The following is a 61425-nucleotide window of genomic DNA, read 5'->3' as shown; positions in this document are numbered from 1 at the left end:
GAAACAGGCTCCAGGCTCTGAGCTATCAGCCCAGAGCCCGACGCGGGGCTTGAACTCATGGAGCACGAGATCATGACCTGGCTGAAGTTGGACGCTTAACCGACTGCGCCACCCAGGCGCCCCAAAAGTTATACTGTTTTAATGTATTTATTAAAATGTGTTTTCATACTTGAATATAATGATTAAAGTTATCACCAATGTAAGATTTAGGCAGAAGGAGAATAATTACAGTGTCGATTCTATTGGGATTTTGTTCTATCAACTGAATTTACGCAAAAGTGTTATTTCAAATTTATGCCTTATGACAACTTCCCAATATGTTATATTATTAGTACACTAAATTACGCATAACAGGAGAATGTTAACATCTTTAATACACACCCACTTTTTGTTATAAAAATGAATTGACATGTATGCATCTTATTTTGGTAACTAATTAAAAGTATGAAACACCCTGACTGATATAATACAGACAATCAGGAGAGCATAAGCACAATCACATAGGTCTACTTCCAAAGTTAAAAAAAACAAGATGTTAAGATTATGAAGTGATAGTGGATTTTCTGTTCTTTTTTTCCCCCCTTGAAACAGAACTTAAGAGTTAAGATTTTATATTCTCACAAACTTCAAATCTAACTTCTATAAAAACAGATTAATGTTTGAATTCTAGAATAAAAGAGCTAAAGCTGAATTTTTAAATGGTATAAAAGAGAACAACTGATTTACTAAGTACCTTGCTCAAACACACAATCTCCTGTCTAAGAAATTTTGAGACAATCAATCATTCAAGTTTACAGAATACCAAATGCATTTTTCTAAATGTCACAAAAGGCTGAGTAGAGTTTCTCCAAGGACACTCCAACTTTAGAATGTTAACTGTGGAGACAGATTAAGCTGTTTGTAGGAAAGAAGAGCAGAAATATGCTACCTTAATAAGTTAAAGAGAAAGGTCAATATAAAGTCTGATGAATGTTAAAAATGTAATCTAGAACAAAAAAGAATATACTATAAAAGAAATTATAAGCCTAAAACTCATATATATTAGCAATTTTAAATCCCTTGAAATTTAGAATTGATTATTTTTCATGTAATTTATCAAAATAACTAATTTCTCATAAAACAGTACTAGGGTGCTTTGCTTTATTTTTTTTTAAATCTTTAAGCTAGCTGGCTACATAACACATAAAATTTGATTTAAATAATATTTAAATAATTTTATCTTTATTAACATCACTGTAGTATTATTAGTGAAAACCAAGACTATTTTTTTTACCATTTTACTTTCTTATAATTAATACATATGAGAAAACTAGTTCTAAATTCAATCTGGAACATATAAAAGAACACATAACCAATAGGAAGATAACTGAGAAAGCAAAATCAGCTTTAAAAATCAGTATGTTTTAAAATAAAGAGTTTTATAAAAGTTTAGCAACTTACTTAAATTGTTGAAAACCAAAGTTTTATTCCTAAAGTAGGGACAATATAAAGCTAGCACTTCCAAGATCATTCAGATATCAGAAGAAAGTTGTTAAGTACAGTACTGATTTAACATGGGATTGGTCTTATGTGTATTACCCAGCACCATTACTTTCTCTGCTAAAACAATCAAAACTAAACAAATCAACTGCAAGGCTATTTATTTTTTGTTGATTTTCACAGGTGATCCTTTGATGTTGAGTTTGTCCACAAAAACATTTGATCTTCTTCCATGTTCAATGGCTGGACTTTGATGAGGTTTCTCCCTGAGAAATATAATATGAACATTAATACCATTTTTTAAATGGCCAATGGTTTACAATTCAATACAAACATGATAAAACCACTGTAATTTATAGAGTTTTATCTAAAAATTCAATGATAGCTTTCAAAAACACATGGGAGGGGTGCCTGGGTGGCTCAGTTGGTTGAGCATCCGACTTCAGCTCAGGTAATGATCTCACAGTCTGTGAGTTCGAGCCCTGAGTCAGGCTCCTGTGCTGACAGCTCAGACCCTGGAGCCTGCTTCAAATTCTGGGTCTCCCTCTCTCTCTGCCCCTCCCCCACCCATGCTCTGTCTCTAATTCTCTCTGTCAAAAATAAATAAACATTAAAAAAAATTTTTTTAAAAAGCAAAACACATGGGAGACTATTTCATTAACATTTAAGAAAGCAACAGCTACTTTCCTGAGATGTTTGACATGCTAGCCACTAGCCACGTTATTTAAATTTAAATTAATTAAAATAAAATAAAGTTTAAAATTCAGTTCCTCAGTTGCCTCAGCCATATTTCAAGTGTGGTTTAATAGCCACATGTGGCTAGAGGCTACCATATTGGATGATATAGATACATAACATTTTTGTCATTGCAGGAAATCATTTCAGAAAGTTCTATTAGACAATACTAGTTTACAAAAAATGCCACTGATGGGGCCACAGATGTAAGATCATCTATAAAGAACATGTTTTCGGGGTGCCTGGGTGGCTCAGTCGGTTAAGCATCCGACTTCAGCTCAGGTCATGATCGCACAGTCCGTGAGTTTGAGCCCCGCGTTGGGCTCTGTGCTGATAGCTCGGAGCCTGGAGCCTGCTTCCGATTCTGTGTCTCCCTCTCTCTGACCCTTCCCCGTTCATGCTCTGTCTCTCTCTGTATCAAAAATAAATAAACATTTAAAAAAATTAAAAAAAAAAAGAAGAACATGTTTTCTCTAACAGGGACCTGGATTTCATAATCATAATTAGCACTGTAAAGTTTTTATCAACAAACTTTTCAAAGTGAGACAAATATTGTCTAAAAGTAACATGGGAGCAAATTTTCTATAGAAAATATTAGGGCTCTAAGTTCCTAAATAAGTAATTTAAAATAAAAGATGCTGGCACATGACACTCTGCACAAGGCTTCTGATTTACTTGGTACCCATTTGTCCATCGCTCGTTCTGTGAAGCCCTCCACCTTCTGCAGCAATCCTCCACTCTCTTATGGCCTAGAATAGATTTCTGTTTGGTTTTTTTTTTTTTAATTTTTTTTTTCAACGTTTATTTATTTTTGCGAAAGAGAGAGACAGAGCATGAACAGGGGAGGGGCAGAGAGAGAGGGAGACACAGAATCGGAAACAGGCTCCAGGCTCTGAGCCATCAGCCCAGAGCCTGACGCGGGGCTCGAACTCACGGACTGAGAGATCGTGACCTGGCTGAAGTCGGACGCCCAACCGACTGCGCCACCCAGGCGCCCCTAGATTTCTGTTTTCAACGTTTATTTATTTTTGGGACAGAGAGAGACAGAGCATGAACGGGGGAGGGGCAGAGAGAGAGGGAGACACAGAATCGGAAACAGGCTCCAGGCTCTGAGCCGTCAGCCCAGAGTCTGACGCGGGGCTCGAACTCCCGGACCGCAAGATCGTGACCTGGCTGAAGTCGGACGCTTAACCGACTGCGCCACCCAGGCGCCCCTAGATTTCTGTTTTAAGGCCTGGTGAAGCCTCTCTCTCTCTCTCAAGTGTAATTTTAATAGGAATTAGGTATTGTTTTCCATTTTTTCCCCAGAGAACCAAATTAAATTCTAACTCTAACATACACATTAAATGTACAAAAATCTCTAATCTTTAAGGTATGGCTTCAGCGTATTTATATTTCACAGCTATTCCAAAAGGTAATCCCAAAGAAGGCTAAAGTTTTTGAAAAATTCTTCCAAAATATCTAATATCTAATACCTAATATAGGTGCAGATATTGTTTATTATACAAGTGTCTAAAAATGCATTTGCCATTGACTTGTTAGGGAAGTTTGTTAAGCCTTTCCAATGGAGCCCCTCTCCCCTTATCATATCTCTAGACACCAATATGTTCACCTGGCATGAAATATATGACTCCTACTCTATCTAGACTAAAAACTGTTTTACAAAAATAACTATAATATATCACACTTCCTTAGAAGGATTTTAGCCCCTATCTTCTGAGGCATAATTTGCTAGTGAGTTACTAGTGATACAATCTTAAAATATTATTGGTTTTTAGATACAAATTCAAATTTGTGTGGCATACTCAGATATAATGTAAAATTATTATATTCTTCACAAAATATACTGTTGATATAAACAACAGATGTTAATCAAAACTTCCTGATACAGAGGTAAAATTTCATAACTTTTCTTCTAATTCTTCTTTAAAAAGCACAATTTATTTTAGAAATAACTTTTACCTTCTTTTAAGTTCTCGGGAGCCTGAATTCTCATGACCAACACTTCGCATCTTAGGGTTTTCCACATGGCGCCACTGTCCCGCTGGTCTGTACTTCAAAATCTCATTCTGCCATTCATCATCAAAAGCGTGAGCATCACCTGCATTAAATATCAAAATAAAGGGGCAAGTATTAAGATATCAACTGTCAGTAAATGCTTTGTTTCCACATACTTGATTCTGGCTTTGTGCTTCTATCATCTAACCTCAAGATAGATGCAGGGAAGTGCTCCAAATATAAAGGTCTTTGACTCAGGGTAATACTTCCTTTTTTGTTTGTCCCTCTTATTCCTATTGACAATTTGGTTATTGACAATCTGGTCTTTCATGCATCTGCCTGGATATCATATTATTCCACCCAATGGACCCTTTGACCAAATCATACTGATTCACAGTCTTTTTTGGGGGGGTCATCTCCTGGTGAACATGCTTTTCCTCTGTACTTGGAAACTCCTTCAATAACAAGCACTTCCTATTAACCTCACCATTTTCCTGCATAACTTGGCCTAACACACAAGCTTCTGTTGTCAATTTCCTGATAGGCTGCACATCTTGACTGTCAATTTATGTTGTTATGAAGTAGGTAATCTGACTTTGATAATAACAGCTGTTAAATGGTAATACTGTTCTTCCAGATGGCCTTTATAATGTATGTGTTCTTTCAGTAAATTTTTCCTCAACATGTTAATTATTGTGAAATACTCTTCATATGTTTAACTATGACAAAACTACAAAGGTTAAAATTAAAGAAAGGTTAAGATGTAACTTCCATCTCATCGCCGAAGAATAATTTTATCAACCCAACCTTAAGAGAATTTCTTTTACTAAAATGGTAATTTAAACCCTTTATTAAGACAAAACACTTTTTGAAAATGCTTTTTGAAAATGAGAGATGAATATAACCCAAAAACTACAATGACAAGTTAGGGCACTGAAAGGACTTAAATGCATTGAAGAATGAATATAAAATCTAGAAAATGTAAAGACTTATTTGATATATACATGATATACTATCTAACAGTACAAGGAATTAAAATCTTATCTATACAAAACTTCAAGTGTCTGCCAGTAAAGAATGGTTTAAATAAAATATGGCCTATTCAGGATAAAACTTTTAGGTAACCATTTAGAATATTTTTGAAAGACAACATCATAGGTAATTGCTTCACAATTATAATGGTGAATTAAAATAAGCACAATATAAACTAGACAATAAAATACTAATTAAAAAAAGTTTATGTGTTTATATATACATAAAACTATTAAGAAGAAATATAGTAAAACAGTAATAATGGTTATTTGAGGTTGTGATTATAGATAATTTTAATTTTCTTCTTTCTTCATTTTTTAAATATACCCCAGAAATACTAAAAAACTCATTTTGCCTACTGACAGTCTTACCAAATGACAATTCAAAAGATTGCATTTCCAAGTATAAAACAAAAAATAAGTAACATTACCAAAACCACTGTAAAAAACAGATCTACTATGAAACAATGAATACACAATTTTATTACTTTGATAAGGTAGTCCATACACGTACTATTCATAACCTACCTCAAAAGGACATCTTATGAAATGTTTCTACAGAAAACATTCAAGTTCTACCAGTACAGCTGCTGTTTTAAGAGGAAGAATGCTACTTTCTGTGACAACTTACTTTCATTCATATTGATGAACTCTTGATTGACCTCTTCGTCTCCAGTTTTGCTGTTCTTTGACTTTTTAATGACATGAGCTCTGTCGTGAAGATGATGACCAACAGCCATTTTTTCTAGTCCACTGTCAGAATCTCTCAATGCTCTCCTAGTTTCCTTTATCTATAAAAGTGAGTTATTATTTAAATATATATAGAATATTTATATTTCTAAATTTCTCAGGACCTCTTTACCTATAGAGGTAAGACCATAAATCTACAGCTGCAAAAATACTGGGTACTCAGTTCCCCTGCTAAGTTGCAGTGAAACTGTGATAATAGTTCTCTGATATTTCCTGGACTGCTCAAAATTAAAATGTCTAGGGCAAATAGAACCATTATAATCTAACCTTTTTTTCTAAATTGTAATCAAATATTAAAACAAATAACTTAATTATATAAAACTTAGTGCCTTCAACACTGTCCTTAACAAAGTAATAGTTAGGAGTACATGCTAGCATTCCTACAAATAAAGGCAACTAATTATTCAGTAGTCATGTTGATGGGCTTGAAATCTCATGGCTCCTACATATCAACTCTATGGGTCATTAGAATATTAGTGATAGCCAAAGACTATTAATAGTAGCATGGTTTGCTGTAGGATGTCTATAAATAAATTGCTTACATTTAAGATGCATGTCACTTATAGCAAGTTAAAATGAAAATGTCTGCCCTATGGCAAGAGCATCATTAAAAGGTATGTCTTCATATGTAAGAACTAAAAAATGAACTACTCACACCTATTAAATAGGCAAACCTAATTTTTTTTTTTACTGTAAGTACTAACAAGGAAGTGTAGGAATGGAAGCTCATTATAAGACTTTCTGGGAGCCAACTGTTTCAATCGCTGTGTGATAGTAATTTAGTAATTTCTAGGAAAAGATGAAGGCACTCACCTCCTACAAACCAACAATAACATTCCTAGACCTTTTGCACAAGGAGACATGTATAAAGATAAGTAAGTGAGAAATTAGAAATATCTATCAACAGAAAAATAGATTCAAAACTGTGGTATATTCATATTTTAGATAATATATAGAAGTCAAAATAAAGAAACAGCTGCACGTATCAACTCGACTAAATCTCAGAAGCATATTACTGAGCAAAGTCAAGTTGCAGAGGACACACGCAGCATGAACCCATTTATATAAAGTTTAGAAACCCATAAAATAATTCATTATATTGTTTTTGAAGCATATGTAAGTAATAAAATTGTAAAAATCTACATCAGAAAAAGTTCCAGATATAGGAAAATGGTTCTTTTTGGGGGAGAAAGTAAAAGGGAAAAGGAACCAGGGAGGGATGAGTGCATGGAAACTTAAACTGCATCTGTAACATTTTTGCTTAAAAAGAAAAGAAAGCAAGAGACAACGTAAAGCAAATAGAGAAAAACTTTATGATTTAACTAAACTGAGTGGAAGGAATATGGGTATTTATTATATTATTTTCTATATATTTTCTGTACACTTGTATTTTATGAGTTAAAAAATTCATTTACTTCAGATATAAATTAAAAATTGACACTTGGGGCGCCTGGGTGGCGCAGTCGGTTAAGCGTCCGACTTCAGCCAGGTCACGATCTCGCGGTCCGTGAGTTCGAGCCCCGCGTCAGGCTCTGGGCTGATGGCTCAGAGCCTGGAGCCTGTTTCTGATTCTGTGTCTCCCTCTCTCTCTGCCCCTCCCCCGTACATGCTCTGTCTCTCTCTGTCCCAAAAATAAATAAACGTTGAAAAAAAAAAAAATTTAAAAAAAAAAATTGACACTTATTTCACAAAACAAAGACTTTTTTCAGGTCTACTTACCTGGTCAAGATGTAAAGGTAATAGCAAACATCAATAATAGAAATTTACATGAAAAAGGCACCTGAGGTGGGGTTGGGGAGACAAAAATTGCCTTAAACTAAGGAAAGGCAGCTAGCATTACTGTTTTTCACAGTGATATGGTGTCTTCTCCCCCTATCCCTACTCCCAAAGAACTGTATCAAGCTTTAATAATTAAAATATGACATAGGTGATGTATCATTCCAAATTTTATAAAGCTCCAAGAATGCTCAGAAAATACTTACTCCTCCTGGAGCCCTACGGGTTTGAGTCGAGGCCTGGAAAACCTTTGGTGGTTCATCTCCTACTTTGGAATAAGTCATAATTGAGGAAGAACTAAATGAATGTCCATTTGGATCCACTGAAAGGTGACCCTAGAGGTAAGTATAAAATGTAAATCCAGAGAGTTTAGTCAAATATGAAGACTTATGTCAGAGGATTCAGGTAAGTAACAATACTAGCTAGACATTCTACTAAGGCTATGGTGTATCCAAATAGCACCTCCAGGAAGGTCCTAATCTCCTTCCATTGTAGGTACCAATTTTCACTCTTCTTGTGAGGAATAATAACAAGTGATTCACTCATAGATCCTGAAGTCTTTGAGATCACAGACTTGTAGCTTAGATTTAAATATAAATGCTGTGCCCTGAGGCCTATGATACTATTATAGTTAGTGGTTGACCCTTGTGTGTAATTTTGCCAACAGTGAACCAACTAGCCATATACCAAGAAGTTTTACACCTCCTGTGGGTACCAGATTGCTAGATTACTAATGTCATTAATAATGCCCTAGATTTGGACATTCTGAAATGATCCTTAGATTCTAAACTGGATGACTAAAATAATATGAGTCTTCTTCATCAATATGAAGTTATTATTATTATTTTTTTTGATGTTAATAGTACAAGTAGAAAAGTAAGAGTATTAGTACTAGCTTGTAACTATTTGGATTGCATGGATCTAATCCAGTGATTAACATCACTCCTAAAATATCTGTTTTCAGTTTTTTAGAAAAACAATACAAAACACTAAAAATTTCCTAGGTGCTACAAATCTTTTTAAGTAGACAAGTTACAAATAATTTAAAAATCTAAATTCATATAAAATGTCCATTTACAATAGTGACCTTCAGCAGAACAAATGTTTTTGAGGTTGTTTAATTTTGAAAGTTAATTAATGCTATTTTTCAAACTCATAGTTTGTAAAATCAATTTGGTAGGTTGTGACCAGGATTTTTAAAATATGAACTAAAACAGAAAATATTGGCACACTCTGTAAATAGTATGATCATTTTCTCGCAAAACTTTTATTTCAGGTATATTTTTATAGTACACAAGTATTGTGTACTGGGTCATACTGTAAGATATATTTTTCAACCACTGTGGACCATGATTAAAAAAAAGTTGAGGGGTGCCTGGGTGGCTCAGTCGGTTCAGCGTCCAACTTCGGCTTAGGTCATGATCTCATGGTTCGTGAGTTCGAGCCCCATGTCGGGCTCTGTGCTGACAGCTTGGAGCCTGGGGCCTGCTTCAGATTCTGTGTCTCCCTCTCTCTCTGTCCATCCCCCACTCATGCTCTGTCTCTCTGTCTTTCAAAAATAAATAAACATTAAAAAATTTAAAAAAAAATTGAAAGCCACTATAATATGGGTACCAATAACTGAAAATAATGTTCTCATCAATTTTTTAGTACTTACAAAGCTTCTTTGTAATTCCTGCATGCTGTTTCGCATATTTAACATCATTCGGTCCATTGCCTGAAAAGGGTTGACATCTGTACGCTACAGGATATTAGGAAGTATGTTATTAACTATATGTACAACACAAAAGAAGCAAATCAACCTTCCCAAAACAGCTGAAATTTTTTTTTCTTGATTTTTGCAGTGGGATCTCATGCAGTAATCAACCAGGCAAAGATAATTTAAGGACTATACAAAAAAGTGATTTGTTAAGGAAAAAATGGAAGCATATATACAGAATCCCAAACAACCAACATATAGAGAGTTCCAACACTATAAATTCATGCATACATACATGTATATATGCATATACACACACATATATAAATGCATGAACATATACAGATAAACACACATTCATCAACTTTCTCAAAACACAATTTAGTTAATATTTAAATGCCGAGCAGTGTCTGGGCTGGGACAGCTCTAGAATAGAATAGTTTTCAAGTTTTTCCTTCCTCCCTCTCAATACAGCAGCATGCAAATAAATAAAACTTGGGTATAAGATACCAATGTCACTTCCACTAGTACAACACAGGTGACAGAAACTGCCTGAGGGTGCAGGCTGTCCTTACATCATAAGAGGATCCAAGGGATAGAGGTTAATTCACTCTACTAGTAGGCCTGGAATTTGCCACCTACCATGGAAGGCTCAGTAGGGCATTCCCTTGAAGCATGACATATGCTTCTTTAGAATAATTAAGAATTGCTCTAGAATAGTGGTTTCTCAGCCAAGATTGACTTTGACTCTCTGGGGCATTTGTCAATAATTATACTCATTTTTGTGTGTCACAACCAAGGAGGTGTATGACTGTCATCTACTGAGTAAAGGCCAGGGACACTGCTAAAATCCTACAAAGCATAGGACAGTCCCCTACTCCCTAGAAAAAGAATTATCTGGCTTCAAATATCAATGGTGTCGGGTTGAGAAGCTCTGCTCTACAAAAATCAGTCACTGATTTTAGTTTTTATCACTAGAACACTCACCAGAACTTAAAAAATGAAGCACACATTTTAGTGTGTCACCCAACGCATTATTTACTATTATAAAACAGAAGTGTTTGATTCAAGGAACTTCTCCACTTAAACGGGAGTCTTCTGAATTCTGTAAGGGACTATAGTTTAATGCTAGTATTTCAGTCCCTCTGGAGATTCTTTTGCTGTATGCCAAGCTGGGACTCAATAAAGAATTATCAAAGGCCTGTCTCTATCTCTGCCTTCCATTGGGTTTTTATTACTTGTAACAATGGGAAATAGATAGGAAAACTAAATTCTTCTTTAGAACTTGCACTTATCACATCAGGGAACAAAGACACATTTGTGAGATACTGATACATATATCTTTGGGTACACAATGCACAATCTGCGTTTCAGGGATTCAACACAATTCAGGAAACATTCTGAATATTTTGTTTCAACACCAGGTTGAGAAATCAGGGCTGTATAAAAGACAAAATTCATGAGCGTTAGAAGGACTAGCCCAAGTAAGAAGACGAGAAGGAAGAAAAGATCAGATGTTTGGGTACATTCTGCCGTTTTCTCAATTCACTGCCACATCAGCCATTTAAAAATTTATCTGTACTTGCTGTGGGGTGGCCCAACACCTTGGAGTGACAAAAAGTGGGGGGTACAAATTAGAGCTAAGATTCCAGTGAGCTCCTAAGGACTTTGGGAACTTTGAACACATGCTCTTCTCTCTGCCTGTAATGTTTTTATACTGGCTCTCAGCATATCCTCTCATGATTCAAGTATTACCTCCTCAGAAAGGCGACCGGTCTAAAGTAATCTCTGCTTCACCTTCCATCTGTCACTATATCATTACCCTGCTTCATCTCCTTTAGTGTACTTCAAAGTACTTTATCTGAAATTATTTTGTTATTTATTGCCTGTCTTCCTTCTATAGAAATAATTTCTGTGAAGTTAGGGTTATCTTCTCTGTTTTATTCACTACTATATTCTCAATACTTTCAAAATAATTCCTAGCACACAGGAGGACTCCCTAAACATTTGATGAATAAATGAACAAACTATCTCTAACTCAGCTCAAACTCATATATTCAATTGACACCAGATAAATTGTAAACCAGATAAACTATTGCCTCAAATGCAAAATATCCCAAACAGAAATGATCCTTTGACCACCCCTGTTCTCTTATCTGTTCATATGAGTATGAATGCTCTGTTCCTTAGCTCAATGGCATTCCCATCTAGCTAATTTCTCATGTCAAAAAATGGGCATAATACTTTCCTTTTCTCTCTTTACTGTTCCTTCAACACAAGAAATCCCCAAGTTCTACCCATTCACCTCTTTAACTCTCTTTCAGACGAGATTATTTCTCTTTATCACCACGGGCATTACCCAAGTAGAAGCCATTAGTAATATTTCCCAGAACACTTTAACAGCTTCCTGGCCTCTCTGTCTCCACTGTGGTCCCTTCTAGTCTTTCTTTCCCCTATAGGCACAATAATCTTTCAAAAATGAGAACCTGACTCTATTGCCATTTTGGTGAAAATTCATCAACTGCTTCCTTATTCTTCAGATAATATCCCCAGTTCTTACCAGCACAAAAAGAAGTCCCTGATTACCTCCGTATTTTTATCTGTATCTACTCTCCAACCCGTGCTCCAGGGCCAAGTGATCCTAAACATCTTTGAGCTTCCTAGCTAACAGGTCTTTGCACATGTGTTTTCTTCTGTGTTGAACACCCTTGTTCTCCCCCTCTCCCTGCTTTTCCTGGCTAACTCCTAATAATCCTTAAGGTTCTGGAAATCTCTGATTAACTTCCACCCCAACACCACAAAAGGTCTAGGTACCAGGCTTTTTTCTATCTGTGCTTCCACAGCACGCTGAACTTCTTGATCATTTTACTGATAAGTGAGCAGTTATAGCACAGAGTGAATTTGTTGTTTGTCCCACTAATAACTCTGGTGAGGAAGGACAAATATGGTATGTCAAACTTTAAGGAGACAAAGGGCTAAAGTCTAAAAAAGAAAATAAACAAACTTTTGCATAAGAGCATAGATGCGTCCAAAGGAAATGTTCTAAGGTCATGCTATTCTCTGCTACTCCTTAGACTGCCTTTAAGTATGTTAGAAACTAGCATCACAGAAAACAAAGAAATAGCAGGAGAAAAGCTGGTTGCAGAGTAGCCATACTTGGACATGGGAAAGGAAAAGCAGCATGAGTAAGTTAACAACAGAGTGCTAGAAAAAGCAGCCAATCTGAGCTTCTGCAAATGTGCTCTTCTAGCTACAGTTTGGTACTTTTTTTATCTTTTGGAAAGTCACCACAGCATATGGAAGTGTCCAAACTTTCAAACACAACTATGGGGATCCCTTTTGTAAATCAAATGAATATTCATCTATTAAAATGCATTTTTTCTCTTTGAAGACTGATTTTATTTATGTTGATATGACTTAATTCAGAAAAAAACATGCCTGAACACTCTAAGATCAACACATGAAACAGGTTTCAGTACAAATTCTAAAAAGCCATTTTGAAATTAAGTGAAACTGCATGCCAATTCACTTTGCTTGAGTTAATGAAAAATACTTGTCAGAAAATACTGCTAAAATGGTTTGTGTCTCATGATACGAACCATACCACCAAAACTGCCAAAAGGCATAAGAGAATTCATTACCTAGGAAAAAAATCCAATTAATTTTAGTTATGATATGTATAATGACAATCCCTGAAAAAGAAAGAAATATACTACATAATCACATAGTTCTGAGCTGATAAAAATTTTAAACCATTTAATAAAAAATCCTCAACATAGATTTTAAAAATTACCTGCTTATTATTGTTATTCAAAACCATATACCACTCTTAAATATGACTGCTATATCCTATTTACCAAAAACAGTTGAAAGAAAAAGTCTTTGTTATAGATTAAGACAAACATTTCTCAAAGGAAATGCAAATTCACACCAAAGGTATAATGATTAAAGTATCATCTTTCCTTTGCTCAACTATTCCATATTTTTAAAAGATGAGTTGGGGCGCCTGGGTGGCTCAGTCGGTTAAGCGTCCGACTTCAGCTCAGGTCATGATCTCACAGTTCATGGGTTCGAGCCCTGTGTCAGGCTCTGTGCTGACAGCTCAGAGCCTGGAACCTGCTTCAGATTCTGTGTCTCCCTCTCTTTCTGCCCCTCCCTGGCTCGCACTCTGTCTCTCTCCCTCTCTGAAAAATAAATAAATATTAAAAAAAAAAAAGATGAGTTAACCTACCTATAACTGATTAAAAATAAGCAATTACCTACATTAATAACATTTCAAAAGATAAGTAGAGACATTGGGCAAAAAAATTAATGAGAATCTCCCAAGAACTAATATATAGAATAAAAAATATAGACTTCAGAAAGGATCACAAACACAGATTTAAAAATATATAGGGTCTTTGATAAAAAAATGTTAAGTATGATAAATGGAATTATCAAAATTAATAGTTCACAAATTGTATTCCTCAGTAGGTACAGATAAGTAAAAATAAAATTTAGGCAGATAAATATAAAAATTAAAAATTTTCATTACTTGGAGGTTTCAAATATTGAAAGTAAAATCTGAATTTTTGGGTAAATGGTATATGTAAGGTTTTACCATCATTCAGTGATAATTTTCTCCCTATGTAAGTTATGGTGAAAAATAGAGAAAATGTGTATTTATGTTAAATTGTATAATAAATTATATCAGATAATATATATGTATACTATATATTTAGAAGAGTAATCTCCAAAGTGCACTGAATGCACAAATAAAATTTCTCTATATCTTTTCGCTTCAAAGAAAAATATTAAATTTTTTTTATGTTTATTCATTTTTGAGAGACAGAGACAGAGTGAGAGCAGAGGAAGGAAAGAGAGAGAGGGAGACACAGAATCAGCAGGCTCCAGGGTCTGAGCTGTCAGCACAGTAGCCCTATGCAGGGCTCAAACCCACAAACCATGAGATCATGACCTGAGCTGAAGTCAGATGCTTAACCAACTGAGCCACCCAGGCGCCCCTAAAAGAAAAACATTTTAGATTGACTCTGGTGCCATCACTCAATCTAAATGTCTGATGGTCACATGTCATACCTTGAATTATAAATTGCTTAAATATATTTACAGATTAAATTATCTAGTTTTTAACAAAACTAATCCTCCCAAAATGGACAACTGGCTTAAAAATATCCCCATAGGAGCACCTGGGTGGCTCAGTTGGTTAAGTGTCTGACTCTTGGTTTCAGCTCAGGTCATGATCTCAAGGTTCCTGAGTTTGAGCCCAGCATAGGACTCCATGCTGACAGTGCGGAGCTCGCTTGGGATTCTCTCTCTCCCTCTCTCTTTGCCCCTCCCCCATTTGCTCATGTGCTCTCTCTCTCAAAAATAAACTTTAAAAAAAATAAAAAATCCCCATAAAATTATCATGAACTGAAGAAAATGCTAATAATATAAATAGGAAAACAGCATAGTTAGCTTCACCTACTTTTGTAGGAGTCTCTGCTTTCTTCATAAAATGGCTGACAGAGATGACAAATGTCAAGAAATGGGCCAAAAATTTAAAAAAAATATCAAGATGTCTAGCTGAAATGTAGATTTTCATCCACCATGCTTAAAAGCAACAGCTAATGGCTCACTGCTTAATCAAAAAATTTATAATTTCATGAGAAGAGAGAGAAGCTTTATATGAATTTTGATGAAAGTTCAAATGGACTAGGATAGCTAGCATGCTCAAAAAGCCTACTGTTTTCTTGGCTGTGCTCTTTTCAGATAGTAGCAGTCTTTCCCATCTTCTGCAGTCAATTTCTATTTGTTCCTACCTTCACATCTAGTTATAAAACACTGACTTAGAAAAGTTCAAGCTGGCAGAGAGGTCTTTTGTTGCTACTGTGTGTTTGGTTTTGCTTTAATTAATTTATTTTTGCTATTACATTTAGTCTTTCACACTTAGACATACACGTGTCAAATATATACACCCTACAGGATATAAGGAGAGCCAATCCTCACCAATATAAGTTATAAAGGCACACACACAAAAAAATGAGTCTTGGCTAAAAGAGAGGCTAAATGTTCCTTGGAAAAATCTGCTGTAACCAATTTTATTTTATTTTTTTAATTTTTTTTTAACATTTATTTATTTTTGAGACAGAGAGAGACAGAGCATGAATGGGGGAGGGGCAGAGAGAGAGGGACACACAGAATCGGAAGCAGGCTCCAGGCTCCGAGCCATCAGCCCAGAGCCCGACGTGGGGCTCGAACTCACGGACTGCAAGATCGTGACCTGAGCTGAAGTCGGACGCCCAACCGACTGAGCCACCCAGGCGCCCCACCAATTTTATAATTTATAATTATATTACAACTTATAAATTGTAATATTTTAAAAATTAAAATATTCCTACTTCCCTAGGAAAATACTCAGTACTCTTGGCTAGCAAAGGATTTCTATACAGTTTGAACAACAAAAAGTGGATTGGCGTTAGCATTCTAAGATAGTTGATAGGATATAATGTCATTCTCCACTGGGAATAAAATTGCCACTTCTTCCTTCTTCTATAAAAGCTACAAATAGCTCATTTATGCACATAAATACAAAGTACTATATACAGCCCTATTCTTGTCTTGCTATGGTTATAGCAGATACACAAAATATTTCAATGCTCATATGAAAGATAAAATTTCAGAATGTGTTAATTGATTTTCTCTGCACTCCTTGATAATTTTTCCTTTGATCTTAATTTCAGACTTTCATAGAAACTGATAACCCTAAAAGTAAAGTGTATATATATATATATATATATATATTTAAAATGTATATGTTAAATGTATATATTATTTATATATTTAAAATATATTTATATATTTTAAATGTATATATATTTATATATTTTTAAAATGTATATATATATGTATTCACTAAATGAAAAAAAGCAAATTGGAATAAAAGTAATATATATTGGAATAAGATGAAAAAGAATGTGAAATTTTCATTTAAATGGTAAATGTAGGAGTATCTGGGTGGCTTGGTCAGTTAAGCTCACTCTTGGTTTCAGCTTAGGTCATGGTATCTCATGGTTTCGTGGGTTCGAGCCTGCACTGGGCTCTGTGCTGATGGTGCAGAGCCTGCTTGGAATTCTCACTCTCCTTCTCTCTGCCCCTCCCCTGCTCACACTGTCTTTGTCTCTCTCAAAATAAATAAATAAACTTAAAAAATTAAAAAAAAAATGGCAAATGTAATTTTATCCTTCAAACCCCTTGAAATATTCAGCCTCTCTTTTAGCCAAAACTTATTCTTTACTACATATTTATAATTTATACTGGTGAGATACGGCTCACTTTTTTCCCCTAGGTTGTGACACATATGATATGTTTATATCTAAGTATGAAAGACTTATGTAATAGCAAAACTTAATTAATAGAAAACAAAAACAAACTGCTGTGGACTTTTATTCTAGAATTGCCATTCTGAAGGAAAAAGCAAGAGAAACGAAATTAACAGGGAAGAAAGTAGTTAAGGTATGTAAACATCCTAGATTTTTTAGTTGAGTACGTTTGTAACCTCCTAGCTTTGCTCTCAGATAAGACTTATGAAAATATACTGCAGTTATGCAAGATTTTTAGGTACAGTTAAAAGTTAATCTAAGTTTTGAAGGTCCAAGGAAGCCATGCAGAAGTCTGTTTTTTCCTGGTCCTATAAAATATTACACTATAGCTTTCGCTGCTTTTTTAAAGTGGGAAAAAAAAGTGTTGCATAGGTTAGGAAGGATAGTCCCCTCACCTGTTCTAGCTTAAGACATGGGAGGAAATTCTAAGATGACAACAAACTATATGCACATATGAAAAATAATGCTTTAAGTTTGGCTTATAATATATAACCCTATGGTCTTAAAGTTTTGGTAGCACAGTGGAATTCTATAGAGTTAACAATTCATTGTTAAAAAATTTAGCTTTCCAACAGGTTCCCCCTTTTATATGTAACAATTATCTCTATAACACAAACATTATTAATAGCTTAACATCATAGATATATTCTTCTGTAATAATTTTTCTCAAATTCCCATAGGACTTTCTCGCTAAGTTTAAAATAAAGAACTTACAGTCAAAGAATTTTCACCATCATCATGTCTCATGTGATTATGATCTCTTCCTCTGCCATCAGAGATGCTAAGCAAATCTCTTCCAAAAGGTTCAGAAAAACTTCTCATCATCTGTCGCATACTTTCTCGGTGTGCAATAAAAGAATCGCTGTTGAAAATACATATAATCATTCAAGAGTAAGTGTTGGAATTTAAATAATTAATACGTAGGCAGCTAAATACTACAAAGAATTATTTTGGTCTAATATTCTTGTTGAAGAGACAAGAGAAGAGTTTAGGCAAGTAGAATTATCTCGCTAAGACCTACTAACTCATAAATACAGAAACTGTTCCATTTGCTATCTACTATAATTCATCTATGTATAAATACACCTTTATTTATCCTTTATTGTATAAAAATGACAAACACAAACTGACACATCTTGGGTAGCTTAAGCCAGCAATAAGAAAAATGGCAAAAAAAAAAAAAAAAAAAAAAAGGACTGGAAAATTTTGCTACCAGGTAGAGGTCATTCTAGGTAGCCACCAATATAACTTCTACTGAGAACTAATAAAGAATGCTGGCTTGGGGCACCTGGGTGGCTCAGTCGGTTAAACATCTGACTTCAGTTCAGGTCATGATCTCATGATTTGTGGGTTCGAGCCCGGTGATGGGCTCTGTGCTGACAGCTCAGAGCCTGGAGCCTGCGTCAGATTGTGTCTCTCGGTTTCTCTGCCCCTCACCCACTCACACTCTGTCTCCCTCTCTCCCTCTTTCTCAAAAATAAACATAAAAAAAATTATGCTGGCTTATTTTTTAACTCTTATTTATGAAATATGAGCATTGAGAACTATAGCTATGTTACAACACTGTAAATATACATTATCTTAATAGTCAAAAATAAAGCTACAGATCACCTTTATGAGGCTAACTTTTGTTTCTATGAACTCTTAAGTTCTTAGAACTCTTTTTTTTTTTTTTTTTTTAAGTTTTAGAGAGTGAGACCATTCATGAGAGGGGGAGAGGAGCAAAGGGAGAGGCAGACAGAATCCCAAGCAGGCTCCACACTCAGCGTGGAGCCTGATGCAGGGCTGAATCCCACGACCCTGGATCATGACCTAAACCAAAATTAAGGGTCGGACGCTCAACTGAATAAACCACCCAGGCGCTCCTGCTAAGAACTCTTAATATCAGAAATCACCGCATAGTAAAAATATTTTCTAGTCTTAAGATAGCTGTTCTCAAACTTTGAAATTACCAAGCAGGTAATGAGGTTTGAAATGCAGATTTCTGTCCTCCCCCCCTCCCCCACAACATTCCAATCACATTTATTAGTTCTGGGTGTGATTTGTGGACATGCATCCCTGGTGATCATAACTCAAGCAGTCCTTTCACCAACCTTTGAGGAATAGTATCCTTTCTGTGTACACAGTACCCAAATTAATTAGAACCCAAGCCTGCTTTCTGAACCTGTTTCCATAGCTGTAAAATGAGGATAATATTGCACATCCCTGTTGCTGAGATTAAAGCATGTAATCTGAAGGCACAAAGTACAGTATCTAGTCCATATAATATGTTAAATGTTAATCTCTCTTACCTTCTCCTCTTATTAGCCCATGTATGAATGCTACTTCCTATAATTCTATTATTAATATTAAATACCTCTCATTGAGAAAAGATATGTATTTTATTTAAAAATACATATAGCAATAACCATGTTCCAGGCTGTTTTCTATTTGTATAAATATCAGTGTTCTTAATCTGATGTTATCCCAATCACCCCAAGTCCCATTCAAGAATGTAAAATTTTAGGGGTACCTGGGAGGCTCAGTCGGTTAAGTGTCTGACTTCGGCTCACAGTTTGTGAGTTCGAGCCCTGTGTCGGGCTCTGGGCTGACAGCTTGGAGCCTGGAGCCTGCTTTGGATTCTGTGTCTCCCTCTCTCTCTGCTTCTCCCCTGCTCATGCTCTCTCTTGCTCTCTCTCTCTCTCTCTCTCTCTCTCTCCCAAAAATAAACATTAAGGGGCGCCTGGGTGGCTCAGTCGGTTGAGCGTCCGACTTCGGCTCAGGTCATGATCTCACAGTCCGTGGGTTCGAGCCCTGCGTCGGGCTCTGTGCTGACCACTCAGAGCCTGGAGCCTGTTTCAGATTCTGTGTCTCCCTCTCTCTCTGCCCCTCCCCCACTTGCACTCTGTGTCTCTCTGCCTCAAAAATAAATAAACATTTAAAAAAAACATTTTTAAAAAGAATGTAAAATTTTATTGCCTTATTATAGTGGTTTCTTAACTTCATTTCAGTTTGAAAAGCACTGACCCACTGGTCACTTCCTTACTGCTCACTCTAGAAGTTAAGGCACATCACCACTGGAGTGCACTTTACCAAGGCAACCTTACTCTTCCCTGTAGTCTTTTGGAGCCCCCTAATAGTTTGTCCCCCTTTCAGACTTCCCCACCTTAGTTTCATCCTCCTGGGGTTACCCTTCCCACTTCTCATTCTAAACTCCAACCTTCTAATGTCATCATGAGGAAGCTCAAAAATTCTGTCTTCCTTCAGTAGTCTCAGGCAGAAAGAGCTTTCCTTTGAATTGTGCAGTATTTGTATACATAACCCTATCTCAAAGGAGCTCGGATTGAGTCATATTGTCACCTTGGAGGTTAAAAAAATAATAATAAAAACTTCAAATGCAAATGATTAGTAAACCACTCAACTGGATTATGCTTATGTTATAAAAGAGGTTTTCATTTTAATTCAGTTTTGTTTAGGTTTAATTTAAATATGAAATTTATCCATTTTAGTCATACTGTTTGATGAATTTTGAAAAATGCATTATAGTAACAACCACCACCACAAAGGTGTAGAACATTTCTACCCGCAATGTTCCATCCTGCTTCTTTGCAGATAATTAGCTCCCTCTAACCCTAGTTACCACTGACAAACTTAAAAAAAAAAAAAAGAAAAGATAAAGAAAGCCTATTTATTTATTTTGAAAGAGAGCAAGTGGAGTAGAGACAGAGAGAGAGAGACAGGAGAGAATCCCAAGCAGGTTCCTCATGGCCAGTGCAGAGCCCGATGTGGGGCTCGAACTCACAGACTGTGCTATCATGACCTGAGCTGAAATCAAGAATTGGATGCTTAACCTACTGAGTCACCCAGGCGCCCCACCACTGACAGGCTTTCTGTCACTATAGTTTCACCTTTTCCAGAATTTCATATAATGGAATCATACATTATGTTGTCTTTTGTGCCTAGCTTCTTTTACTTAGCATAATGCTTCTGTGATTCATCCACGTTGTTCCATTTATTCAGTTTTATTGCTAGGTACATTGTATGTATATGATTATGTCACAATGTAATAATAAACAGTTTCTAGTTTTTTGCTATTATAAATAAAGCTTCTATGAACATTCATGTACTGTTTTCTATGTATATATGGTTTCATTTCTCTTGTGTAAAATAACTAGCAATAGGATTTCAGAGTTGTGCGGTGATTGTTTAATTTTATAAAAAGCGTGAACTTAGAGTTCTAGTTGTGCTACATTCTTGCTTGATAATTGGTATTATCAGTCTTTTTGATTTTATTCATTTGAATGGTGGTGTAATAGTATCTCATTGGGGTTTTATTTTGTGTGTCATTCATATATCTTATTTGATAAAATGTGTTCAAATTTTTTCCCTATTTAAAAAAACCAGATTGTCTTATTGTTATAGACTTGTAACAGTTCTTTATATATTGTAGACATAAGACTTTTATCAGATGTTTGTCTTGTAAGTATGGCTTCCCAGTCTTGGACTTGCCTTTTCATTCTCTTAACATCAACTTATTCAGCCACATGGATCTTTGTTAGGTCTTCAGTTTCGCCAGACCTTTGCGTAGTAGTTTTATTTCTGACTTAGTTTTCTATCTGTGTCATCATCTTTGCATAACTAATTTCCATTCTCAAAACATTTTATATATTTCTATAAGCTGCTTTCAATTATTTTTAGAAGATGAGGCATAAGTACAATTTTTAAAATGAAGGGAAGAATTGAAACAGGCAGTTAGATAGAAGTAGACAATCTGAGGGAAGTATAGTTAAAAAAAGTAAACTGTGTTGATTATTTTAATGTACCTTCTGAATTTCCTGTCTAAAAGTTAAAAGGCTTATTTGTATTTTATATCTTCTAATATGAGAAATTTATTTTAGGTTTTCTTTAAAAAATTTTTGACATTATTGAACTTAATTTCAGTTAGGAATATTATAAACTTGATTATCTAGTCTCTGGTACACTAATGAACTCACTAATTTATATGTGTGGTAGGCAGCTTCTAAGATGGCCCCCAATGATCCCCTTCCTTTAAGTATGGGCTGGATTTACTGACTTGCCCCTAATAGAATGTGGATTCTGCTTGGGCACTGTATTAGCATGATGACTCATTCTGGGGCAAGCAGCTGCTATGCTGTGAGACAGCCCTGTGGACAGGCCTACCTGCATGAGCTTAGAAGCAGATTTTTAAGACGTCAACAACCACATTTAAGAACTCGGAAGTAAATTGTCTATCGGTCAAGCCTTGAAATGATGACAGCCTTGACTCACAACTTGATGCAGCCTCCTAAGAAGCCCTGAGTCAGAACCACCCAGCCCAGAACAGCCCAGAAAGCTGTTTCTGGATTTCTAACCAACAGAAATGATATAATAAATGTTTGTTGTTTTAAGCTACTAAATTATAACAGCAATAAATAATACCTATTACACCCCAAAGCACAGCATATAACACATCTAAAACTATCCTCATTCTAATTCTTCAATTTTGTTGGTTTTATCTAAAGACTAGGAGCAAAATGAATGCAAATCTATAAAAATAGTTTGTCTGTAGGTCTGTTTGGTATCATGAAAAAAATTTTTTTTATTTTCACCAAATTTTGAGACTATGTTTGGGATGGTATGAATTAAAATATAAGCTTCCACAAACCTCAGGAGGATGGGGTTTCTCGGACAGGTGGTCTTACTCTAGAGCAGTTGAAACAGACACAAGAAGCCCTTGAAATTGTTGATTAGAAGACACAAGTCTCATGTATTAAAGCACTTGAGCCAGAGAAAACCAACTCTGGTTTAAATGAATACCCTTTCTCCAATCAAAAGTCACTAAGGAAAAGCTTCAGAACTGCAGATATTGATTGCAATACAGATGCTTCTCTATGTAGCATGCACCCAGGTGAGTGGAGAATGGTAAACAACTCTCCCCAAAAATGGCACAGACCATCTGATATACAGAATGGTTCAAATTCAATAAACATTTATCATGTATACTGAGTGTCAAGGACAGAGGTTGATTACTGGTCTAGGGGAACATATAGTCTGACACAAAAATGAGACTTACATGTTTTAAAATTATAAAAGTTGGATATTATATTAGTTTAGTCAATGTAAGAAATTACCATACATTTAGTGATTTAAAACAAAAAATTTACTTTCTGACAGTTCTGGAGATCAGAAGCCCAGAATGGGTACCACTGGCCCAGAATCAAGGTGTTGACAGGGCTGCATTCTTTCTGCAGGCTCTAGGGGAAAATCTGTTTCTTTCCTGTCTCTTCAATCTTCTAGAAACTACCCATGTTCTCCGGCTTGTGGCCCTTCCTTCCATTTTCAAAGCCAGCAACAAAGCATCTTTAAATCTCTCTAACTCTTCTACATTCAAATAATGCTTGTGATTAAACTGAGCCCACCTGGGTAATAAAGGTTACTCTCTTAAGGTTACTGTAAGGTGATTAATAACCTTAATTTCATCTGTAATCTTAATTCCCCTTGTCACGTAAAATAACATATTTACAAATTCTGGGGACTAGGACATGGACGTCTTTGGAAGGAAGGGACGTGTTCTAAATACTTCAGATATAGTCCAAATATAGTCCTAAACTCACAGTATTTAAAACAATTTCCAACTGTTCCTCCTAGTCTGCATAAAATAGTCTCAGAAGATTAAAATGCTAGAAAATACAGCCTGTGATTAACCTGGCACTAGAATGCTGAATGGGATTCCTATGACTGATGATTAAGATAGTAACACAGAATATAAACCTAAATTATGACAAGTCAATAGAGATCTTGAAAGCATTAGCTCCTGAAGTACACTCCAATGGCAGCATTCTCTCGGCACTAAATGACCTAATTTGTAATTATTATTTCCTCTTAAAATTCAAGGTGACTTTTGATGTCCTTTCTCAAGACTACTAAATGATTACATGGGGCACCTGGGTGGCTCAGTTGGTTAAGCATCCTTCGGCTCAGGTCATGATCTCGCAGTTCGGGAGTGCGAGCCCTGTGTCGGGCTCTGTGCTGACAGCTCAGAGTCTGGAACCTGCTTGGGATTCTGTGTCTCCATCTCTCTGTCCCTTCCCCACTTGTGCTCTGTCTCTCTCAAAAACAAATAAACATTAAAAAAGATTTTAATAAAAGACTACTAAATGATCACAAAGTTAAAAAAAAAAGTAAATAAGAACAAAATCCATACTGATGAAAACTACTTTCTGTTCTTAACGTAGCAAAGTAAGTCATCTACTATACTTCCCCTCCCTACCCAACCCAACTCATGATACTCTTTGAGCTACTGTCTTCTTCCTTTTAGCACTTAAAATCTTCCAACAGTCATCTATACTTGTATCCTTTACTTCCTTGTAGCTTTATTTTTTTACAAATGCCTCTTTCCTTCCCTTCACTTTCACATTAAAACGCCAAGGACTCCCTCAACCTTCCTTCCAATTACTGAAACCCAAAGGTCATTCCGGTTCCTTGAATACTCAGCAGCATATCTAACTTTGGAGACTTGTTTGACAAATGTCTCCTTTAAATTCTCCTTTGAGTGAACATTTTCTTTCTCACCCTTGACAGAGCTTACAGAGAGTCAAACGTAACTAGTGTGTCAAGATGTTGACACGCTCAGCCTTGAAGCAGCTGGGTGGGACCCAAGCCTGCCAAAGCCACTGGCGCGGGTTACTTCCGGCTTCATCAGTCTTTCCTTCTTCTACCCCAAGGTGCTTTGTAAATATTTTCTAATTGTATATGACATTAAAATGTTGAAAAGTACCGTCTCCTAAAGACATATAGTCCCCGACTTATGATGGCTGGACTGACGATTTTTGGAATCACAATGGTGTGAGAATGCTATGCATTCAGTAGAAGCTGCCCTTCGAATTTTGATCCTTTCCCCGACTAGCAACACTTGGTACCATACTCTCTAGTGATGCTGAGCAGCAGCAGCAGCTTCAGCTCCCAGTCAGCCTTACAATCACGAAGGCAAACAACCTGTACACTGAGAACCATCATGTACTCATACAACCATTCCATTTTTCATTTTCAGTACAGGATTCAATAAATTACATGAGATATTCAACAGTTTATTGTAAAATAGGCTTTATATTAGTTGATTTTGCCCAACTGTAGGCTAATGCAAGTGTTCGGAGCACATTAAAATAGGGGAGGCTAAACTATGGTGTTCAGTGGGTTAGGTGTAGGAAATGTATTTTCAAATTACACTATTTTCAATTTACAGTGGGTTTATGAGGATGTAATTCCACTGTAAATTGAGGGAGAGCTGTACTTTCTCTAGGCTTTACCCTTTATCCATTCTTGTTTTTTTCTGGCTTCTGTGGGACTATTCCTTTTAACTTGAACATTCTTAAAAATCACGGGAGGTACTTGTTAAAATGCAGAGTCCTGAAACATACACCCAAGGATTTTTGATTTATTGTATCTGGGGCATGGCCCAATAACCTGCATTTAAGCAAGGATTTCTATTAACTCTAATTCAGACATTCCAAGAACCTCACATGAATAAACACTAATCTATCCTCTTCAACCATTTCATCAGGAACTTCTAAGTTCAATTTCTGCTTGTTTTTTTTTTTTAATTTTTTTTTTCAACGTTTATTTATTTTTGGGACAGAGAGAGACAGAGCATGAACGGGGGAGGGGCAGAGAGAGAGGGAGACACAGAATCGGAAACAGGCTCCAGGCTCCGAGCCATCTGCCCAGAGCCTGACGCGGGGCTCGAACTCACGGACCACGAGATCGTGACCTGGCTGAAGTCGGACGCTTAACTGACTGCGCCACCCAGGCGCCCCAATTTCTGCTTGTTTTGATACAAATGGTCTCCATTTATTTTACAAATATTTACTGAATACCTATGTAAAAGGCACTGTGCCAGGCAGTGGGGATAGAGAGCTGATCTTTGTAGGGCTAAAGCCAATTTTCAACTTCATATTGGCCAAGACATTGTAATACTTTCCAAAATACTCAGGAGTATAAATTACAAATAATGATAAAGTAATTATTGGACATTTGCCTATTTCTATCCTGGTAAGTCTTTAACCTAACATTTCCAACACTTTTTCCTTAGCCTTTCCCCCCCAACTTTTTCCTTTCTTCCTCTTTACGTCCCTGTTTCTATTAAAGGCACAGTCATTATTCTCCAAGTCGTCCAAACTCAAAACTTCAGGAATGGGCTGGATATTAGTTGGGTTTTTTATCTGTCCTGTGCGAGCTTCAAGAGATGAAAAGGGTGAACTCTGGTTCCATAGGAAGAATAAAGAAGATGGCAAGTGCCATCAATCTCCCTCTACCAAGAAAAGCTGAGGTTGGTTTGCTTCTTAATTATCATTACTTCTTGAATTTTACTATTTCTTCTCTGGATTCTAACATCTATTAATTTGACCACAGTAAATTTTTAGTAGTCATGTCTAGTTTCTTTCACACTCAAACAATGGGCATCTGGGCACACAAATCTGACCATTTCTCATCACTAGTTTGAGGATGTTGCTTCATTATCTTCCTTACTTAGTGTTAAGAGAAGTCTGATGACAATCTGGTTCTCATTCTTTCTAAGGGAGCTATACTCTCTGGAAGGTCTATGATTCTTTATATATTTTTTAATGTATCAAAATTACATTATTATTGGTCCAGGTATAGAATTTAAAAAATATATCCTGTCAACCCTCAAATTTCCCTTTTCAATATGTGTTCTAAGGATTTCAGTATTTTGTTAGTTTCAGAAATTGCTCTCAACATATTTCTTTGCATATTTGCCATTCTATCCATTCCTTCCTTGTAGAACCTTGAACCCTCTATGATTTTGTCCTGCATATTGGAAGAAATCCCTTGGCTCAGTTTCCCAGGTTACTAGTCTTTGTGAAAATTCTCCTTATCTCATTTTTTTTCATTTTAAGATCAAAAATTTAATTTCTGGTATCTCTGGTTATTTTTAAATGACTGCACTATCCTCTGACATATCTAAAGTTTTTCACATTCAATACATTTCAACCTCTTATCAACTGCCTTTCCATACTTCAGACACTAGAAAGCTTAAGGCTTGGGGTACCTAGGCGGCTCAGTTGGTTAAGTGTCCAACTCTTAGTTTTGGCTCAGGTCATGATCTCATGGTTTGTGAGTTTGAGCCCTGCATCGGGTTCTGTACTGACAGTGTGAAGCCTGCTTGGAATTCTCTCTCCCTCTCTCTCTGACCCCACCTTGCTCTCTCCTCTCTCTCAAAATAAATAAATAAAACATTATGTATATGAAAGCTTAAGACAATTTTGTGGACTCTACAGCAAAGTTTCTGGATTTAGGTTCTGCCACTTATGGGCCATTATCTGAGAACTGGAAGGTAGAAGTGCAAAAGAGTCTGTATGTACTATTCTCTTTTTTGGTAATCATGATCACAGAAGTACACAGTCTTTCCGTAGCAGTGTTAGCAGAACTCCAAGTGTCTGATCACTAGAGTTTATGAGTATTGGGGAACACGAAAGGGAAATCCATTTTGCTAGTATGGGTCCTAGCAGGGACACCATGGCTTTGCAGCCAGCAGCAGTAGCAGCAGCCTTCCAATTCAATAATTCCTAATGGGAGAATTGGCTATTACGCCCTTGGTGGTCTAGATCTGTGACTTGGCTTTAGGAGTCATTCTTGAAAGTTTAATCTAGAGTCTGTTTCTTAAGCCATCACAACGATTCTCTAAGCTGTTTAATGTCCTGTAATAAATTCTTCCTAAAGTTTCTTCCTAAAGTCACCAGAGTAAATTTGTTTTCTGCAACTGAACTAATGTAGGTAGGAAGGTTTACTTTCGTCAGCTTTAATCCCATTCCAGTACTTCTAAGTAGTATTGACTATTCAAACTATTTTATCTTTTTTTTTTTTTTTTTTTTTTTTTTTTTTTTTTTTACAATTTTTTTTTTTTTTGGGGACAGAGAGAGACAGAGCATGAACGGGGGAGGGGCAGAGAGAGAGGGAGACACAGAATCGGAAACAGGCTCCAGGCTCTGAGCCATCAGCCCAGAGCCCGACGCGGGGCTCGAACTCACGGACCGTGAGATCGTGACCTGGCTGAAGTCGGACGCTTAACCGACTGCGCCACCCAGGCGCCCCTCATTTTTCTTTTAAGTACTCTTCACTATCTTCTTTTCTACTTTCTTTCCCTCAAAAAGAAGGCATAGGTTACCATTATTGAGAGTCAAAGGAGACATTTTTTAAAAATTCATGCAAAAAAGTCTTGTTATTTGTGAAAGCCTTCTTTATAAGTAGACTATTGGAAACAAAATAACATACAGAAAATATTGCTTGTCTTTTCCACTAGATTAAAAGCTTCTTGAGGAAAAGGAACAGATCTCTCTTGTTCACTCCATGTCCAAAATTACCTAGCCCACAGAGGTTTCTTTACTGATGGAACAATAATGAAAAACGGATAGGAAAAAAGTCATTAAAAAACTTTTCAGCACTTCTAAAAAGAATTTAAATGGAATATTATGCTACCTTTAAAAGAGCAAGGCAGATGTTTATGTGCTGACATGGAAGGATTAGCAAGATATACAGTATACCTCCATTAGCAAGATATGTAGTATACCTCCATTTGTACAAGAAGTTCATGTATATATGCTTATAAATATATAGCATATAGCCCTGGGAAGCAATGCAGCCAACTGGTTACAGTGGTTGCATGCAGGGAGGGTAACAAAGGACCAGAGGTGAGAGGGAGTCCTTTTTTTTCCTGGTCTCAATAAGCCATGTTATTGAAGGACAACACATACGGAAAAGTGCACATATCATAAACATAAAATTTACTGAGCTTTTTCCCCATCTTAACCATTTTTAAACACAAAGTTTAGTGTTAAGTATATTCACATCATTGTGAGGAGGGAGTCTCTTGTCCATGTATTCTATACATTTTGAGTTTTTGCCATAAGCATGTATTACATATTCCAAAAACACCTTTTTGAAAATGTAAAGCACCTAGATACTTTTTTTTTTTTTTTACTTTTTTTTTCAACGTTTATTTATTTTTGGGACAGAGAGAGACAGAGCATGAACGGGGGAGGGGCAGAGAGAGAGGGAGACACAGAATGGGAAACAGGCTCCAGGCTTCGAGCCATCAGCCCAGAGCCTGACGCGGGGCTCGAACTCCCGGACTGCGAGATCGTGACCTGGCTGAAGTCGGACGCTCAACCGACTGCGCCACCCAGGCGCCCCAAGCACCTAGATACTTTATAAAATAAGGTATTAATTACCAAATGTTGGATGTTACTGAATTTTAAGATTTAAAAAGTTTTAAAAAGTTTTAAAAAGTCTTATAGTGCATACGTAAATATGGAAAATTGATATGAGAAAAGACTTCTGTAATTCCAAATCAAATGAAAATGTTCACTCCAGGCTGTATAAATGCGTTTTTCTTTCTTAATAGTACTAAAGCTCATCTCTTGGCAAATCCCACTAAAATGCTGTAAAATAAAGTATGCCAATTTATCTTATTCTGTGAAAACCCTAAAGTTATTAACTTGCCAAAGTTATTAACTTGTCAAAGTTTATGGTGAGATGCTGTTAAATTTTGTTTAATAAATTAATATTTCCCAGATGTTATTAATTAGGCATTAGTCTTAAAAATATGCTAAGGCAGAAACTGTACTCCAAAACAATATGTAGTTGTGAGGCCTTTTTGCTTTAATTAAACTTGGGACATAATTCCGGAAAATGAATGTAGAAATTTATTACACAGAATGTTGTGAATGATTGATTCTACCATATCTGGTGCAAAGGTGAGTGCTTTTAACTTATCTAAAGGATTTTTTTTACTGTGCTTAAGTAAATTAGATCACTGCTTTGCAGTTCAGAAACACAACATCTAAGCAGTGAAGTTTTACTAAAAATAAAGAACAAGGTGTCAATAATCCCATCAATCACAATTTAATCTTCTCAGAAAGCAGTGCCATTGCCCAGGTACACTTGATAATATTACAAAATATTAAAAAATAAAAAGATGAGGAGTGCCTGGCTGGCTCAGTCAGTAGAGTGTGTGGCTCTTGATCTTGGGGTTAAGTTTGAGCCCCATGCTGGGTATGGGTAGAAATTACTTAAAATCTTAAAAATAAGAAGTAATAAATATTGTCTACATGAACCTACAGGGAGGCTATATATGAGAGTATTTCCAGACTGTTTTATTCTACAGATCTGTTTATTCTTGCCCAATATCAAATGAGTAAAGAGACGGTTAAACAGAAAAATATAGCAGAAAAATAGCAGATCCTCTACATACCTTACCAACATGATAATTTCCAACCATCTCTGCATTAGGACCACTGCTGGTCTAGATGATTGATAACCACTTTACAAAACATGTTTCACAAATCCATATTCTAAAAAATTGTAACATGTTAGTATTCTTACTTCTCCATTTACTCTCCTGCCATAACTCTCTTATCCTTTACATACTGATCCACTTGGTAACACTGCTCTATTTTCCAGCCTCTTCCTTCCTCACTGACAAATTTTATGCAAAGTCCTAAAAGAAAGTGTTTTTTCCAGTGTGTGCAGGTTAAGGATACTCTTACTGAAACAGAATACAAAAATTTTTTACAGGAAAATTAAACTATTCTTAACCAAATTAGTAAATGAATCGCTCAGGATGAATAGTCATTTTAGATAAATGATAGGTAGTAACTTAAAAAACACAGTTGTACCAAATTCACTCAGAAAGTAAAATAAAATGAAGACCCCAGACATTAGCTTTATTTAGATAGTATACATATTTCATCCTTTCCAACTAAAAACACACTAACATAATAAGAAACAAAGAAGTAAAGATATCATACATACAATGCAGAAAAATATCATAAATAAGGTCATTTTTCCATGAATTCTTGTGGCATTTTTAGTTTGGAATTTCTGTCTTATTGATAAAAGTGATAGGCACAGAAAATTAAAGAGACTACCATTCCTAAATTTTCCACCTGTTAAGGATTTCAGAATCACTATTTTAACAGTATAGGCAACTAGCATTATAAGGAAGTTGTAACAATTTAAAAATTAAATAGATCAATTGTACACAATGAGCACTTTAGGTTTTAACACAATGGAGAGCAGAAAGGGAGTTGTTTTATGCTTCAAAAAAACAAGATATGCAGATCAAGTTAAGTTCATAATTAAGGAATCAGAATTTGGTGTCTGGATCTTCCACTTTTTACTTAAAAGAACAGAGTTTCAAGTAGTTTTTTTTTTTTAAACATTTATTTATTTTTGAGAGACACAGAGAGCAAGTGGGGGAGGGGCAGAGAAAGAGGGAGACATAGAATCCGAAGCAGGCTCCAGGCTCCCAGCTGCCAGCACATAGCCCAACACAGGGCTCGAACTCATGAGCCGTGAGATCATGACCTGAGTCAAAGTCAGCCGCTTAACAGACTGAGCCACCCAGGTGCCCCAAGTTTCAAGTAGTTCTAAGACCCATAAATGAGTTGTCTAAGAAACGATTTTCTAATTCTTAGCTCAAAAACTAGGTTATTCCGAAATATTTCATATCTAGATGATACTTAATGTCAAATGATACCAAGTAATTGAAATTCTTTTAATTTTATTACATGTGATATGGTACTGTGTTTATGTTAGATGATCATATTTTTCAGAAATGTATTTGGAAATACATAGGGGTTAGATGACAAGAAATCTGAATTTGCTTTACAATACATTAGAGACACCAGCAGCAATAGAGACAGATAAAGCAGGTATAAATTTTGAAATTCTGGGTGACAAATACACAGAATTGCTTTTTAAGTTTTTTTAAGTTTATTTATTTTAAGAGAGAGGGTGAGCAGGAGAGGGGCAGAGAGAGACAGAGAGAGAGAGAGAGAGAGAGAGAGAGAGAGAGAGAGAGAGGGAGAGAGAATCCCAAGCAGGCTCCACACTGTCAGCACAAAGCCCATCTTGGGGCTCAATCCCATGAGCTGTGCATAATCATGACCTGAGCAGAAAATCAAGAGTCAGATGCTTAACTGACTGAGTCACCCAGGTGCCCCAATACACAGTATTGTTATACTTCTGTAGTATGTGTTTGAAAATTTTCATTAAAAAAAATCTTAGAAGAACAAAAAGAAAAAGAACTATGTGGAGTTAAAGGATTTCACACTACCTGATATTTTAAAGTGGATGATCCAAAAGACAGTCCTTTTGCTTAGAGCTCTATATTCACTGGATATTTACAGCTTAGAACATGGGTACAAGTGTAGATATTAAAATATTCATTCTTATTAATATGCAGTCACTTGAGAAAACCTTTCTCAGTCAACTTTCCCTTTAGATATGTGGATGAGCTTGAACTGCAATGAAGAAAAATACTTCAGGGGTGCCTGGCTGGCTCAGTTGGTTAAGAGTCCAACACTTGATTTTGGCTCAGGTCATGAGCTTGTGGTTCGCGGGACTGAGCCCGCCATGGGGCTTTTTGAAGACAGCACGGAGCTCTTTGCAGACAGCACGGAGCCTGCTTGGGATTCTCTCTCCCTCTCTGCCCCTCTCCCACTCACATGAGCACACACTCTCTCAAAATAACCTTAAAAAAAAGAAAAATACTTCAGAGAATACTAGATTTTGTTCTATGAATAAGTGAGTATTTAACAGCTATTATTTTCCTATAGAAACATAAAATTTAGTAAGATTTATTATTCTGATTGCATTATAATTGGGCTACAAATTCAATAACTAAATGTGGCTCATTTAATATGTTGTCCATATCTCTTTATTTAAATAAAGTAGATATATTTATATATAGAACAACTGTTAAAAACGTCTTTGTTTTTTGAGTGACATGAACAAAAGGCTGCCTGTTGGAAAAAGCATTAAGACAAAATTGGGCTCACAGTCTGGCTTTTGCACCTGTCCGAACCATTCAGGAAGAAATCTGGATGGGCCCTCCCTGAAGTGAGTTCAATTCTTGTCTACCCAGAACAGCAGCTGCTCAGAGAGAAGACTAAAAGTTCTCTTGTTCAACCTTAAATTCTTTTTTATTAAAGCCAAAATCTCTTGTGGTAGCAAGGAGCTATTTTATGATTTTAAAAATTAACCTAATGCAGAGTTTGTTTTCTCAGGTGAGAAGTCAATTGCTTTTATATTTTTCTACCTATTCATATTATTCTCTTGAAAGCTGATGTTTCATTCTAGGAAAATAAATTGGAAATATGATGAAGCCTTATAAAGTTCATATATCACAAACCGGTCATTTCATACACATAAACTAGTTTAAAGTAATGATTTGAAACGTGGTCAAAGATTTATACGAAGGGGCACCTGGGTGGCTCAGTCAGTTGAGCATCCAACTCTTGATTTCAGCTCAGGTCATGATCCCAGAGTCATGGGATCGAGCCCCATGTCGGGCTCCATGTTGAGTGCAGAGCATGCTTGAAATTCTCTCTGTTTCTTTCTCTTTCTCTCTCTCCCTCCACCCCCTCCCCAACTTGCACTCTCTCTAAAATAAAATTTTAAAAATATTCTTTGTCCATCCACAGGATGCAATACTTGCAGACACTAAATTCACGCTTTAAAGAATATCTAAAGACTAGGAAAATGATTGTGGTATATGTTGAGGAAAAGAGTGTATTTATGACCATAAAGCTTTGTTCTAATATTGGAAAATATTTTTCACATATGGAAAATGGAAATGAAATGCACCAAAATGATAGTAGCTAAAATCTTGGTTGCATGATTTCCTTTACCAAACTTCCTATAGTTTTCAGATTTTCCATGAGAATGCATTTTCATTTAAATAAGAAAAAATTTACTTATGCTATTATGAGGGCCATACTACCTCTTTTAAGATTGCTAACACAAACCACAACCAAACAGGATGATGTTTGGCACCAAATGTACTTTTTCTACTTCATATTATTTATCTATCACAAGCTAGGAAACATAAATTTTTGCCCCCTGACCAAAATTAACTTAAGTCAGACTGGGAATAATTTCTTTTTTTTTTTAGATTGGGAATAATTTCAACATAAAAGGCTTTTTTTTTAAATGTTTATTTATTTTTGACAGAGAGAGAGAGAGAGAGAGAGAGAGACAGAGCATGAGCAGGGGAGGGGCAGAGAGAGAGGGAGACACAGAATCTGAAGCAGGCTCCAGGCTCTGAGCTGTCAGCACAGAGCCTGATGTGGGGCTTGAACTCACAGACCGCAAGATCATGACCTGAGCCGAAGTTGGAAGCTCGACTGACTGGGCCACCTAGGTGCCCCAAAAGGCTTTTTTTTTTAATGGATAATATGTTTTACTTCAAAATAAGTTCCTGTTTTTAAGACTCTCTGTCTCTCTCTCTCTCTCTCTCTCTCTCTGTCTCAGGAATATATATATATATATATATATGTGTATATATATATATGTGTATATATATATATGTGTGTATATGTATATATATATATATGTGTGTATATGTATATATATATATGGCCAGTTACAATTTCATTTGGCCCATACAATAATATAGTAAAAAGGAATATATTTTTCTTTAAACATATGGGTCTCAGATAATTGACATGGCAGTTCCATTCATCAAGGGAATGCCTTCCTTCCACTATACACAGTGATGGTAAAAAAGTTATTAGCAGATTGTTACTGCTCTCTTGATAACAAAGAAATGTTCCCTAGTTCCAATGAGGTATACAGGTCCATAAAGAAAATCCAAAAGTGATCCAAGGTTTAACACTAGAAATAATGCATATTACACTCAAAAGAGAATCTTGAGGGTATGGGCCATGACTTCTACAAATTTATAATACAGTCCACAGCATTAGGCATATAATAGAAACCTAAGAAATATTTGAAGAATGAGTTACATTTCCATAGGCAAGTCTTTATTTCCCCACTGTTTAGAAGCACAGTTTAAAATGGTGATGTGGCAGAAGCCTTTGATGTTAAAAGGGTTGTAGGAATGACTATGGCCTCTCCCATCCTTTAAGTACTCCCCTACTTCTGTGTGGATTTTTACAATGTTTACTGATAAAACTAAGCATTATGATATGATTAGATGCTACCAAATGCCATTTCTTGACCCAGCAACTATGTCATATCATGTTATGCTCCTTAGCTCCTAATTCAATGGTTTGTACCTAATGAACCACAGAATGCCCCAAAAGTCTACTTTAGAAATTCTTTCAGTTCAAGGCTCATAGTGTCTCATTCCATCAAATATGATCTTAAAATCTGTGAAGTTGATTTATAATATCTATATTAAATATCTATATTAAAATATTTCTGAGAACAAACTTTTAGGTGCTAAAAATCACAATAGCTGTTAGGTCTTAACATAAAATGGGATCCTGAAAATCCAAACCTTAACCCAAACATTCATTGTTCACAAAAGCTTATTTAGAAAGGTGCTTTTGTTTTATTGCCTGTTTTATGACAATATTCTTATTCAAGAGAATATCAGTCAATGAAATGTCCATGGAATGTATTCACTTTCAACCCAGTGACTAAGTCAAAGCCAGGGTTGGGCTGCCTGGGTGGCTCAGTTGGTTAAGCAGCCAACTCTTGATTTCAGCTTAGGTAATGATCTCACAGTTCGTGAGTTTGAGCACCATGTCAGACTCCATGCTGACAGTGTGGAACCTGCTTAGGAATCTCTCTCTCCCTTCCTCTCTGCCCCTCCCTTGCTCAGGCATGCTTACTCTCTCTCAAAAATAAATAAACATTTAAAAAAAAAAGTCAAAGCCTTCAACTTCCTTCAACTACCTCCAAAGAGCAAAATAATATTTTTTTTATTTAAAGAGATTATAGATATGTAAGTTTTAGCTCTTACTGAGAGCAAAGAGATGGGAAAAAGTAACATCCTATGAAAATATGTAGGGGTTCTTTGACCAAAGACTGGTCATAACACATATGGTACCCTAAAGGAAAGGCTAACTATTTATTTATTATTATTATTTATGTTTATTTATTTTTGAGAGACAGACAGAGAGAGACAGAGCATGATTGGAGGGGGTGGGGAGGCAGAGAAAGAGGGAGACACAGAATCCGAAGCAGGATCCAGGCTCCAAGCTGTCAGCACAGAGCACGACGTGGGGCTCGAACTCATGAACCGTGAGATCATGACATGAACCAAAGTCGGATGCTCAATCGACTGGGCCACCAAGGCTCCCTGAAAGGCTAACATTTACAATTAAAACTAAGGCCAATAGATTTGCCAACTTGTTTCTGAGCCTTTAATATCTAACGGCTGATATGTGGTAACATAGCTGTTCTTTGTAGACTTGCATGATCAGAATTTCCTTCTGTAGTTCAGAAGATTCAAAGTTCATGTTTCTGCACAAAGTAGACCTATATACCAGATATGTGTAAACTTCTGTACTAAATAATCAATGCTTTTAGGATACAGTATAGATGCCAGAACCCTTTTAACCTCAAATTAATTTTCCTGTCCATACATACGCATTTCTATTTCTTATTAAGCAAACATAAGTGAGAAGGGAAAGTGATATTCTTGAAAGCAAACTGCATGCCAGAAATGCCAGTTTTCAGCTTTTATGTTCTGACCCAAATTACAAGTATTATTCAGTTAAGAAGGAACAGCAATTTTCACTGAATTTCAGTTTTGCAACATCAGATATTCCCCCCCAAAAGGTTCCAAACATATAATAAAACACTAACCTTCAACATATCACTTTTAAAGTTTCTTTCTAATTTTCTCATGAAACATTTAAGACACACCATTTTTAGTAAACAGTGAAAATGAACATATTTGGAGGCACCTGGGTGGCTCAGTCAGTTAAGCGTCTGACTCTTGATTTCAGCTTAGGCCATGATCTTAAGATCATGAGATCAAGCCCTGAGTCAGGCTCCACGCTGGGCATGGAGCCTGCTTAAGATTCTCTCTCTATCCCCACTCTCTCTTGCACTCTCTCTAAAAAATTAAAAAAATTAAAATGAACATATTTGAATCAAGACTATAGATTTTAATTGTTTTTTTTAACCCAAATCTTTTAAACATTTGACAATTTGATTACAGTATTTTACCAGTCTCAACTTATTTAATAATTCTAATTTTATATCCAAAAAGTATTTTTTGTTTGCCCACTTTTGAATAATTAGTAAATTAGACTGTGCGCTTATATTGGTATCTTTGAACTGAACTAATGGTTATTTAGACAATGGTAGTGTTCAAAGTAGGGAGTGTCAACATCAACAACAGCATATATGTTGAATGCAAATACTTTCAGCAATCAACTAAATACCAGATTAACTTTAAAACAGTGTAAAAGGGGCGCCTGGGTGGTGCAGTCGGTTAAGCGTCCGACTTCAGCCAGGTCACGATCTCGCGGTCCGTGAGTTCGAGCCCCGCGTCAGACTCTGGGCTGATGGCTCAGAGCCTGGAGCCTGTTTCGGATTCTGTGTCTCCCTCTCTCTCTGCCCCTCCCCCGTTCATGCTCTGTCTCTCTCTGTCCCAAAAATAAATAAATGTTGAAAAAAAAATTAAAAAAAAAAAAACCAGTGTAAAAGGACACCAGATTATCATTAAACAATATTTACTTTTGTAGTACATGTAGACATACTTTCTACATGTCAGACATTAAATTAGCAACAAAGGACCCCAATGACACATAATGTTAGTAATAGGGCTAATATTTGTACAAAAGATGGTGGGCATAGAACCTTTCCGTGTTCTTTAAGGTCAGTGGATGATTTGATAAGGAGTCTGCCATCTTTATGAATTCCTTATGTTTGACTTATATTGAGTAATGGATATTCATTTTGTTTGGGGTTGGGGTCAAGGGGATGTGTCAAATGACAGATTACTGGAAATAAATAGGAACTCACATTCTCTTTCTTCTTTACTCCCCTACCCACCCAATTATGTTTACTCTTTATATAGTTAAATGTAGAGCAACGAAATTATAAGCATGCATCTATTTTATAAAGTTAATTACAATAGTTTTATCCTCAATTTATATGAAACGGCTGCCTGCATTTGAAAAAGTCTATGGAGAGTTATAACTGATGGTCCTTTCCATCCTAAGCATGGAGAAGAGTGTTCTTTGATGTATGCCTACTATTTGTGATCTGTTACTATTTCTGACCCTGACTCTTGGGTTCATTGCTTTTGCTCAGACAGTTACCCAAGAGTTTAAATTACACTTTTGCGAGACGTTTTAAAGAAGGTACTAATTATACACTCATGGTTTAGTTAAGGCCATTGCTCTTTTTGATATAATCAAGGACATAATACAACTCAAAAGTTGTCTACCATAATCTTCTTAACTGTTACCCATTGTACTGCTGTCACAATTACTTAGGAACCATTTCAACAGCTCAACTAATCTATGGATATATTTAGTCCCTATTCTCAGAGGCTTTTACAAGAGCAAATCATAATATAGCACAAAATTTAAAATTTGTTAAAATGACATTAATTGTAGATGTCCCAACAGCTCCCAAACAAGTTAACTACAACAGCACAATTAATTTGCCTGAATCCATACACTCCTTAATTTTAATGAATAATCTTTAGAATAAAATATTAATCATTATATTTTTCTATGTTAATCATTTCATCTTTTTTACCATTAATTATCCTTTCAATTATTATTTGTATGTTATTTGGTTTAAAATATTACTAACACATTTAAGCCACCATGATATTTTTTTTTTTAAAAAACAATGAAACAATCTATGTGGTAAACTGTCAACATTTTAAACTTCTTAAAAAATGTCTCCAAGTTGCATAAAGAATTTAATTGATTAAAATAAATTAGGACACCAAGTCAAAATTCAAACTGGCAAAACATTTGGGCAAAAAAGTATCACAAATCATCCTGTCTTGGGAATTCAACTAGATTGTACTACTTTTATATAATCGCCAAAGGAAGAACTAACAAAACCCACAGGCAACCTACCCACCCCCAAGGAAACTACATTATAATGAAGTAACTAAGTTCTGGATGCCTTCTTCCTAAGGCATCACGTTAATTCGCTTGGGACTGTCCACAGGGCTGATGCTTGTTGACCTGCGGTGTTAAATGCACCCTCTGCTTCCCTGTCCTATTTGCACTTTGACAGAAAAAGGAGTCCCTTTACAAACAAGGCTAGCTTTGTGACAAAGCAAGCAGAAACAAACCAAACAGTGAACATGGCAACTTCCAACCACTCCGTGGTGAGGGACAGCATAACTCTCCAACTTTCTTGTGCTCTCATAAGCACATACTATGAAAAATGCTATTTTAAAAATGTTTCCCTTTACAAACAATTGTCATCTTGTAAGACATTCCCTGCCCCTCATTTGGGATCGAAACAGGTGTGAAAAGGGTCCTCTAAGCATAATTCTCACCAGAAATTCCACCTAAACGGCAGTTACCGTCACCTGCAAAGCTCTGCGGCTGCCAAGGCGGACCTCTGAACGCGGGAACTCGCTCGGGCACCCGAAGTCCAGTGCCAGGGGCCGGCTCGCAGCTCTCCCCACCTCACGCCCCCAAATCCTTGTCTCTCCTCCCTCGCACGTCCCCAAGTCCTCTCCCTCCCCACGGCCCCCCAATCTTCTCCCCCCACACACCCCCAACTCTTCCTCTCTCCCCCCCCAACCCCCCCAATTCTTCTCTCCCCAATCTCCCACACCCCTAAATTCTCTTCTCCCTTCCCTCTCACGCCCTCGAGTCCTTTTCTTCTCCAGACCGCCTCCCGGAGTTACTTAAATTCCCTCTCCTCCTCTTCAGAGTTTTAACTCGCTCTTGTCCCTTAAAATAGCTCCCTTCAAGATCCCTGAATTCCCGCGCAACCGTGGGCTCCCGCCCCTCCCTCCCCACTCACGAGAAGAAGGGATCATCCTCAAAGCTGCTGCTCAGCATCCCGAACATCCTGGCTCCGTCACGGGCGGCGGCGGACGCGGACAGATTGGAAAAGGATGTAACTCGCCGCGGCCGCGACCCGAGCCAGCCTTCCCCCCTCAGTCAACGCTTCTCTCCCGGCTGCGAAGGCGGTGCCCGCCGGGAAAGGCGGTGCATGAAGCCGAGCTGCTTTCCCATTGGGTGCTGTTATCTGGACGTCACCAAGACGAGGCGTGGAACGGTGCGCCGTTGCCATGGCAACTGTAGTCAACATAGTGGAGGCGAGAGGTTTGGCTTCCCTCCAGTCAGGCAGCCCTTCATGAAGACTCCTGAGGGACGAGATAGCTTGTTTCTTGGAACAAGGAACACAAAAATTAGACCACTCTCTGTGTGACCTTGGGCAAGTCGTCCTCGGCATTTGGGCTGGATGGCTTCCAAAGATCCATTCACTTGCATTTTGTGAGCCACAGGAGTCATATGCAAAAACACTGTGGTAGTTGGTCAAAAGCTGGGCACAAATAATGAGAAAAAATGAGCAAGAAGTTTTTGAGTACAGTTAATAAATAATGTACTCGGTGCTTGAAAGAAATGAGACTTATCAAGTTTCACAAACTTATTTGCGTTTTGTGAGTCTAAAATTCAACAAAGCAATACTTCCCCAAGTGGGAATGCTTGTTATATGTAGATATGGCATTTCAAAAGAAGATGAGAGAGTTGCTCTCGTTTTGGTCTTCTTTCCAGTCTCCATTTCAAGGCACAAGTCTCACTCTGCTACTAATATGTCTTTAGTACGTCTCCAGAATTCCTTAACCTAACAGAGTAGACCCAGTCATAAGGCCTGAAGCAAGCCCCCATATCCAACTAAAATTCCAGTGCTATATAGTTTTTTTTTAATTGTATCTACATGTGAGCCTTCTGTTTATGGCAAATGAAAATGGTTTTAAATTTAAAACGGTGCAATACATTAATAGCTAGTGTCTACAAATGTAACTGAAAAAGTGAGCTAACTTAAAGAAATAATACAGGTGGGATTCGGACATGGTGCAGGGGAAGGATATAGGACAGTGGTACTCACATTACTGAGTTTTGGAAAATGCTGTCCTGAGACCTTCCACTAGTCTAAAGGCAGGTGGAGGAGAAGGTAGAAGAAAAAGGGGACATTAAAGAAAGTGAAGAATGATAAGAGTATAAGAAGAGATGCACCTTGTATGTCTACCTTAAGTACAGTGCGCACCCCAGACTCTTTAGGGGGCTGTTCTGTGGAGACAGAGGGCCATCCAGGGCTCCACAGGGCTTCCTGGTACGAGGCCAGAGAGGTGGCACTCTTCCAGCATGAAGAAGCATGCAGGACCTGATTTGGAGGTGGCAGGAGTGCTCAGAGGTTATTTTGGGAGCTGGAAATTTAATCCTTTGGACCTCTTACCTCCCACCTTTAGCCAAGTTCGCTGGCAGCCTCCTTTTCCTGAGACTGGTGGTGTGAGGTAGGGCAGATTTTACGCTGTCCAAGTTAAGATAGCGTAGCCCTTCCAGGAAGAGGATATTTTCTTCTCCTCTGGCCTCAGAATGAAGTTCAAAGAGCATATACATGTTAGGGATTTTATAAATTAGTTTCATGGTAAAAAAAAAGTGTTTTAGAAGACTTGAAATTATTTTCTCTTTAAAGTAGTACAACCCAAGATGTTAAGGAGGGACAGGGTTTTTAAAAATCTAAAAACAAAAACCCCATTAAATGAAATGGGGTAGATTATTGGTGATAAATGATAGTAAGTATTAAAATAGCTTTGGGTTAAAGTCGAATAAAGCTACTTGGAGGAAAAATTTCCCCCTTGTTTCCACTGGGGTTTTCCTTAGGCTCACATTGTCAAAACATGAAAGCTTTATTCCAGGCACAGGTTAGTGACCTGGAGATCCAAAAAGCAATTTGGGCCTAATAGCAAATGCTTTAAAAAAAAACATAATAATAATGGAGAAGAGTTGAAGCTGAAGAGACCTCATAGTTTCAGACCTGATGTGTAAGATATGGGAAATGAAAGAAGTACGAGAGGATGAATTTCCCAACAGGGAGCAGTAGAGGCTGGAGCAGGATTACAGGGGAGAGGGGCCTAGATTTGACTATAAATAGAATCACAATAGCTAATTGTAAGCACTTCATGTGCATTAACTCATTGAATCCTCACAAGATTTTTGTGGAGTAGAGATGGCTTTTATATTCAGTTATAAGTGAGGCAACCAAGAAACAGAGAGGCTAAGTAAATCGCCAAGATTCACACAGCTAGTTATTGAACAGGGATGGATTCCTGGCACTTGCCCTCGTGTGGCTGGTCGCATGAAATGTGGGTGATTGGTCACACTGAAAGATGCAGGATGAAAGCAGGTAATAATTTCTCAGAATCATACTGACAAACTAAATAGTGGGTCCAAACTGAAAAGCATAAGATTCAGTGGAAATATATTTAAACCAACAATTCGATTTTTATAAATATTTATTGAGGGCCTACCTTGTGTTAGGCACCGATCTAGACACTAAGGTATTGGAGAACAAAACAGACAAAAATCCCTGTCCTGGAATTTATATTCTTGTAAGAGCGGAATAAAAATAAATGGCATAGAAAGTAGTATGTTAAAAGGTGATAGGTGTAAGGGGATGGACTTGTGAATTATGAATGGAAATTCTGTGTAGGACTCATCGAGAAGGTAAATCTGAGAAGACTCAGTGGAAGAAAATGGACATCTATCAGAAAAACACTCCAGGCCAACGCAAAGGTCCTGAGGTAGCATGTGTATGTAACATGAGGTAGTCTGGTATATATAACATACGATCTATTCATATGTCCTGAAATTTACCTTCAGAGGAATGAGATGAGCTAAGTAAAGTGAAAATTATGTTTTGGGATAATAGCTCCTATCTATACGTCCTATGTTCCAGGCACTGCATTAAGTTCTTTACATACATTTTCTCATTTAAGCCCTACAGCAATCCTATATGCTAAGATGTTTATACCCATATTACATGCGAAAAAGCTGAGACCCACAGAAATCTGGTGAATGTCCAGTCAGTTCAAATCCAGATTAGTCCAACCCCAAAGCTTATATCCTTGCCACCACCCTACTTTGCCTCCCTATAAAAAATCAATCATTTGCTGAGCACTTCTATGTACATACGTAATCTTTAACCACACCTCAACTTATGTTTCATTAGGAAGATCACTAACTGAATTGAGAAAATACAGAGAAAAGCGTAAGACCAACACTAACCTTACAACGCTATTAAAAACACCAAGAGTCAAAATGTCAATGAGTCCTCTTTTCTTTTATCCATTAATTCATCAACTATTTATTAAGGACCAATTATATACCAGGCACTGCTCTAGGCACTGAGGATGCAAAACTCCCTGGCCTCTTGGAGCTTACATTCTAGTAGACAGCTTTTTCAGCAGCTAATTCTGCAATTACCATTGTTACAGCACTTCAGAATTTTTAAAACGCTTTCAAAGACATTATCTCAAGTGCCCAAGAAGAAATAAACAGGCTCTTGAGTGCTGGACTTTCAGACTTAATCATAGATCACCAGAGCCGTCGGTGGTAGGCCATTATAAACACCTTTACCGCAGTTACTTTCAATGTATCTAGGGTTTCATTGTCCTAATCCATTTGTCTTCAGTTGTGTTCCAGGAATGAGATGTTACAGCAAATTCACAGGGGGCATCATGAGACACTTAAAATTTTGAGAAACTTGACATCTTTTGGACATTGCACAAACTAGTACTTGAAATAGTTCACATTTCAATATTAGATTGTGCTATATTCCTTTAGATGATGCGTATCTTTGGAAAGCTAGGTTTTTAAAAATTACTATGATAAAAAGGAAGTACCCCATGGAAATCCATGTGGAACAGGAATTGCCGGTGGCAGAGTTTACTCTGCTTCCAAAGTTTGAGAAGGCGAGTTGTGCTAGAGTAGAACACATCTATTAGTAAGTATGATTATTAAAAAATGACATAAAATTATTTTTCTTTCAATTTATGTACATTATTTTTTTTTTTTATTTTTAATGTTTATTTTTGAGAAAGACAGATAGAGGGCAAGCGGGGAGGGGTGGAGAGAGAGGGAGACACAGAACCTGAAGCAGGCTCCAGGCTTTGAGCTGTCAGCCCAGAGCACGACACAGGGCTCGAACCGACACAAGCTGTGAGATCATGACCTGAGCCAAAGTCAGATGCTCAACCAACTGAGCCACGCAGTCGCCCCTATGTGCATTATTTTTAAAAATGCTCCTGAGTTTTTAGGACTTAAGTTGTTTGGACCTTACTACATAGTAAACAGAATTGTTTGGTATTTCCAAACAGCTCTGAGGCACTAAGGGCTCATGGACTGAGATAGTTTGGAAACCTCTGTCCTAACCCCAGGATTTTTATTTTTCCAAATTTCTGTTTTTAAATTGAAACTTGTGTCATGAATACGTTTTCTCTAAAAGATGGGATTAATTTTCTTCTTAGCGTTTCTCTTCTTTTCAGCTAGCTGTCTTACCAGCCTCTGATAGGTTTACATCGTCCTCTTATGGTAGATGGGGGAATGGTGCATAGCAATGACGTGACATCTAATAAGAGCATAGATCCCAAGGTCTTCAAACTCCCTGTCAGGGCCAAGTCTAGTCAGTATGGCATCATTGTCCTAATTGGGAACAGCTGCCTCTCTCTCTCAAGATACCTTTACTGACTGTAACATTGTTTAATAAATACACAAATCTGCAGTGCGTATGATATGCTTGGTGTCCCCTTAGGTGTTACACATTTGCCCATGGCAGCCCCACTCCCAAGCCTGAATTCCTTCCACCAGACAGGAGTTAACGAGTACCAAGCTCCATCCACAAACTCATGGGCTCCCCCCCCCCCCCCCGCCCCCCCCCCCCCACCTTCTATGCGCTGTCCCTCTCAAACAAAAAAAATTATGTATTTTCCTGCAACTAAACTTAATTTACATTCTGAGTTCCCATTTCATTGGCAGTAACATCCCCCACCCCCAGGGAGACAATGCCAAGCTGTAGTTGGTTTTCAACCATGCTGCCTCCCTGAAGGCATCTTTATTCCCCTCACTGGCTGGAGCCAAGGCCGCTGAGCACCTCACCATGTGCCGCACAATACAGTACAGGGAAGAATTGTCTTGCCCTAAATGCCAATAGGACCATCTCTGTGAGAAGTACACTCACATTTATCCTCCAGTGCCATAAAAATCCAAAGCAAGTTTGAGTTTACAGAAAGAATTTTCCAATGTTCACTTCTTTTTGGTGCCTGCTACTGAGCCTAGGGCTGGAGTTTTATTCACACTGAACTATAAACAAGCAGCAGACTTCGTCAGTTACATTTATTTTCCATTTCTGTGGACGTGTACATTCGTTCGTGGCTGGCTGTTTATTTTTCACAAACTGTAACTGAGTTATTTTATTGGAAAAAAATGTAAAGAAGATGTCACTTTCTGGAGTATTGGTAACTACTATCTGCCTTGGTGGAAAGATGCTTCAGGCAGTCTCTTGGGGGCAGAAGCAGAGGTTCCGGGCCCTGGAGTGGGACTAACATTCAGGTGGTAGACAGGAAACTCCTAGGAGAGAAGCAAAGGAATGTTTTGTTTTAGTAATGGAAGACCAGAGAGGAAGGAGATATTAGAAAAGGCTGTGGAGGAAGTGAAGACCCACTGTAGGCTCAGGGCTGAGCCAGAGATTATACTATTGTTAATATATGTGGGCATAAGTTTTGGCTTTTCCTACATTTCTCGGAGGTAAATCTTTGAGGCTTGGCTACTTGGGACTGTATGTCAGGATGTTTTTTAAAACAAAGAGATAAATGCTCTCTTTCATTTAGCAGTAGTTTCCATTTAAAAAGTGTGTACCAAGAGTTTTACAAACTTTCTCTCAATGGACTCTTTCAATAACCCTATGAGGGAGGCATCGTCTCCATTTTGCAGGTAAGAACACAGAAATTCAGAAAGGAGGAGTGATTTGCTTCCCCCCTAAGGATTCCAGTACTGATCTAACAATTTCAAGGTCATTTTCTTCTCACTACCCCCATAGCCAGCTCTCAAACAAAAAAGGACTCAATAGTATGGAAGTACATAAACATGAGGCACCCAAGATTGTTCAAACTTTGATGTAGATTGTTTGGTTTAAGTACATGAAGAGGTTTTCCTGAAAAACAAACAACAAAAATATTATTTAATGAATAAAACCAAGACTATTACTCCAAGGACAATTTTAATGACAATGTAAAATACAAATATGTTATATTAATTTTTATTTGTAGTGACAAAACTCAAACTTTCTACAGAGCCCTTAATGGATCCATATGTAGTTGATAAACATCACATCCAAAACCTGATTCATTTTTTAAGTTTACTTTTAATTGAGGTATAATTTAAATGTGATTGGGGCGCCTGGGTGGCGCAGTCGGTTAAGCGTCCGACTTCAGCCAGGTCACCATCTCGCGGTCCGTGGGTTCGAGCCCCGCGTCAGGCTCTGGGCTGATGGCTCAGAGCCTGGAGCCTGTTTCCGATTCTGTGTCTCCCTCTCTCTCTGCCCCTCCCCCGTTCATGCTCTGTCTCTCTCTGTCCCAAAAATAAATAAACGTTGAAAAAAAAAAATTAAAAAAAAAATTAAAAAAAAATAAATGTGATAAAGCACACTAATCTTTAAAAAATTTTTAATGTTTATAATTTATTTTTGAGAGAGAGAGAGAGACAGAGTGTGAGAGGGGGAGAGGCAGAGAGAGATGGAGAGGCCTTTTGTGAAGCAGGCTCCAGGCTCTGACCTGTCAGCCCAGAGCCCGATGCAGGGCTCCAACTCACGGAATGGGAGATCATGACCTGAGCCAAAGTCGGACACTTAACTGAGCCACCCAGGTGCCCCAAAGTTCACTAATCTTAAGTATACAGCTCAATACATTTTTACATACAAATAAAACAATGAAAACACAGCTCAGTTGAGGATATAAGACATTTCCAATACCCCGGAAATTCCGTCATGATCCCTCCCAGTCAATCTCTCAAAGGTAACCAGTATTCTGAGGTTTGTTTCTTTTGCTTAACATCATGTCTGCAAATCATTCATGTCGTTACATATAGCAGTACTTTATTCTTTTTCATTGCTGTGAAGTATTTTATTGTGCGCATTTACAAGTTACTCATCTACTGTTGATCAAGTTTTGTTCCTTTTCTTCCTTCCTTCCTTCCTTCCTTCATTTCTTTCTTCCTTTTCCTTCCTTCCTTCCTACCTTCCTTCCTTCCTTTCATTTTTTTGGCTTTTAAGAATAAAGCTGATATGATCATTCTTGTGCATGTCTTGATTCATTTTAAAAATCAGTTTAACATTCAGCTCTTTTTAATCTTATCATCATTGAGATTTGGGAAACTTTTCTCTACAGGAAATAATTTTATAAGGATTTTTCTATTGGGTCAACACTTTGATGTTTGTGACTGTCTCTATTTCTTTTGTGTGTAGAAGAAACACATTGCTGCTTTTTCTAAAAAATGAAAAATTTTAGAATCATAGAGCCTAAAACAAGTTGAATAGTAGAAAGTATTCTTTAAGAAATACCGTTGAGGTCATCTGTTCTCAGGAACTGTTTAATGTGACTGTCTAAAGTGCTATTTTAAGAAGTTATTTTTAAATCTTTGATAAGATTTGGAGAGAATTCAAGCTGTGGGTGGATGTCTCACTATGAAGGCAATGATTTGAGAAGTCTGTCCAGGGGTTAAAGGAATTACTTTGGAAAACATCAAGAACTTGAAATGCCTTCATCCGTTTGTCTTATGCTTAGATACTTCTACTATTTGAAACGGTAGGGGAAAAAATGTGCTTCCATCTTAGAAGAGTTGTTTTTAATTTCAAGGCCATGCAAGTTTTAGTACTATCCCGGGCATATATTTTGGGATAATAAGATAAAGTGGTGTCAGGGGGTTAATAAGTGCCTCCAAGTCATACCTAGTTTCCCCTTCATTCATATCTCCCATTGCTATTTTTCTAGAAGTAAGTAAACACAGGCTTTAGAGAACTAAGTAATCTGTCTAAGGACATATTGCTAGGAAGTAGAGCTGGGATTGAAAGCCAGCTTGTCTGACTGTAGACTCTGGGCTCTTATTAATACACCACGCAAATCTTTGCTGGCACATGGTAGACTGTCTCCTTTCCCTCCAGATGATGCAAGGCTATGACCTGGAACTGGAGTCAAAAACACAACAATAAAGGCCAGGCAAGGAATAAAAATGAGGGAAGTGGGATAGGTAAGATGGTAAGAATTAATAATCAAAGTAACAACAAACGCTATTGTGTCAGGCACACTCAAAGTGCTTTACGTGTTTTAACTCCCTCAGTCCCCTGAACCATCTAATGGGATGGACACTGTTATTACACCCACTTTACATGAGAGGAAGCTGAGGGTCACAGAGGAGAAATCATTTGCTCAAGGTCACACATCCAAGAGTCTGGACCGAGAACCTGCATTCTTAACCCTGTGCTGTAGGGCCACAGGCTCCTGGAGGGGTGCACAGTGGGGCACTGGGGGGCTTGCCCCCCAGCCAAGGGGGAAATTGCTATTCAGCTCCAGATGATTGCCCTGCAGAAATTCATGCCCACTGGTGATATGGAATTTCATATGGAATCTCCCAATTTTTAAAAGCTAGCCATTAATGAAAAACAAAACACCTGAGCAAGACAAACAGAACAAGCCTGTGGACTGGATCTGGCCCGCAGGCTTTGAGTCTGTGATCTAGTTATGGAGAGTGTGAGTTTTCATGGCATGAAAGGATACCCGAGCCCGGTAACATCCACATATTGTCTTCTGAACGTAACTCAGAACTGTGTTGACAGCAAGTCTTGTGCTGTGAGAGCTAAGTGTCCTGACTCCTCACAAAAGGCCTTTGTGAGTGGACACCAGTCACCACCACATCGCTGGCTATCCATATCTTACAATACCAGGGCCATGAGGCAGTAGTTTCATATCTGCAGGATCTTTAGATTGCAAACTAATATTTTCGTCTGGTTTGCAAAAGTCCAGCATAAAGTTATCAGGTTCTGGGTATTATATTAACTTTCTAATTCTGTGCAGTCTTTTTTTAAATTTTTTTTAGTTTTAAATTTTTTTTTTAAGTTTTTATTTATTTTTGAGACAGAGAGAGACAGAGCGTGAGCAGGGAAGGGGCAGAGAGAGAGAGGGAGACACAGAATGTGAAGCAGGCTCCAGGCTCTGAGCCATCAGCCCAGAGCCCGATGCGGGGCTCAAACTCACAGACTGAGAGATCATGACCTGAGCCGAAGTCGGACGCTCAACCGACTGAGCCACCCAGGCGCCCCTCTAATTCTGTGCAGTCTTAAAGTGGTCCTGAAATCATCTTGCCTGTGCACTATTTACTTGTATTCCAATTTTCCCTTTTTTGAAGACTATCCTCCCTGGATGGCTTTGGAAAAATTAGAATCTAACAATGTAGGTATTACAATTTCAAAAGCCCATTTATCCACATAAAAAGAATCTGTTAAACTAAATGGGATTGGATGCTTCCAAGATCTCTTTTCCCTCTTAGTATTTGTCACTTGTTTACTTACATTTGTTCTGTCGCTAGCCAGGGTGTATAGGAGAGCCATAGGTTTTAAACAAAAAGCTTACTAGGCAGCATGGTTAGAATTTTGTTTCTTTTACTTCATTTTTTTTTTCCCTTTCAGGCCTTAATATTCACACTGGGCATGTATCCTAGGTTCTTAGGGGAAAAATATTTAAGCACTGTTACTAGTTTCTTAGGGCTCTCATAACAGACTAACAGCAAACTGGTTGGCTTAAACAATAGAAATGTATTCTCTTACAGTTCTGGAGGTTAGAAGTCAAGCTGTCAGCAGGGCCATGTTCCGTCTAAAGGCTCTAGGGAAGAGTCCTTCCTTGCCTCTTTCCTCCTGGTTGACAGTGCTCAGTGTTCCTTGGCTTATCCCTGTATTGCATCGATTTCTGCCTCTGCCATTACATGGCCTTCTCCCCTGTATCTGGATCCAAATCTCTCTCTCCTTACAAGGACACCAGTCACTGGATTTAGGATCGAAACTAAGCCAGAATGACCTCATTTTAACTTGATTACATCTGCAAGGAGCCTATTTCCCAAAAGGGCACCACAGGTTTGAAGTGGACGCCCATTTTGGGGAAACACTGTTCAACCCAGTGCATACGTCTATTAGTAATTTCTACAAAAATAATCAGAATAGGTACAACACAAAATTCTTAAAATTAATCATTAAACACGACTTGAAATAAAAGCCAACAATGAGCTGGCAGCTTGAAAGTGCATACTTTCATAAAACTTTATGGTAGGCATTTTGGATATTAAGGTGATTTCTTCCAACTTCTTCCTACCTTTTCCACTCTCATTATCTCTTTTGCTCTATTTTCTTCATTGAGTTGTTAACATTTCTCTTTTATCTTGCTGTATTTTATGAATTTTCATAGAACACCTGATGCTTTTCTGGAAGCAAGAATGGTAACAGTAAATAAAATAATAAAATAACCACTGTTAATTTGATGGTAGTGTTGAGATATTGGCCTCCATTTGAGAACAAACTCATTATGAGATGCTTTCTAACGTGATAAAATGCCAGTGTGGATCTCAGAGTGATGTCTCTAATTGCCTAGACCTTTTTGCATTAGGTATCTGCATGAGTTATAACTCCTTTGTGAAGATAAAAAGGCTGCTGCAAGAAATTGCCCCAGTGCTGTAAGAGCTGTCCGACTGGAGGGCATCTCAAATGAGATTAATGATGTCTGCCTTAATATAAGAAGATTTAGCATAACCAAGATTGTGGATTCTGCAGAAACCTGTCAGCACTCATTTATTTGGAATAAATATTATTTTTAATTAAAGTCCTAAGGTAGGTTATCCCTGAACTAATGAGATCTACAGTGATTTCCTTTGGGAATTAATTTTCTTTCTTAATTCTCAGTCATTTTGATGATTATGGTTCATTCACTCTTCCACATGGCAGTTTTATATGACATGCTGATTTCTAGCTAAAGGCACTAAATAACCCTGTATTTGTTTTCACATGGCACTCTCATTTTCTAATTATATTTATCATTTAACCCAAACCTTCTTATAGGTTTGTCTGTCCAACTTAGCTGTATATGGTGAGTTGGCTTTATAAAATAAGATCACTCACAAGAGGATAAAGCTTCATTCTAAGTGAAATGACAGGAAACATAAAAACATAAAATAGCATTGCTATTTTAAACTTTTTTTTTTTATTTTTTTTTTTTCTCAACGTTTTTTATTTTATTTTTGGGACAGAGAGAGACAGAGCATGAACGGGGGAGGGGCAGAGAGAGAGGGAGACACAGAATGGGAAACAGGCTCCAGGCTCTAAGCCATCAGCCCAGAGCCCGACACGGGGCTCAAACTCACAGACCGCGAGATCGTGACCTGGCTGAAGTCGGACGCTTAACCGACTGCGCCACCCAGGCGCCCCTAAACTTTTTTTTTTTTAATCGATTCTGGGTCTTTGCTAGGCACTGTGCTGAATGTTTTATACACATCAACTCTAATCCGCATAGGAACTCTACAAGATAGGAATTACCATTTCTGTTTAATAGATCGTGAAACAGAGATTTAGGAAGCAGAGCAGAGATTTAACTCGATAGCTCATGTTCATAGCATCATGCCATGCAGCCTCAATGGTGGCAACCACCCAGCTTTCGGCAGACCTGCATATAAACATCAGTGCTTTACCAGTATGTGGTTCAACCAGATTTTCAGTGACTCAATAGCATTGATGTTCTGACTACTATTGCTAGGCAAAAACCACCCCAAAACTGTGTGGTATAGAAGAGCCATTCTATGACACTCATAGATTCCATGGGTAAGGAATTTAGACGGGGAAATGATGATGGCTAATCTCTGGACCCCAGTTAGGGTGTTTCAGATGTTGGAGTTCACTTACAGGTGGGTTATTGACTGGTTGGGACTATGAACCAGAACACCAACCTGTGGACTCTCCATATTGCCCGGCTTTTCCCACAACAGGGCAGCTCCTGGGTAGTTGGTCATCTTATATGGCAGCTCAGAGCTCCAAGGGTGAGTATCCTGAGAATTAGGCATGGGCCTTTCCTAAACTAGACTTGGAAGTTATGCCGTGGTACTTCTGATGCATTCTTTTGGTTAAAAGCAAGTCCCTAAGACTGACCCAGATTCAAGGAAGGGGACTTAGTCCCTCACTCCTCAATAGGAAATGTATCAAAGAATTTGCAGACATGTTTTTTTTTTTTAATTTTTTTTTTCAACGTTTATTTTATTTTTGGGACAGAGAGAGACAGAGCATGAACGGGGGAGGGGCAGAGAGAGAGGGAGACACAGAATCGGAAACAGGCTCCAGGCTCTGAGCCATCAGCCCAGAGCCTGACGCGGGGCTCGAACTCACGGACCGCGAGATCGTGACCTGGCTGAAGTCAGACGCTTAACCGACTGCGCCACCCAGGCACCCCTGCAGACATGTTTTAAAGCCATCACAGTGGAAACAAATACTCTACTACATGCTGCTATTTCTGGTTTACATGTTGGAGTTGGGGTTCTCATCTATTTCCCTTGTTGGACCCCATCCCCTTCTGTCAATTCACTTGGTTTCCAGACCTATAAGCAAGGGCATGCTTCAGGCAAATGGGCCTCTATTACTAGTTGGGGCTTCTGCCCCTAATTTCTAAATGATCTGCTACCCCTGACATATTGACTGGGAAAGGGTAGAAGCATTAGTAGACCTGTTTTCAACCATTTCTTCTAAGGACAGAAAGAGGCCGACTGTGCCTCTCATTTACCTTAGATGGTTTCTCTTGGTTTCTCAGGAGCAAGAGAAGTATAAAAAATTCAAATTTATTTCTTCACTCACATGCAATCATGCAACTGGTTAATTCAATCTTTAGCAAATTAAAATACTTGTTGACAGGACTCTGCTGGTGAAGACAGAAATCACCGATAGAAGGTTGCTTGATAAATGTAGAATTAGAATTGAATTCAGCATTTTCCATGTGCTTACAATATAAGATGAATGAAAGGGCTTTTCTTCCCCCCTCTAGAGGAGAAAAAGTTGAATAAAGACATGGAAACTACTTAAATGTAAAAGGAGGTGGTTGGGCACCAGAGTTAAATTGATGATTTGGTGCCTCCTTTCCCTGGACCCTCACCCAAGAGATCATTCCGTTATGACATAAAGTCAAGCTGAAACATGCATGCCAGATCTCTCTTAAGGTGATACATTCAGGCTCAGAGAACTACTCTTAACTGATTAGTATTGGTCTGGAAGAAAGCTAAGGAGCAATAGTGATTAAGAATTCTTGGGCTCTAAATGCCACTTACTTCATATTTGAGATGTTTGCACATAAAGCTATTGCTGTCACTGCTTAATATAACTTCATGAAAAAGGTATCTAGCCTTTGGAGAGCTGGGAAAGGGAACATGCCCCTCCCCGCCCCCAGCTGTGTTCCTTAAAATTGTTTTCTAAATTAATGGGAATTTGAATGTGTAGATGGTCTATAGCTGAGTTTTTTCAGGATTTTACTATATTTATATTATTTTCAGGTGTACAATACAGTGATTAACCAATTCTATACATTACTCAGTGCTCATCAGGACAAGCACCCTCCTTAATTCCCATCACCCATTTCATCCATCCTCCCACCCACCTCTCCTCTGGTAACCATCAGTTTGTTCTCTATAGTTAAGAGTCCATTTTAGGATCTTACTATATTTTTAAGGGAAATATTATCTTATGATTCATAATTATCAGAGTATTTTCTACTATGATGAGCTAACACACTACATTTCCTAATCTTTCTTGCACTAGGAAAGTAGTCATTTGATTAAGTTTTAGTTGGTATGGTATAAATTTTGAAGTTCTTTTAAGTTTTTAATTTAAATTTTAGTTAATACACAGTGCAATATTGGTTTCAGGAGTAGAATTCAGTGATTCATCATTTACAACACCCAGTGCTCATCACAACGAGTTCCCTCCTTAATATCCGTCACCTATCTAGCCCATCTTCCACCCACCTCCCTCCATCAACCCTCAGTTTGTTCTCTGTCATTAACAGTATCTTGTGGTGGGGCATCTGGGAGGCTCAGTTGGTTAAGCGTCCGGCCCTTGGTTTCGGCTCACGTCATGATCTCACGGTTTGTGAGTTCAAGACACGCATTAAGCCTGCTTGGGATTCTCTCTGCCTCTCCCTCTCTCTCTTCTCCTCCCCTGTACATGCTCTCCCTCTCTCTCAAAATAAATAAATAAACATTAAAAAAAGGAGTCTCTTGTGGTTTGTTTCTGTCTCTCCTCTTACCCCCTTATGTTCATCTATTTTGTTTCTTAAGTAATCCATGTGAGTGAAATCATACGGTATTTGTCTTTCTCTGACTGACTTATTTTGCTTAGCATATACTGCCTCTTCTGTATCCATTTATAATTCATTGGCCATTTGGGTTCTCTCCACAGTTTGGCTATTGTTGATAATGCTGCTATAAAAATTGGGGTACATGTACCCCTCGAATCTGTATTTTTGTGTCCTTTGGGTAAATACCTAACAGTGCAAATGCTGGATTATAGGGTAGTTCTGTTTTTAGTTTTTTTTGAGGATCCTCCCTACTGTCCTCCAGAGTGGCTGTACCAATTTGCATTCCCACCAGCAGTGCAAGAAGGGTCCCCCTTTCTCCACATCCTCGCCGACACCTGGTCCTGTGTTGTTCATTTTAGCCATTCTGACTGGTGTGAGGTGGTATCTCGTTGGGGTTTTGATTTGTATTTCCCTGAGGATGAGTGATGTTCAGCATTTTTTCATGTGTCGGTTGGCCATCTGGATGTCTTCTTTGGAAAAGTGTCTATTCATGTCTTCCGGCCATTTCTTAAATGGGTTATTTGTTTTTTGGGTGCTGAGATTGATAAATTCTTTATAGATTTTTGGATATCATGTGCAAATATCTTCTCACATTCTGTAGGCTGCCTTTTAGTTTTATTAATTGTTTCCTTTGCTGTGCAGAAGCTTTTTATCTTGATGAGGTCCCAATGGTTCATGTTTGCTTTTGTTTTCCTTGCCTTTGGCGACCTGTCTGGTAAGAAGTTGCTCCAGCTGAAGGCAAAGAGGTTATTGCCTGTATTCTTCTCTAGGATTTTGATATTTTCCTGTCTCACATTTAGGCTTTTCATCCATTTTGAATTTATTTTTGTGTATGGTGTAAGAAAGTGGTCCAGTTTCATTCTTTTGCATGTCGCCATCCAGTTTTCCCAACACCATTTGTTGAAGAGACGTTTTTTTTTCATTGGATATTCTTTCCTGCTTTGTCGAAGATTAGTTGACTCTACGGTTGTGGGCCAAGTCTCTTTTAACTTTAACTTCTTGGTCTTTTTAAAAGGGAGAGCGTATATCCTTTATGCTGCCTGGAATGTGGGCATGTGGAATGTGAGAATGTTGGATACAGCTTCAGCCATGTTTGAAGCATGTGGTGGAAGCCATCTACTGAAGACGGTGGAACAAGAGCCCAAGTCCCTGACATATGAGTCCATCACAGCTGCCTTTAAATGTCCTTTACTTGAGAGAGAAACATTTTTCTTATTTGAGCCGGTTTGTTGTTGCTATTGCTGTTATGCTATTGTTATGAAACTGATATGCTTAATTAGTCCTAATTGATACACTGCCCTTGAAGATAACTTTATCAGCTTTGGTCTCAGCAGGAAACAGATGACATACTAAAAAGAGTTTAATGAAGGTATTAAATACAGGGATGTGGGATGTGGGCAGGGTTAAGGGCCCCAATCAGGCAGTAGTAGCTATAGGAAACTGTTTCAGCCCCTGGGTCTGAAGGGATGAGAGGAAGGAGCTGTTAGTGTAACACAGTGATAGATGCACCTTTGGGAAAGGGGCTAGCCTACAAGAGCTGTGGCCTTAGGAAACCAGCCACAACTGAAACATGGCCCAGCAAAGGTATAGATTTTCTCTCCTCCTTCTTCTGAAGTCCTGCTGGTGCTTCCTATTGGCTGAACCCAACCAGAAGCTGGAGGGCAAGGGAAACTGGGTGATGCAGTCTGTAAAGTTCAGCCTCCTGGGACACTGTGAAGAATTATTTTGAAGAGAATATGGAAGGAACTAGCTACATAAAATGTATTCTGATTATAAAATTATTGTTAGTTCTTAAATTATTTGAAGAGAGTGATACAATCTTAATTTGCATAAAATCATCTAATTTGTTTACTTACTGCTGCTGTTATAGTTGAAATGCGAAATGTGCATATTCTGTGACAGCAATTTCACTTTTAGGAAATCTATGCAGCCATTAAAAAAGAATGAGGCATGTCGGGGCGCCTGGGTGGCTCAGTCGGTTAAGCATCTGACTGCGGCTCAGGTCATGATCTCTTGGTCTGTGAGTTTGAGCCCCATGTCGGGCACTGTGCTGACAGCTCGGAGCCTGGAGCCTGTTTCGGATTCTGTGTCTCCCTCTCTCTCTGCCCCTCCCCTGCTCATGGTCTGTCTCTCTCTGTCTCTCAATAATAAATAAACGTTAAAAAAAAAAAAAAAAGAATGAGGCATGTAGATGTATTGCTTCAAAAAAGCTATTGACGGCATATCAGGGAAAAAAGTTAATTACAGACCAATCTGTTTTCATGGTCTGAAAAGAGAGCCCATGCACCAATATCTCCACAGAGATATATATCTTTAAACATAGGGCAAGGTTGGGAAGGACTGTTAACAATGGTCACTTTGCAGGGAAAGACAAGGCAGCGGCATAATAGGAGGGGCAGACATTTCTTTACATTAAAAAACTGGTTGCATATGGATGGCTTGACTTTCCTTTTGTGTTTTTTAAAAGTTTTTTTTAATGAAAAAAACTCACAAATCACAAAAATGTTGAACACATCACTTAAGAAAAATGTTAATTCTTTTTATTTACTTATTTATCTTGAGAGAGAGAATGTGAGCAGGGAAGGGGCAGAGAGAGGGAGAGAGAGAATCCCAAGTAGGCTCCACGCTGTCAGCACAGAGGTGGGGCTCGAAGTCACAAACTGTGAGATCATGACCTGAGCTGAAATCAAGAGTTGGATGCTTAACTGACTGAGCCATCCAGGTGCCCTGTAAAAGGTTAATTCTTGATATAACTTTCACTATCTATATTCTTTTATCAAGCTGTTGCTTGTATTTATGCAAGGCTAGCAAATGAGCAGATTTAATAAATTGTATGAGACCATTTGCTACCAGGGTATATTAAATTATATAATTTATAGAAAACATACATGAAACTTGAGAAAATTTTTAAGTACTTAGAAACAGAATTACTTTAGTAAAATAGTGGCCATTCATTTAATGTACACATTCCACATTTGAACTAGAATCCAATATTCAACCCCCCCAATAACATTTAAATATTAGATCATTTTTTTTGACTCCCAAAGTAAAAATACATTTTAATATCATGCTGTCTTTGCTGGTAAGAGGACAGGCATTTTTTCCAGAGATTGTGAGAATTTTAAGGTAGCTTCTTAAAAAAAATAAATAAAAAGAGATAAAAACATATTTTTATAACTCTTTTAAAGCTAAGCTGTAAATGCCTTTCGAAGGGATTTAGAAATTAATTGAATAACGTCTCTTTGGAATTACATTGCACAGGTATTATCGCAAGATGAAAATGCTTTGAAATTGGAATTTCAAGTGAAGGACAACAAATAAAAATGGAGTCTCTGGTATTTTCTAGGCTGTGGTGAATGCTAACACATTTGTTCTTATTAATTATAAAGATGGGAAGTTAAAAGTCTCTGAGCATCTTTTCTGAAAGTAGCCCACATGACCTTAAAACATAAGCTTGGTTGTAAGGAGAACAGTGTGAATGTGAATAGGGTTTCCCCTTGAATTGTTTTTGTGGAATAGCTATTAAGTAACACAGGACAGGCTGATTATGCTCTATGGTAGGTATACAAATTTTACTTTTCATTTTTTAATGTTTATTTATTTTTGAGGGGGGGGAGGGGCAGAGAGAGAAGGAGACACAGAACCTGAAGCAGGCTCCAGGCTGAGCTGTCAGCACAGAGCCCAACGTGGGGCTCGAACTCACGAACCCTGAGATCATGACCTGACGTGAAGTCGGATGCTTAACTGACTGAGCCACCAGGCATCCCTACAATTTCTTTTTAATGAAATAAACATGGAGAAAAGCATATTTATGGGAGATCATCGTTTTAGATGCCTCTCCATTTTCACCTCACACACTGAGATTCCAGGTGATTCATATACACAGCATTTTGAGCAGAGTTATGCAGTGGAAGTGTGCTGGGCCCATATACACAGCATTTTGAAAAAGGTATTTTTCAAACTATGAATAAATTAGTTGCCATAGGAGTTCTCTTCTCCAGGTCAGTTAGACTTACTACAGCAGAAAGAGAAAAGAGAAAAGCTACAGTGCTGCTAAATAAACAATCCAGTGACAGAATTTGTTTAAAAAAATCTACCTAATCTTTAACAATAGTCATTCAGTCATTGTGCTGGCATTTGGAAAACATTTATTTATTTCTCAATTATTTAAAATTTCAGTTTCATTTTTCATTTTATGGCACAATTTTTGTGGAATAAGCACAGGCAGATAGACTGTAGTTATGGAGTTTATGGAAGACAAGGGATTTTAGCAGTTAATTTTTAAAAAAGACCAAGAAGGGAGCCTGCACTCTACTATGTCTTTTACACTGTGGGATTTAAGCCCAAGTACCATGTTGCAAGATGCTAAGAGAGGGTTAGGGTCAGTTCAGTTCATCATTCTGTCTGAGAGCTGTAGCAGGATCATTTTGCCATTCCTTCTCAAGATCTAAAAATAAAACGGTACATTGTTGAGTTTACGGTGTGTATTACTATATTGGTAGCCTTTATTTCTTGAACACTGGCCTTGCAAGGACAGCAATCATAGGAGCCAGCAGGTGGACCCTGAATGACCACATCCACATCATTTGCAATATCATTTAAGCAATAAAAAAATTAGACCAGAAAGTCTGGTGTAGGGTAGAACTAGTAAGATCCTTGCTTAAACTCTGCTCCATTTGTCAGAGTCCCAAATGCAACAGAAAGCACTTTCTACCTACTGATGACATTTTATTTTAGAATTTTTTTTACTGTGGTATAATAAACGTGACAATTACCATCTTAACCATTTTTACTTTTTTAAAAAAATTTTTTCTTTTTTTTAATGTTTATTCATTTGAGAGAGACAGAGAGAGAGAACAGGGGAGGAGCAGAGAGAGAGGGAGACAGAATCAGAGGCAGGCTGCAGGCTCTGAGCTGTCAGCACAGGGCCCGACGCGGGGCTCGAACTCATGGAATGTGAGACCATGACCTGAGCTGAAGTCGGACGCTCAACCGACTGGGCTACCAAGGCGCCCCCATCTTAACCATTTTTAAATTTTTTTTTTTTCTCAACGTTTATTTTTATTTTGGGGACAGAGAGAGACAGAGCATGAACGGGGGAGGGGCAGAGAGAGAGGGAGACACAGAATCGGAAACAGGCTCCAGGCTCTGAGCCATCAGCCCAGAGCCTGACGCGGGGCTCGAACTCACGGACCGCGAGACCGTGACCTGGCTGAAGTCGGACGCTTAACCGACTCCGCCACCCAGGCGCCCCAACCATTTTTAAATGTACAGTTCAGTGGTACTAATACATTCACATTACTGTGAAACTATCACTACCATCCATTCCCATAATTCTTTTCCTCTTTTTAATTTTTTAAGATTTTTTTTTAAAAAAAGTAATCCTTCCTCCCAACGTGGGACTCAAACTTACAATCGGAGATGAAGAGTTGCATGCTGTACTGACTGAGCCAGTCAGGCACCCCTCTTTTCACCTTGTGAAACTGAAATTCTTTACCCATTAAATAATAGCTCATTTCCCCCTCCCTCAGCCTGGGCAACTACCATTATGCCTTCTGTCTTTATGATCTTAACTACTCTGAGTATCTCATAAAAGTGGAACCATACAGTGTTTGTCTTTTTGTGATTGGGTTATTTTACTTAACATAATGTCCTCAAGGGTCATCCATGTTGTAGTATATTGTGGAATTTCCTTCCTCCTTTTAAGTTAGTTACCATATAGTGTTATATTATTTTCAAGCATACAATATCCTGATTCAACAGTTCTATACATTTCAGTGCTCATCACGACAAGGGCACTCCTTAGTCCCCATCACCTATTTCACCCATCTGGTAACCATCAGCTTGTTCTCTGTAATTAAGAGTCTATTTCCTGGTTTGTCTCTTTTTTTCCCCTTTTGCCCATTGTTTTTCTTTGTTTTTTTTCCTTTTTTAAGCTTATTTATTCATTTTGTGTGTGAGAGAGAAATAGAGAGCACGGTGTGAGCGAGGGAGGGGCAGAGAGAGGGAGAATCCCAAGTACACTCAGGGCTGTCAGTACAGAACTCGATGTGGGGTTCGAACTCACGAACCTTGAGATCATGACCTGAGCTGAAATCAAGAGTTGGACTGCCACCCAGATGCCTCTCCATTGTTTTGTTTCTTAAATCCCACGTATGAGTGAGATCATATGGTATTTGTCTTTGACTTATTTCACTCAGAATTTCCTTCCTCTTTAAGGCCAAATAACATTCCATTGATATATAGGCCACATTTTACTTATCCATTCATCTATCCATGGACACTTGGGTTTCTTTCATGTTTTAGCTATTGTGAATAATGCTATTATGAACATGGGTGTGCAAGCATCTCTTTGAGACCCTACTTTCAATTCTTTTGGTATGGAACTTTTTTTGATTGATTAATTGTACTGGCTCCAAATAGCTGGAGTCATTTAATGTTTATTTATTTTTGAGAGAGAGAGAGAGAGAGAGAGAGCGAGCGAGCAGGGGAGGGGCCAAGAGAGAAGGAGACACAGAATCCAAAGCAGTCTCCAGGCTCAGAGCTGTCAACACAGGGCCTGACATGGGGCTCGAACTCATGAACGGTGAGATCATGACCTGAGCCGAAGTTGGATACTTAACCAACTGAGCCACCCAGGTGCCCCAATAGCTTGATTCATTTAAATAGCCAGACTATTAAATAGACTGCTCATTCAACATGGACAAATCTATTCTTCCTTCATTGGAAAGTATTTATTGAAAGACTTCTTTGTGTCAGGAATGGGCTAGATGCTGGGATCCAATGATAGTAAAAGTAACTTGGAAATATAGATGATAGAGCATTTTCTTTGATTTAGAAAAAAAACCCCGGGGCGCCTGGGTGGCGCAGTCGGTTAAGCGTCCGACTTCAGCCAGGTCACGATCTCGCGGCCCGGGAGTTCGAGCCCCGCGTCAGGCTCTGGGCTGATGGCTCAGAGCCTGGAGCCTGTTTCTGATTCTGTGTCTCCCTCTCTCTCTGCCCCTCCCCCGTTCATGCTCTGTCTCTCTCTGTCCCAAAAATAAATAAACGTTCAAAAAAAAAAAGAAAATAAAAAAAAAAAAGAAGAAAAACCCCATGAATTAAATATATTGATCAACATCTATCCCTATGATAAAAGGTGAAGATGATTAGAGAATTTACAAAGTGTTCTTTCTTACCTCCATTTTTACTCCTGTTCTGCTGTAAAGACTCAAATATTTTCTTTTTTAAGTTTATTCATTTATTTTTGAGAGAGAGAGAGAGAGAGAGAGAGAAACCCAAGCAGGCCCTGTGCTGTCAGAGCAGAGCCCAGCATGGGGCTCAATCTCGTGATGGTGAGAGCATGACATGAGCTGAAACCGAGAGGCAGTTGCTTAACTGAGTCACCCAGGCACCCCTCAAATATTTTCTTGAGAGGCAGGGCCA

At 37.8% G+C, this 61425-nt stretch overlaps 1 protein-coding gene and 1 long non-coding RNA gene across 6 annotated transcripts; both read right to left on the bottom strand.

The window, feature by feature from the left end:
• Positions 1-1397: 1397 nt before the first annotated feature.
• On the bottom strand, positions 1398-39763 carry MLF1 (myeloid leukemia factor 1). Of its 5 annotated transcripts, none has more exons than XM_040480600.1 (8): positions 39597-39763; positions 17544-17691; positions 13068-13109; positions 9427-9510; positions 7976-8104; positions 5875-6034; positions 4177-4315; positions 1398-1745 (listed from the first exon to the last, which is right to left on the bottom strand). In XM_040480600.1, exons 1-8 carry the CDS (start codon positions 39641-39643, stop codon positions 1640-1642), a joined length of 855 nt encoding a protein of 284 aa, XP_040336534.1. In that variant the 5' UTR covers positions 39644-39763; the 3' UTR covers positions 1398-1639. The 5 variants fall into 5 exon arrangements, with proteins under 5 accessions (XP_040336534.1, XP_040336535.1, XP_040336537.1 ...); XM_040480602.1 differs by lacking the exon at positions 1398-1745 and adding an exon at positions 2894-2963; XM_040480601.1 differs by lacking the exon at positions 13068-13109 and having other exon boundaries at positions 39597-39762.
• Positions 39764-45002: 5239 nt separating this feature from the next.
• LOC121033345 (uncharacterized) lies at positions 45003-49609 on the bottom strand. Its single transcript, XR_005791847.1, has 3 exons — positions 49455-49609; positions 45719-45791; positions 45003-45208 (listed from the first exon to the last, which is right to left on the bottom strand). It is a non-coding gene; the product is annotated as an uncharacterized LOC121033345 (long non-coding RNA).
• Between the last annotated feature and the right edge of the window lie 11816 nt (positions 49610-61425).

This window comes from Herpailurus yagouaroundi, unplaced genomic scaffold (genome assembly GCF_014898765.1).
Source record: "Herpailurus yagouaroundi ecotype Mexico unplaced genomic scaffold, PumYag 159, whole genome shotgun sequence".
NCBI lineage: Eukaryota > Metazoa > Chordata > Mammalia > Carnivora > Felidae > Herpailurus > Herpailurus yagouaroundi.
This window is presented reverse-complemented; position numbering and strand designations above follow the sequence as displayed.

Coding starts and splice junctions, on each gene's coding strand:
- MLF1 (XM_040480600.1), bottom strand. CDS start 39,643: ATGTTCGGGATGCTGAGCAGCAGCTTTGAGGATGATCCCTTCTTCTC. Junction 13,110..17,543: donor ATGGTGAAAATTCTTTGACT/GTAAGTTCTTTA, acceptor TTTTTTTCCTAG/GTAATGAATTCTCTTATGCC. Junction 4,316..5,874: donor GTTCATCAATATGAATGAAA/GTAAGTTGTCAC, acceptor TATTTAATGCAG/GTGATGCTCACGCTTTTGAT.